This window comes from Pipistrellus kuhlii, unplaced genomic scaffold, assembly GCF_014108245.1.
Source record: "Pipistrellus kuhlii isolate mPipKuh1 unplaced genomic scaffold, mPipKuh1.p scaffold_m20_p_48, whole genome shotgun sequence".
Classification (NCBI taxonomy): Eukaryota; Metazoa; Chordata; class Mammalia; order Chiroptera; family Vespertilionidae; genus Pipistrellus; species Pipistrellus kuhlii.
In genome coordinates, this window is record NW_023425549.1 from 617,496 (window position 1) to 686,038 (window position 68,543).

General features: G+C 53.7%; 3 protein-coding genes across 9 annotated transcripts; 2 read left to right on the forward strand and 1 right to left on the reverse strand.

Annotated features, from left to right (window-relative positions):
- Positions 1-1,979: 1,979 nt before the first annotated feature.
- LOC118704837 (zinc finger protein 764) lies at positions 1,980-5,503 on the forward strand. Of its 2 annotated transcripts, none has more exons than XM_036412801.2 (3): positions 1,980-3,046; positions 3,270-3,383; positions 4,069-5,503. In XM_036412801.2, exons 1-3 carry the CDS (start codon positions 2,851-2,853, stop codon positions 4,983-4,985), a joined length of 1,227 nt encoding a protein of 408 aa, XP_036268694.1. In that variant the 5' UTR covers positions 1,980-2,850; the 3' UTR covers positions 4,986-5,503. The 2 variants fall into 2 exon arrangements, with proteins under 2 accessions (XP_036268694.1, XP_045428447.1); XM_045572491.1 differs by having other exon boundaries at positions 1,984-3,046; positions 4,072-5,503.
- Positions 5,504-12,871: 7,368 nt separating this feature from the next.
- Positions 12,872-16,091, forward strand: ZNF768 (zinc finger protein 768). The gene is made up of 2 exons (XM_036412797.2): positions 12,872-13,790; positions 14,082-16,091. The coding sequence occupies exons 1-2, from the start codon at positions 13,706-13,708 to the stop codon at positions 15,575-15,577; spliced, it is 1,581 nt and encodes a 526-aa protein (XP_036268690.1). The 5' UTR covers positions 12,872-13,705; the 3' UTR covers positions 15,578-16,091.
- Positions 16,092-21,890: 5,799 nt separating this feature from the next.
- Positions 21,891-53,345, reverse strand: ITGAL (integrin subunit alpha L). Of its 6 annotated transcripts, none has more exons than XM_045572444.1 (31): positions 53,151-53,345; positions 52,007-52,109; positions 51,212-51,306; positions 51,030-51,097; positions 48,542-48,659; positions 48,294-48,424; positions 47,023-47,168; positions 43,635-43,767; positions 43,323-43,473; positions 41,080-41,153; positions 40,858-40,990; positions 38,451-38,602; positions 38,059-38,196; positions 37,420-37,617; positions 37,140-37,270; positions 35,131-35,291; positions 34,879-35,030; positions 33,076-33,165; positions 31,878-31,931; positions 31,713-31,786; positions 31,291-31,432; positions 28,934-29,047; positions 28,724-28,803; positions 28,542-28,628; positions 27,129-27,204; positions 26,333-26,446; positions 26,070-26,126; positions 25,885-25,983; positions 25,422-25,517; positions 24,682-24,792; positions 21,891-23,183 (listed from the first exon to the last, which is right to left on the reverse strand). In XM_045572444.1, exons 1-31 carry the CDS (start codon positions 53,200-53,202, stop codon positions 23,010-23,012), a joined length of 3,504 nt encoding a protein of 1,167 aa, XP_045428400.1. In that variant the 5' UTR covers positions 53,203-53,345; the 3' UTR covers positions 21,891-23,009. The 6 variants fall into 6 exon arrangements, with proteins under 6 accessions (XP_045428400.1, XP_045428397.1, XP_045428396.1 ...); XM_045572441.1 differs by having other exon boundaries at positions 25,885-25,986; XM_045572440.1 differs by having other exon boundaries at positions 25,885-25,986; positions 31,878-31,934.
- Positions 53,346-68,543: the final 15,198 nt, after the last annotated feature.

Consider the following 68,543-nt stretch of genomic DNA (forward strand, 5'->3'; position numbering starts at 1 on the left):
ATATGCATGCGTGCAGGGAAGGTGTAACTGGTTATGTTAATGTAGCATCTGTGTCACTAGTGGCATGAGGCCTTTTCTGTTTGAGCATGTGTATAAGTTGCCACTGACCAACCAGGGGGGCGGGACCGCTTTGTGTGGCTACTCTGAAGAACTACCTTGATGGCTCCTGTAGGAGCAATGCTACTTGGTCTACAATAAAGTCTCTCCCATGTGCCCACGCCTTCTCATGTCTCCGTGTAATACCTTGCCCAGAGAAGCTTGATGTAGTCAAGCAGGATCAAGGAGCTGGTGCTCCCACAGACCCTTTGCAGCTAGCATGGCACCTGCCTTTGCCTCAGGTAGTACCTCTCCTCTACCTGTTGATTCACACAGGCAGGTGGCCCTACTCCTGTCCCACTATAGGAGGTACCTCTTCAGCAAGAGGCCTGCCAGCCTGGTGCCATCGGCCCAGGGGCCAAACCAAGGGTTCAAGCCCTGCCCTAGCTTGTTCCCAGGGAGACCCAGACAGTGAGTGGCTAGGACTACCCAGTGGCTAGGACTACCCAGAGCTGTTCCAGGCCTGTGTGTCATGGGCACCATGGCAAGGGGTGGACACTGACAGGTGACAAAATGCTGTTGCTCTTAATGGAAACATTCTGTTTTCGGATCCCGAGAGGCCGAGGGCTGAGGCTGAGTCCTGGGCAACTATGAGCCCTTCCCCTTTCCAGGCTTGTTGTCTCCTCCTTTCCCCTTTCTGCCATAATCAAGCCTTTCCCTTCAAGCTCTCCTGATGGTGGGGAGAAGCATCCACCAGATACACCGTGTCAGGCAGAAGCCTCAGGAAGGCCTTTGGAAATGTTGGCAGCGAAACAGTGCCAGGAGATAGACTTCAGTTCAGCAACCTCAGTACATGAGTTCTGGCTAAGAATTAAGAGCTAAGACTCAAACTTCAAAAGAAAGTTTAGCACAGCCAGTGTAGCTTAGTGGTCGAGCGTTGACCTATGAACCACAAGGTCCTGATTCCATCCTTGGTCAAGGGCACATGCCCGGGTTGTGGGCTCAATCCCCAGTGTGGGGCATGCAGGAGACAGCCAATCAATGATTCTCATCATTGATGTTTCTATCTCTACCTCTCCCTCTGCCTTCCTCTCTGAAATTAATTAAAAAAATTTTTTTTAAAAAAAGAGAATGTTTATTTAGAAAGTCAGAGGTAGAAGAAGTGAGCCATAGAAGAAATGGGCTCAGGAAACGAGCTACAGAACCAAAAGAAGGGCCCCTGGAGCTTGGGAGGGAGGGAGTGAGAGAGACTGAGACTTGCCTTGAGAGATGGGAGAGAGAGGAAAGGCTTGAGCAGGCCCTGGAAAAGAGAGAGCACACTGCCCTAACGGGTTTGGCTCAGTGGACAGAGCGTCAGCCTGAGGACTGAAAGGTCCCAGATTTGAATCCAGAAAGGTCCCAGATTCGATTACAGTCAAGGTTGTGGGCACATCCCCAGAAGGGGGGGGGGGGGGGGGGGGGAGGGTGCAGGAGGCAGCTGATCGATGTTTCTCTCCCATTGATGTTTCTAACTCTCTATCTCTCTGCAAAAAATCAATAAAATATATTTTTTTAAAAGAGAGAGAGCACATTCTAGGTCCCTGTCTTAAGAGCTTTTATCCTTTTATTTCGGGGTTCCAGGGGAGGATCCAATAGAACATTCATCAGCTTTCCTGATGTGTCCCTCAGAGTGGTAGTCTCTACTGATTGGTTGGCTCCAGGGTCATTAGTCAAGACAGCTGGTCCAGAAGCCAACAATGGCAGTCACTGATTTTGCTGCTCCGCTGGGCACAGCTGAGGCCTTGATGCCATGCCCAGGGTTAATGCTGAAGGGAGTGGTCCTGCAAGGGCTTGCAGTTTTGCCGGTTTCTCCTCCTCATGACCCTGTGCCCCGGGCCTCCGGTTCCTACTGATACCTGTCTGGTACCCACTACAGACGGAGGCAAGCAGAAAAAGCCAAACCTGCTGAAGACGGGGCGTGCATTTCCATGGATGTGGGAAATACTGTGATTGATTTGTCTGCCAAAGGAAAAGCATCAAGTCTTCTTAGGGCAGGTGTTTATGAAAGTGTTTGGGGGCACGAAGTAGGCGGGCAATCGCTGAAATGATGGGGAGAGTCGGTGCATTTGCTGAGAAAAAGACCCCAGGAGGGGCAGCTGGAGGAAGAAAGGGGTGCGTTCAACTTGAGCCACGTCTGCTGTACAGAGACAGGTGGCAGGCTGGCTGGGGAGCCCGTCTGAGCCAGAGGAACCAGTGGGGAGGCGCCGGCAGCACAGTGGGGAGGAAAGCTGCAGAAAGGGGCCTCTGACCTCTCTTCAGTCTCGTCCCTGCTCTCCCCGCTGCCCCCCATCTCCTGGTAACGGTCCCGGAGTGTCAGCCCAACAGGCGTCCAGCAGAGGCGGTCTCTCCTCACAGCTTCCCCTCAGCATTTGCGGACAGGTGCCGGCACCGTGAGGGCCAAAGCCGTTACCAGCGGCCCAGCCCGAAGCATGAGGCCGAGCTTCCGCAGCGGAGGGGCCGGGCCAGGGCTGGAACCCCTGCCCGCGGGGACGGGGCGGGTTGGCCCGGGCGCGGCGGGCGCCGCTCCGCCGGGAAGCCGCTGCGGCCATCTTGGTTGAGGGCCGGCGGCTAAGCCCCCTCCCCGCCTCCGAGACCCCGGCGAGGCGTCCTCTGGGCCAAACCACGTCGGAGCCAAGTTCCCGAGGCCGCGGGGCCGCCATTGCTTAGGAAGCCGCCTGTTCTCCGCACCTTCCCCGCCGCGGGGCCCGCAGGCCGCCGGGGCGGCGGCGGGGAGCGGGCCGCGGACGGAGCGGGGGCCCGGGGCCCGGCCTCCCCATGGCGCCGCCTCCGGCCTCGCTCCCCGCGCGGGACCCCGGGGCGGCGGCGCGCGCGGGGGGAAGCCCGCAGCCCGTGAGCTTCGCGGACGTGGCCGTGTACTTCTCCCCGGAGGAGTGGCGGAGCCTGCGGCCCGCGCAGAGGGCCCTGTACCGGGACGTGATGCGGGAGACCTACGGCCACCTGGGCGCGCTGGGTGAGGCCCGGACCCGCACGGGGAGGGGGTTCCCGCACGAGGAGGGGGGGCCCATACGAGGAGGGTGTCCGCGCACGAGGAGGGGGTCCCGCACGGGGAGGGGGGCCCATACGGGGAGGGGGTCCCGCACGGGGAGTGGGGTCCGCACACGGGGAGGGGGATCCCGGGCCGGGGCGGTTGGGCGGCGGCCTCCGGGCAGCGCGGTGTGCGTTCCTCTCCCCAGGGTTCCGCGGCACCAAGCCGGCGCTCATGGCCTGGGTGGAGGCGGAGGCTGAGCTGTGGGGGCCGGAGGCCCGAGATCCGGAGCTGGGAGCGGGTCTGACCGAGGGGGACGCGGGTGAGTACTGGGGACGCCGCCTCGCCCGCCCCCTGACCCGCTCCTCCGTCCCTCCCTGAAGCGCTTTCCCGGCGAAGGCGGAGGAAGGGCGGTGTGACCGGCTCTGCTGGGAGCTGTCAGGCTCTCCACTCCCGTGTGACGCGGAGCCCCTCACATCCCGTTGGCCTGAAGCTCTGTCTTGCCCCACCACATCCCCCCAATTTGCCTCCATCTAGCTCCTCCGCCCTGTGCTTTATTTAGTTTACTTTCATGTCTGTTATATTTTGGAGCAGCTTCCTTCCCTTGGCCTGTGCTGTTCGCTAGTGATTGGGCCTGCAGCTTGTTGCTCCGTGTACCCCGCGCCTCTGAGCCTGGCTCAGCCCAGCTCACGTCTGTGTGGTGCCGGCTGCCCGGAGCATCCCAGAGCATCTTATTCCCCAGGATCCAGTTAACACCCCTGCTGCCTGCCCCTAGCCATTTCCTGGCCCCAAGGTAGAATGTACTGTGCTGCCTCCTCCGCTTCTGATGCTTTGCTTTGTCCTCGGCAGCTGAGGAAAGGTGTGTCGTTTCCCTGCCTGTCCTGAGCTGAGTCCCCGAGGCAGCTGTGGGTCCCGGTGGCTGTGTGGCAGGCCTCTCATCACATGGGGTGTGGGATTCAAGGAGCAGGATAAATAAGCCAGCTCTGAGCTCTCCCCTTATCTCCCAGCAGATTCCAGAAACAAGGAAGAGAAAGGACTACCGGAAGGCACCGGGGCCCTGGAGAAGATCCTTCCTGTGGATGCTCAGTCTCTCGGGCTGAAGGCTCTCCAACCCCCTCCTGCGGGTCTCCCTTACAGTTTGGAGCAGCTCTCCAAGGTGCCTCAGCGGGGTCGCCCCCCACTCTTTGCCCACCCCCCTGTCCCACGGGCAGACCATCGTCACGGTTGCTACCTCTGTGGGAAGAGCTTTGCCTGGCACTCCACTCTGGTGGAGCACCTGTACACCCACACGGGCGAGAAGCCCTTCTCTTGCCCTGACTGTGGCAAAAGCTTTGGCCAGTCCTCCTCCCTGAGAAAGCACCTCGCCATCCACCGCGGGGAGCGGCCTCACCGCTGCCCGGACTGTGGCCGGGCCTTCACCCAGCGCTCTGCCCTCACCACCCACCTACGGGTGCACACGGGCGAGAAGCCCTATCGCTGTGCCGACTGCGGCCACTGCTTCAGCCAGAGCTCTGCCCTCTACCAGCACCAGCGGATCCACAGTGGCGAGACCCCCTTCCCTTGCCCGGACTGTGGCCGTGCTTTTGCCCACGCCTCAGACCTTCGGCGCCACATGCGCACCCACACGGGCGAGAAGCCCTACCCATGCCCGGACTGTGGGCGCTGCTTCAGGCAGAGCTCGGAAATGGCAGCCCACCGGCGAACCCACAGCGGGGAGCGCCCCTACCCCTGTCCTCAGTGCGGCAGGTGCTTTGGCCAGAAGTCGGCCATGGCCAAGCACCAGTGGGTCCATAGGCCTGGTGCCAGGAGACACAAGGGCCAGGGTGCTGGTGGGTTGCCTGTGCCCCCGGCCCCTGGCCCCGGGGACCTAGACCCACCTGTGAGCTTCCAGCACTACCCAGAGATATTCCAGGAGTGTGGGTGATGGCCTCAAAAGTGAGAAGACAAAGGGGGAAGATCTAAACATTTCCTGAGGCCCAAGCTGGAATGGGTACTGAACCTCTGGGGCTCCAGGAAGGTCATAGAATGCCTTGTAAGAGCTGGACCTGGAGAACAAGGGCCATCCATCATATTAGACCCTCTCCAGCTTGACAGGGGGCCACCTCAGTCTCTGCTGGCCTGGACTCTAGAAGCCCCTTTGCTGAGTTCGGACTGAGGTAAGACCCTCCCCACCCCACCGACCTAGACTGTGGGAAGAAAAGGCCGTTTCTCAGATGTGTTAAAAGGATGAGATGGAAGAGAACATTGTTTTACCTGTTTGCCTTTTTACTGCATCATGGTGGTAGGCACATCCACCCTAGACCCAACCAAGAGGTCTCATTCACTGCACTGAATCTGGCCTGCAACTCTTATTTTTTGGCCTAGTCAGAATTTTATTTTTTTATCTTTATTTTTTTAATAGCCAGTTTTTATTTTTTTTAATTTAATAAATATTTATTGTTCAGATTATTATAATTGTTCCTCTTTTTTCCCCCCATAGCTCCCCTCCACAAGGTTCCTACCCCACCTTCTGCTCTTAACGCCCCCCCCCCCCACTGTCCTCATTCATAGGTGTACACTTTTTGTTCAGTCTTCCCGCACCCCATACACCCCTTTTCCCCAAGAATTGTCAGTCCACTCCCTTTCTATACCCCTGATTCTATTATATTCACCAGTTAATATTGTTCATCAGATCCCCCCCCCCTTGGTTTTTAGATTCACTTGTTCATAATTTTTAAAAATATATTGATTTTTTTACAGAGAGGAAGGGAGAGGGATAGAGAGTTAGAAACATCAATAAGAGAAAAACATCCATCAGCTACCTCCTGCACAGCCCCCACTGGGGATGTGCCTGCAAACCAAGGTATGTGCCCTTGACCGGAATTGTACCTGGGACCCTTAAGTCCACCGGCTAGTGCTCTATCCACTGAGCCAAACCAGCTAGGGCTGTTGTTCATAATTTTTATCTTTACCTTTTTCTTCTTCCTCTTCTTAAAGAATACCTTTCAGCATTTCGTATAATTCTGGTTTGGTGGTGATGAACTCCTTTAGCTTTTTCTTATCTGTGAAGCTCTTTATCTGACCTTCAATTCTGAATGATAGCTTTGCTGGGTAGAGTAATCTTGATTGTAGTTTCTTGCTATTCATCACTTTGAATATTTCTTGCCATTCCTGTCTGGACAGCATAGTTTCTGTTGAGAAATCAGCTGACAATCGTATGGGTGCTCCCATGTAGGTAACTAACTGTTTTTCTCTTGCTGCTTTTAATATTCTTTCTTTGTCTTTTGCTCTTGGCATTTTAATTATGATGTGACTTGGTGTGGTCCCCTTTGGATTCCTTTTGTTTGGGCTTCTTTGGGCTTCCTGGACTTGTAAGTCTATTTCTTTCACAAGGTGGGAGAAGTTTTCTGTCACTGTTTCTTCAAATAGGTTTTCAATATCTTTCTCTCTCTCTTCTTCTGGGATCCACATAATTCTGATGTTGGTATGCTTGAAGTTGTCCCAGAGGCTTCTTACACTATCTTCAACTTTCTGGATTCTTTTTTCTTTTTGCTTTTCCAGTGGAGTGTTTTTTGCTTCTTTGTATTCCAAATCTTTGACTTGATTCTTGCAATCATCTAGTCTGCTTTTAGGTCCCTGTATAATATTATTTATTTCAGTCAATGTATGCTTAATTTCTAATTGATCCTTTTTCATATCCTCGAGGGTCTCGTTAAATTTATCGGCCTTTTCTAGGAAATTCTTGAAAAACCTTAAAACTGTGGTTTTGAACTCTATAGCCAGTCTTTTACTTTCCTCCATTTCCTTCATTTGTGGCCTACCTCTTTGTCTCTGCATTTTAGCTGCTTCCCTGAGTTGATGGAGTAGCTTTGTGTGCTAGGTGTCCTAGCAGGGCCCAGTGGCTCAGCCTCCCCAGTTACCTAAGGTGGACACTCTTGGTGCACCCCTTTGTGGGCTGTGTGTGCAATCTTGTAGTTAAACCTTGATTGTTGTTGGTATTATGGTGGGGAGTTGACCTCTAGGCCAATTGGCTGAGGATCAGCAGTGTCTCCGCTGGGAGAGCTTCTGTGCTCAGCTTGGATGGAGCGGAGTCTCAGTGTGGAGCTGACAGCCTTGGTTTCCTGTCAGCCCCTCCCTAAGAGGTCCCTATGTCTCAGTGTCCCACAGCAGTGGCTGCACGCACCTCTGAGAGAAGGCTGCTCTCGAGTTTCGCCCGCTTTCAGACAGTCCAGTTTCTTCCCGAATGAGTCTGGTACCCAAAGTCTCACTTGGAGCTGGATTTCAGTGCAGTCGGGAGGTTTTGTTTCCCTCCCAAACGAGAAAGCTAGCCATGCATTTGCTGCCCACCCTCTCTGCGCACAGTGAGTAAGCCAACTGTGTATTCAGCTGCCCGCCCTTTCCTCGCACACAGGTCTCTGCACCTCCACAGCTCCTCTGAGTCTCAGTGTTCTTTTCTCTTTCCTTCTAGTTGTAGAATTTCCACTCAGCCAGCTTTCCGGTTGTTCTGGACAATGTCCGCTCTGTCTTCCAGTTGCAGTTTTGAAATTGTTGTACGAGGCAGCAGAATAAGTGTTTACTTATGCTGCCATTTTGGTTTCCTGGCCTAGTCAGAATTTTAAAATATTACAAATTATTGGTTAAGATTCACACAGAATCCAGGTTTCTGATTTCTCTTGAGAAATCCAAAGATTTGGCAACTCTACCTAAGCTTCCACAAAACCACAGCTGGCAGGAGCTGGGACAGCCATTCCCTTTTTTTTTTTTTTTTTTTTTTTTTTTTTTTAAATATATTTTATTGATTTTTATACAGAGAGGAAGGGAGAGAGATAGTTAGAAACATCGATGAGAGAGAGTCGTCGATCAGCTGCCTCTTGCACACCCCCTACTGGGGATATGCCCGCAACCAAGGTACATGCCCTTGACCGGAATCGAACCGGGGACCCTTCAGTCCCCAAGCCGACGCTCTATCCATTGAGCCAAACCGGTCCCGGCGCCATTCCCTTTTGATGGAGCCGGAGCCTGTGCTCCACTTCAGCATGCTCACCACCCTCTTCAGCTCCCGACCAGCATCAGCTGGCACTCATGGCTTGCCCATGTCCTTTCCAGGCAGGCTCGCTCCATCTGGTGTTTTCCACCCCTTTACATGACCTGTTGGGCCTTTGGAAATTGGAGTTTGCAAACCATGGTCTATAGGGGCAGTTGCCAATTCTTTTGTGGTCAGAGCCCAGCCCTGTCCAGGCAATGGAAGCAGCCAGCCATGGGCAGACCCTGTCCTGCCTCTGGTCAGGACAACCCTTCACTTGAGGAGGAATAGAGGTTATGTCCTCTGCTGGCCCATGTGTACTTGCCTTTACTCAATCCCATGTCTGCTTACCTTAGGAAGGAAGATCTGTCAATCTGGAGAAACTTCTAAAGAAAGAGAACATTTGGGGAAAAGACACTGTTCAGGTGAAGTAATGAACTGACTTGATTCCAAGTCTGAGCCCACCTGAACCTTTCTGGGAGGATTAGCTAGTGTGCCACCTTGTCCTAATGGGACATGGTGTGAGAAGGCACCTTAGTGGTAGCAGCTACCTTTGTACCAGCTTTTTTTTTTTTTTTTTTTATTTTTTTTAATTTTTTACAGAGAGGAAGGGAGAGGAGGAGAGAATTAGAAACGTCGATGAGAGAGAAACATCGACCAGCTGCCTCTTGCACACCCCCTACCGGGGATGTGCCCGCAACCAGTGTACATGCCCTTGACTGGAATCGAACCTGGGACCTTTCAGCCCGCAGACCAACGCTCTACCAGTGAGCCAAACCGGTTTCGGCTGTACCAGCTTTTAATTCCCTAGAGAAGGCAGTGTACATCTCCTAACTCAGGCTGCCTGGGGAAAACCCAGCCTGAAACCCATTCTCACTCAGCTTGCCAATTAAGGTGTCATAATTACTACTTTCTTTGAGTGCTTTGAAGTTTGCAAGCTTGCTTAAGGCCCAAATGCCAGACCAAGCTCTTCTGCTTCCTGCCTTCAAGACCCAACTTATCACCATTAAAAGATAATTTTTGAGTGTCATGAAATACTTAAGCCGTGGCCTCATTCCATTCCATTCTTTTTAAAAATATATATATTTTATTGATTTTCCACAGAGAGGAAGGGAGAGAGATAGAGAGCTAGAAACGTCGATGAGAAAGAAACATCGACCAGCTGCCTCTTGCACACCCCCCACCGGGGATGTGCCCACAACCAACATACATGCCCCTGACCGGAATTGAACCTGGGACCTTTCAGTCCGAAGACCAACGCTCCACAACTGAGCCAAACCGGTTTCAGCCTTATTCCATTCTTAACTTCTCATTGTTTGGCAGGATACTTCCATCAAGGGTAGGACTCTTTTCTGCTACTGCAGGTGTCTGAGGCTCAAAACTCAAAACAATTGAAGCCGAAAGAGTTTCTAGGGCTTCACTGGAGAAATGCTTGTCTGTACCAGATATGAGCCCATCCAGTCCCCATTGTGAGAGGTGAGGCCATGACCACATGTCTAAAATAAGGGTATTGATTTGAGTTCCAAAGACCCTAAACTTTTTAGGAATGTTTACATGCATCTTTTTAGAAACAGGATGTGCAGAGCTGTGACCCAAAGAAGCTAAAGCCTGCATTAGGCCAATATTTTTCAAAGTAAGGCCTTCCTGCCGAAGACTCTCATAGTTTCTTTAAAACATAGCTAGCACCCTAGTTGGTTTGGCTGAGTGGACCATGGATTGAAGGGTCCCAGGTTCAATTCTGGTCAGGAGCATGTACCTCCACCCCCGGCCCTGGTTTGGGCGCGTGGGAGGCAACCAATCGATGTGTGTCTCTCACATTGAGGTTTCTCTCTGCCTCTCCCCTGCTTTCCACTCTAAAAATCAATGGAGAAGGAAATGCGTGTTCAAGTTTTCTGTGTGCTTAGGTGCCCGGGCTACTGAGGGTCTAAGTCCGGGCAGCCGAAGAGTGGTTAGCAAAATGAACAAAGATGTGCAGATGAGAGCAGTGATTAAAACAAAAGCTGATAGGAACTGAAGGAGAACATCAGAGTTGCTGAGAGCTAAATTAATTGAATGTGGTGGAAGGATCAACTGAAGGCACACTGTGAAGAAAAAGGACCAGAACACAGTACTGTGGATGACTTGGTGGCTGAAATCACACCAACAGGTAGAGCCCTGGTACCTGACAGTAAAGAAGGAGCTACAAAGAATAAGAACATTCCTTACTCAGCATGTCAGCCTTTAGATTGTGTTGTTTGTGGTCTTATTTCTGAAAGTAAAACTTGCCATACATTAGGAATCGCTTTCCCAAAATAAAATCCTTTTTTGTATGATGGTAAAAAAAAAAAAAAAAAAATCAATGGAGAAATAGACTCTGGTGAAGATTAACAACAAAATGTAGCTAGCTTCCTCAGGCCCTGTGCCCAGCTATGGAATCTGAGTCTCCAGGGATGGAATTTTTGTTTTTGAATGAGGTCCAGACCCACTTAAATTAGCATTAGTGTCAGTATTCCAAAGAGCTTAAAATCTCCATTTACAGTTTTTATTTAGCCTTAGAAGTATTTGGTAAAGTACTTTATCCATAGGGAAATGAAAATAGAAGTATCTAATTTAGGACTGATTGGAGCTTAGAGTACCGCACATCTACTAGATTTTTTAACTTAATAAAATTTACCATAATACGACTTAATTTATATTTTTTCTAAAAATGCTTTTTATATTTTCAATTTGGCTTTTAAAAAAAGTTCTTTATTGTTTAAAGTATTACTCCAGGGATGGACTTCTATGCCTGCTAAACTTGGAGAACCAGTCTCTGAACGAAATGTTATTTTCTAGCTGCTCTTAGCTTTTGTAAGAGGAGGGTTGGTCTCGGGGCCCGTGTCAAATCTTAGGTCAGGGGATGACCTAGCTAGACACAAGACCATTTCCTTTGTTCTTGCCAAAGGGGTCTGTGCTGTGGCCGGTCTCTTCCTGTGTAATTCTTCTGAATTTATTGATTTTAAAGAGAGGGAAGGAGCACACTAGGGGATGATGATGTGGAGAAAGTGGCTGCTCACCTTGGGACACACACAGTGGGAGAACAAAGCCAGGGGACTCCTACTCTGGATTAGCACCCTAGTTGGGACAAGTCGGAACCGTCATCAAAGGCTTTCTTGTGCTCGGAGCCTTTCGCTGCTTTGGGTAGCAGATGGGGCTGGGGGTGAGGGGTGGGGGTAGAAGAGGGGGCGGGTCTGGCTGTCACTTGAAAGCCTATTGCACAGATAGGTCTGGTGCTAGAGGAGGCTGCCCGGAAGCCAGCCGGCCACTCTTCTAGGCACTAGTGAGACTGAGCTTCCACGTGGAAGTGATGGTGCCTGGGCGGCTTGAAGCCCTGGACTGACTTCTGCTGCATGTGGGCTTTAGCCCACGCTATGAAGAGTACAGGCAGTGGATCTTGTCAGGCCTGAGGCTGGAATCTTTGCTCCTCACTTAGCAGAGCGGCTGCTCTCCTGTGTAAGTTTTCTGGTGGGTAAGCAGATCAGAAAGTCTCATGAAGGAGACTTGTCTCTCATGGTGTGAGTGCCCTTCCCAATCAGTGTACTTGTAGGTGTTCATCCTAACAGGTTTTTGGGCAGACAGACACTGGGATGGAAAGAGGCATGGAGCTGGAGGCTGTTTCTCTGGAGCGCAGAAAAGTATGCCGCTGGATTTGTAGGAAGGTACCAGTGGTTCTGTTTGTAGGCCTCTAGTGAGATAATTCTCTCCAGCCTTTTACCACTTGGAATTCTCCAAATTCTGTTCTCACCTCTTTTTAGGATAATGGAAGATGCCATCTTCCTCCTCAGTTTCTTCCCTTCATTTATTTGGGAAAGGCAGGAAAACACACCATGGCTCCTGCACCACTCACAGAGAGAGAACGTGGCTTTTCAGCTACCAGGAAGGCTACCAAACTGGTTTTCAGCAGCAAGGAACAAGAATTGGATCCTGTTAAGTTGTTTTCTACCGTCATTTTTCTCCTCCTTGATTCAAAGCTGCACCTAGGGCAGGGTTTCTCAGGTTTGCTTTCTTTACGAGCCTCCCTCCAAGAAGGGACTGGAAAGTTCATAGCCAACTTAACGGCCAGATGGTTCTCTCTGTCCACTTCCACTGCGAACTTTATCACTTTCCACCCTCACCGGAAACAAATCCCCACACGATCCTTGCCTCCGTGTGAGAAAACCACGGAGTTTTCTCACCCAAGAACCCAGGAACCAGGGAGTAAGGCTCCCAAGGACGGAGTTAAACTCGGGCTTCGGGGAAGGAGGGGAGGGGCAGGGTGATTGAAAAGAAAGCAGCCCTCTCGCGGAGGGCGGATCTCCCAACTGGCTCCTTCGGGGAAATGCTGGCGGAGTGTGTGGAGACCCGGGGAGGAAGGGTGTCTGTCCTCACTTCTCCAGCCTCCCATTCTTCAGAAAGATAAAACATCAAGGGAAAACGGGGGCGAGTAAAGTTCTGAAAGCAGAGGCCCAGCTCCAGGGGAGACGCCAGGCAGGGCCCGCCCACTCTTCCCGCAGGCACTTCGGTCAGACGTGGGAGGTGGGCCGGCCTGCGCACCTTCCAGCCAATCAGAAAGGAGCCTCGCGTTCCCTGGGACCAATAGCGCCGAGCAGACGGTGTAGTGGGAGGAGGCTGGGCGGGGAGAGCGCGAGCTTTGCTGGCCAATCGCTGAGCGCTCTAAGCGGTAGGGGCGGTGCCTCTGGGAACCCGAGGCGGAGCTGTTTCCTTGGCAACGATCCTAGCCCAGCGGGACCGGGTGGGGAGGGTGGAAATGAGGAGCAGTGCGGGTAGGCCCGCCGGCAGTGGAATTCTAGCGGGAGTGTGGGGGTGTCCCGGAGTTCCCATGAGTTCAAGGAGAGGCGGGGGCCCGTCCAGGTTTCCGAGGCGCGGCCGGAGCTGACCCCGAGGCCCAAGAGCGAGGGGAGCTAGACGCCGCCCCCGCTGGCGCCGGGCAGCGTCGCTCCTTCCCCTGACCTTGGTCTCGCTTGTCACCTCGCCCTTGGCCGCAGTCACTGACGGGTGCAGAGCCCAGTGGAGGACAGACCCCCGGGCGGACGGAGACCTGGGACACAGGCACACAAACTGCCCCAGGCCCTCCCGCCGGCTCCAGGGCGCTTCGTCCTCGCCCACCTCAGCTGCGGGGCCATCCAGCCCAGGGTTAATGCCAACGAGTTTCCGCCTCCAGCCGCTCCTAGAGAGGCCGCGGCGCGAGCCACCGGGGGAACTGGCCGCGGACGGACACTTCCTGTGCGGGGGGAGGGGTCGCTGCCGCAGCCCGGCCTGGGGCTGGGGGCCAGACGGCGGGGTCTCGCGCGGGCAGCCGGGCCTGGGGGCAGCAGGGCTAGTCGTGAAGTGCCCCCCGCCTCCGAGGACACCGCGCGTGGGGGCCTGTGAGGGCCCAAAGCCAGCGGAGACCTTGTGGGTGGAGGCGGGGCTCCGGGGAGGGCAGGGGAGGGGCCCGGCCGGCCGGCCAGAGAGGCCCAGGGTCAAGACGTCCGGCCTTGGGGGCTGGGGCTGGGCCGCCGGATCCCCTGGGCGTCGCTGAGGGGGCGGGCGGCGAGGGCCTGGGTCTCGGGGCACTCAGGCCGGGTCGTAGGATCGCTCCGCCATCGCCGCCGCCGCCGCCGCCGCGCTGGGAGCCAGCGGGGATGGAACGGGAGGCGTCGCCGTGGGGCCTCGAACCCCGGGATGTGCAAAGTCCTGACGAAGTGGGGCCCGAAGGGTTCCTCAAAGGTGAGGGAGGAAGCGCCCCTCCAAGGAGCGTGCCTGGGAGGGGGGAGGAGGCTGTAGTCCGTGGGTGGGAAGGGAAGGGGGATTTGGACCCCTGGGACTTGGAGGAGGTGGGGGCGGGGACTGGGTGTCCTGGGTGTGCCGTGGGGAAGGTGGGAATTTCAGCACCTGCACAGGGGCCAGCGACCATGTTTGAGGAGCAGGGAGACGTTTGTGCAGCTAATTAATGGTGGGACCCAGCGACCTTCCAGGCGCCACACAATCTGGGTTTTCTGTAATTCTCTGATCCTGCAGGCAACATGCGTGAGAATGAGGAAGAGGAAATTTCTCAGCAAGAAAGCACTGGGGACTATGAGGTCGAAGAGATACCTTTTGGGCTTGAACCCCAGAGCCCTGGGTTTGAGTCACAAAGCCCAGAGTTTGAACCCCAGAGCCCCAGGTTTGAGCCTGAAAGTCCCGGTTTTGAGTCCCCAAGCCCTGGCTTTGTGCCCCCAAGCCCCGAATTTGCACCCAGAACCCCTGATTCAGATTCTGAGAGCCCTGAGTTTGAACCACAAAGCCCTACTGGGTATGAGCCCCAAAGCCCTGGGTGTGAACCTCGGAGCCCTGGGTATGAGTCCCGGAGCCCCGAGTTCAAAACCCAAAGCTCGGAATTTGAAGCTCAAACTTCCAAATTCCAGGAAGGTGCAGAGATGCTTCTCAATCCCGAGGAGAAGGATCCCTTGAGCGTCCCCCTGGGAGACCATCCCTTGGACTCCTTCACACAGGGGTTTGGGGAGCAGCCCGCAGCAGGCCTTCCCCTGGGGCCACCTTTTGAGATGCCCACAGGGGCCCTGCTGACTACACCCCAGTTTGAGATGCTCCAGAATCCTCTGGGCCTGACAGGAAGCCTGCGGGGTTCGGGCCGGCGGGGTGGCCGGGCCAGGGGTGGACAGGGCCCTCGGCCCAACATCTGTGGCATCTGTGGGAAGAGCTTCGGCCGGGGCTCCACCCTGATCCAGCACCAGCGAATCCACACGGGTGAAAAGCCCTATAAATGTGAGGTCTGCAGCAAGGCCTTCTCTCAGAGCTCCGACCTCATCAAACACCAGCGCACCCACACGGGGGAGCGGCCCTACAAGTGTCCCCGCTGTGGCAAGGCCTTCGCCGACAGCTCTTACCTGCTTCGCCACCAGCGCACTCACTCTGGTCAGAAGCCCTACAAGTGCCCTCACTGCGGCAAGGCCTTCGGAGACAGCTCCTACCTCCTGCGGCACCAGCGCACGCACAGCCACGAGCGGCCCTACAGCTGCCCCGAGTGTGGCAAGTGCTACAGCCAGAACTCCTCCCTGCGCAGTCACCAGAGGGTGCACACCGGGCAAAGGCCCTTCAGCTGCGGCATCTGCGGCAAGAGCTTCTCCCAGCGCTCGGCACTTATCCCCCACGCCCGCAGCCACGCCCGAGAGAAGCCTTTCAAGTGCCCCGAGTGCGGCAAGCGCTTCGGCCAGAGCTCCGTGCTGGCCATCCACGCCCGCACCCACCTGCCCGGCCGCACCTACAGCTGCCCCGATTGCGGGAAGACCTTCAACCGCTCCTCCACGCTGATTCAGCACCAGCGCTCTCACACCGGCGAGCGGCCCTACCGGTGTGCGGTGTGCGGCAAGGGCTTCTGCCGCTCCTCCACGCTGCTGCAGCACCACCGCGTCCACAGCGGGGAGCGGCCCTACAAGTGCGATGACTGTGGAAAGGCCTTCTCACAGAGCTCCGACCTCATCCGCCACCAGCGGACCCACGCCGCTGGCCGTCGCTGACCGGGGGCCCTGTGGGGTGGGGATGTGGTGGGCAGAAGAGGAGGGGACGGAGTTAGAGAAACCTTTAGAATAGTGGGGAAGCTGGAGGAGTTGAGGATTCTAGGAGGAGAGGGGGCTAGGGAGGAGGAAGTTATATGCCCTGGAGATTTATGGGAAATGGGTAATGAGGGGTTGGAGGTAGGCCAAACAGGCAGCAGGAGGCTCTGGAAGAATCCAGAAAGAGGTCAACAGAGAGCTGGCCTCAGCAGCAGCATGCCCCTTCGTGTCCGCCTGCTTGGCAGAGTGCTAGACGGGGGAGGGAGAGGGGGGGAGGGTTACTTAGTTAGAGCGGGGTAGCTTAGTTCCTTAGCTACTGAGACCCTTGTTGAGTCAGGAAGGGATGAGGGGAGGTGGGGTGGGGAGTGAAGCCCAGAGTGGGGCCTGGGCCTCTGAGTGCAAACCCCAGTCTCCCTTGTCTTCCTCAGGCTTTGGAGCCCCTGGATTTGAGTTAAATAAAAACCTCTATGTGGTTAAAGAGCTTTGTCCTCAGTGTGTGCATGGGCAGTGGGAGGCACTGAGTCATAACTGAAGAGCCAGTGGAGCCACAGGGCCGCGTCTGGGAAGTGCTGTTGCAGTAAGTCAGGGTTTCACTGGCTTGGAGGCTCAGGAGAAGTGACTTGTCCGTATCTGCCCCAGCCATCGTCCACACTTTGAATGCTGCACAGACACACAGGGGCCTGTTGTGGGTTTGAGAAAGCCTTTCCAAACTGTGGCTCTCCCTCTTCCCAAACAGGGAGCGTCTGCCCTTGGGCCAGAAAACAGACCCTGATTCTCATATCTGGGCAAGGAGCCCGTGGACCATTCCTCCCCAGCTGTGTCGCTCCCCCAGCCCCACACCCCACCAGCTGCAGCCTCTAGCCAGCGCTCTGCAGATCCTGCCTCTGACCAGGACTTCCAAGTTTCAGCCCCATCCACAGGGGTCTCTGTATTGGACCCAGTACGAGGGTTGGATGTCAGACCCACCCACCAGACTGGCCTGATTTGCCACAGCTCGTCCTCCTTTTTAGGACCCCTGAACATTTCCGTGGCATCACCCCGTTACCACCCCATCTTTATCCTACTTTCCCTCTGAGCCTCAGCCCTCCTAACACTGGCTCCTTAGGAAAGGATGGGAAGTTGATGCCATCAGTGATTGGGGATGGGGGATGGGGGATGGGGGATGGGAAAGGGGGGAGGTGAGGGAGGATTCTGGGGCGTGGCCTGTGATACCTTAGCCGAGGGGACAGGCCATGCCTTGGGGAGGCACCTGGCTGCTAGGCACATCTTGAGATGAACTGCTAAGGGCCTGACAGTGCCCTGTGGAGGTTTGTTTATTTCACAGATGAGGAAAACGGAGCTCACAGAACTAAGTGGCCTGTTCAGAGTTACTCTGTGACTTAAGAGGCAGATAAGACATTCGACGAGGTCCACCTGGCTCCACTTGGCTCCACCTGGCCCCCGCTTGGCAGGCAGGCAGGCAGGGAGTCATTGCTCTATGGCAGGCATCTTCAAACTACGGCCCGCGGGCCACATGCGGCCCGCAGAGGAGTCTGATCCGGCCCGCCTGGTTTTTTGGGCAGTGAGCGCAGCCGAGGTGTTACAGTAGGAATTAGTAGTTCATATAGTCCGGCCCTCCAGCTCTCTGAGGGACCGTGATCTGGCCCCCACTTTAAAAAGTTTGAGGACCCCTGCTGGGGTCTCCAGGGCCTCAGGATCCCGACATCATCCCCACCCCCGTGCTGTCCTCAGGGCCTTATAGCTTGTCAGGAGTGAGCCACTTCTCCAAGCACATCTCAATCTGGCCTCTTCATCGGCAAGCCCTGGAAGGGGCCTGGGAGATCGTGTGATGCCGTAGTAGAGTTTGGTTGTGTTTAGTGGTTTTCAAAGTTTTCATTATTTTTGGAAATAGAACCCTTAAAGTAAAATCTGTCTTTTAAAGATCTTTATAAACGTTATGTACATTTTTATACAGACACCCTACCATACAAAATTTCAAATATTAAAATACTCTGACTCCTATATGTAGTATAGTTCACTTATGTAAGTATATACATAGAACTGCATTTCACTACCTGAAATACTATATTTGGAGACATTACTTGTTTTTTTTCTATTACACAATTTAATTTTCATATTTTGGAGTTGATTTCTTTTTTCAGCTTCCAAATATGTTCATACTCTTTTAAGCTGGTCACGGTGCTTGCGGTGCTTAATTGATAAAGTAGCTGGTACACAAAAAACATCCTATCTAATAAAAGAGTAATATGCAAATTAACCATCACTCCACGACAAAATGGCGGTGCCCATAGCCACAAGATGGCGGTGCTCAGTCCTCTTAGCCCTGCAGGAGTCCCCAAGTCCACCCAGTGGCAGCAGTTCAGGGTGTCTAGCAGGGAGGCACCTGCCACCCACTCAGCGATCCCCGCCCAGTGGCCGCAGCCTGGGGTGTCCAGCTGAGAGGCACCAGCGCCCTGCACAATCCCCAGGCAGCAGCAGCAGCCTGTGCTGGGGTGTCAGGCCAGCAGAGCCATGCACCCCCACTGCACAATCTTCAGTCCAGTGGCAGCCTGGGCTGGGGTCTCAGGCCAGCAGGGCCTCATACCTCTGCCATGCCATCTTCAGGACAGTGGTGGCAGCCTGGATTAGGGCCACGCACCCCCACCTAGAGATCCCCACCTTGAGATGGTTGCCTGGGCTGGGGTCTCAGCCTGGACAGGGCGTGATCCCCTTCCAGCAGTGGCAGCCTGGGATCTAAACCATTGAGTCACATCAGCCAGGCAGATATAGAGGAATCTTAAATGTTTCTTAAAAAAAAATATATATATATATATATATATTTGATTTTTTTACAGAGAGGAAGGAAAAGGGATAGAGAGCTAGAAACATCCATGAGAGAGAAATATCAATCAGCTGCCTCTTATACACTCCTATCTAATAAAGAGGGAATATGCAAGGGAGGGCATTTTGGGGTGACCAGGGTGTCAGGGGAGGGCAGTTGGGGATGATCAGGCTGACAGGGGAGCAGTTAGGCATCAATCAGGCTGGCAGGGGAGTGGTTAGGAAGTGATCAGGCTGGCAGGCAGAAGTTGTTAGGGGCAATCAGGAAGGCAGGCAGGTGAGTAGTTGGGAGCCAACAGTCCTAGATTGTGAAAGGGATGTCTGACTGCCTGTCCCACAGATCAGGCCTAAACAGGTAGTCATACATCCCCTAAGGGGTCCCAGATTGGAGAGGGTGCAGGTTGGGCTGAGGGACACCCCTGCACTCCCCCCCACCCTATGCACAAATTTCGTGCACCGGGCATCTAGTACTATATAATAAAGAGATAATATGCAAATGAACTCTCACACCCTAACAAGATGGCTGCCTACAACCTGGTCAGCAGGGGAGTTAGTGAGGGACAACCAAACAACTGAACAGCAGGCTGTGTGGGGTGACCAGGCCATCAGGGGGGGGCAATAAGGGGTGACCAGGTCAGCAGGGGGGGCACAGTTAAGAGTAACCAGGCTGGCAGGAGGGAGCAGTTGGGGGGCAATCAGGCAGGCAGGCAGGTAAGCAATTAGGATCCAGCAGCCAGGATCGTGAGAGGGATGTCTGACTGCTGACAGTCGGATATCCCCAAAGGGATCCCGGATTGGAGAGGGTGCAGGCTGGGATGAGGGAACCCCCCCACCCCACTGTGCATGAATTTTGTGCACCAGGCCTCTAGTTAGTATATAAAAGCTGATCAAATGAGGGTGGGGCTCAGCTGCTCAGCCCCCACCCCTTTCTCTTGTGACAATTCCCGAGGTACCTCCAGATCCCAGGTCAGGCAGACCAGACCCAGGAAGAGCATGCGTCTTCCGAAGATCACGGTGGGAGAGCCAGAACTCCAGCAGCAGCTGTCTTGACTTGTGGTCCAGGATGCTGCTTGTACCACACCATCCTGCACACTAAACCACTACTCTGCCCAGTTATCAGGCTGCTGGGCTGGGAACAGGGACCCACAGTTTCCAAGTGCTATTTAAGGCTCCTCACAGCTCTGAGATGGAGCAAAAGTAGATGCACAGTTTTGAGTATGTGAAACACAGAGTTTATTCTTGTATTGTTATTTATTATTTTCCATACAAATAACTGCAAATCTACTTCTGCCCACCCCTGTACAGTTATTTCTATTTTACAGATGAAGAAATGAGTCCCAGAGAGAATAATTGCCCCACACCACACAGCAGAGCTGGATTCAGACCCAGGGCTGACTGGGTTTTGCCTCCTTTCGTATCAACACTAAGATGCCACTTTGGCCGAAACCGGTTTGGCTCAGTGGATAGAGCGTCAGGGCCTGCGGACTGAAAGGTCCCGGGTTCGATTCCGGTCAAGGGCATGTACCTTGGTTGCGGGCGCATCCCCAGTCGGGGGTGTGCAGGAGGCAGCTGATCGATGTTTCTAACTCTATCCCTCTCTGTAAAAAATCAATAAAATATATTAAAAAAAAAAAAAAAAAAAAGATGCCACTTTGTCACCATCTCCCTCCCGTGAGTGGAGTGTTTCCTGGAGGTGCATGCTTCGTCATGGCAGATTCATCACTCGCATGTGCTGTGTGGCATGTAGGCTTGCGTGTTACAACTCACATTTATCTCCATTTAATTTCTAACGGGATGCAACTAGATGTAACCCAAGTAAAAAAAAAAAAAAAGCTCTTTGGGGATCCTCAATAATCCCTAAGAGTATAAAGAGGTCCTGAAACCAAAACATCTGAGGGCCACACTGAACGCTTCCTTTGTGCCAGCCCTGGTGAGGGTCAGCGTCGGCAACATACCTGAGTGAGGCCTGCGACCTGCCTTCCAGAACCTCCTACTCTCGGGACAGGAGCCCACACAGTCAGTGTGATGTGCTCCAATGAGGTATGAACAACGTGCTGTTGGCTGCGTACTTCTGCCCAGGAATTGTGGGATTGAGAACAGCTGTGAAGCCGGAGGGTTTTCCTGGCTGGAAAAGGGCGGAACCGCATTGCGAAGGCACAGCGGCGGCGGGAAAGGACACAGCTCTGCGAGGACAGGTGCTGGCAAGGAAGGTGGGAGACCTGGGGGTGAGATGGCAGGTCTGGTCCTGAACTAAGCCTTCAGATAGTTTTAAAACAATTAATTTTAAAAATATTTTCTCTTTAGAGAGGAAGGGAGAGAGAGAAGCATGGATGTGGTTGGCCGCTTCCTGCACTCCCCCTTACTGGAAACTTCCAAACATGTTCCAGAGCTCGAAACCCTGGGCATGTGCCCTGACTGGGAATTGAACCACCAACCTTTTGTTGCACTGGATGCCACCCCACCAACTGAGCCACATCGGCCAGGGCAAGCCTCCCAGATCTTCTGTGCTTTTTTGCTTCCAACCTGGATGCGAATATGGACTTTCCCCCCACGTCACAGAATGTCACCTCTTTAGAGAGCCTTTCCTTTCCTGGCCGCCTACCTGAGAGGACCCTCTCCCTCACCCTCTCACTTGGTATCCCCACTCATTTCTTCTCAGCCCTATCACTACCTGGAAGCATATTTCCACTTTTTTCTCAATGGAGTGAAGCTTCCTGAGGCATGTTCACCCCATGTGCTCAGAGCACAGAACAGAGTGTGACACAAAGCATTCAAAGAAATATCATGTGAGTGAGCACAGCCTGACAGGCTTCCCTTGCAGACACTCGGTCCTCTTAGTAGTTCTGTGATAGTCACGAGTTAAAAGGGACCACGAGAGGGCAGCAGTGACTGGCCCCTCTTTCCGTCTAAAGGAGGGGCCTCAGGGTTTTCAAAAAGGGGAGTCTGGTCTGCTCTCACCTCTTAGTAAGTTGTCAGTGCTTCCCGGGCCTTCCTCACTTCCTGTGTCTCTCTCCGCTTCTCTTTTGAACTAGCCCACAATAACAGGCAAGGCCAGTCTTAGGGTACTCACAGAAAGAGAGATGAGAGAGAGATGGAGAGAGAGAGAGAGAGAGAGAGAGAGAGAGAGAGAGAGAGAGAGAGAGAGAGAGAGAGAGAGAGAGAGAGAGAGAGAGAGGGGGGGAGAGAGAGAGAGAGAGAGAGAGAGAGAGAGGGAGGGAGAGAGAGAGAGAAAGAGGGAGAGAGGGGGGGGAGAGGGAGACGGTGGGGGGGGAGAGAGGGAGGGGGAGTTGTAGAGAGCTAGGATCTGCGAGATGAGTGAGCGTGAGGGTGTCTACGGTCGCGCTCTTCCGCTTCTCTCGCTTGTTTGGGTTCCACTTAGAGAAAGGGTTGAGAAGAAAATGTTCACTTAATGAGATGGGGCTGGAACGTGGCTCCAGCACAGAAACATCACCTTATCGGACAGACTTTCCCATTTATTGGCTTTCCCAGGTCCCCACCCTGAGCTTAGGTCTCACAGGGGAGCCAGTGGGGTGTGACCGAGTCCTGCGGGGCTGTGGAGTAGGCGCTGTGGAAGGCTGAGCCTTAAGAGGGATGCCATGGCCCCATCCAAACTTCCTCCATCTCCCACAGGCTCCCTGCTTAACGGAGTGACATGTGTCAAGCACCTACTCCGTGCCAGCCCTGTGATATCACCAGGATTCCAGGTCCGGTGCCTAGCCTGGAGCTCCTGCTGGATCTGAGACGAGGATAGGAAATAAATCCTTTACAATGAACACCTGACGGACAATTAATTGCAGGCCAGCGTCAGCATGCATGGTGTGGGAACCCAGACAAGCCAGGGCGGGCTGCCCTGGGGCAGAGAACAGAGTAAGACACAAAGCATTCAAAGAGAGATCTGAAGATGGATGGGAGTCAGCCGGGAAGAGGGAGGAATGAGGGGGCAGAGCAGGCTGGGTGAAGGCAGTGAGGCAGGACAAAGCTGTGTAACCGGAGCTTAGCAGGGAGGGGGGAGGGCTCTGCTGGAGGCGGGAGGCAGGGGGCCCTTTGGCGGGTGCACCCTGAGGCTGTTTTGCAGGTTTGGGAGGCACAGGAAGGAATCCGGTCTCTAGCTAAAGCACAGGGTTTGCAGCAGGAGCGGTGACCCGGGGCAGATCTGCTCTCGGGCGCGGAATGGAGGCCGGGCTCCGGGCAGCAGAGAGCGGGCAAGGCTCTGGCAGCCCGAGGCCTCTGCAGGCCGCGGGCAGGTGGGCTGAGGGCTGGCAGTGTCACCATTTCTCCAAATTTAGATCAGCCGCTCTTCCAGGGAGGAAGCCAAGCAGGACCAGCCGGTAACCACAGGCCTCACCTTGGCAGCTTCCTGGCCAGTCCCTTGGGGGCAGGCAGGAGTGAGCTTCATGTTCAAGACTGAAACAGGGGGCTGAGCAGGGGCAGACTGGCTAGAGCAGCGGTCGCCAACTGGTGGTCTGCGAGGTCCGAAAGGTTGGCGACTGCTGGACTAGAGGACACAGTGACATGCAGGCAGAGCAGAGTGGCACCAGCACCCCAGTCCGGCGCCGGCCCTCTGCGCCAGCCTGGCTCAGTCTGTGCCGCCTCCGTCCAGGGCCGTCTCCTTGGGGAGGAGATCCACGCAGCTCGGGTCCGGGGCCTCTTCCTCAGACGCCAGCTGCCCCGGGCCTTCTCCGGGGACCCCGTTGGCGGCATCGGCGGTGGCCTCCATCTTCTCCTTCAGGTTCCGCTTGAAGAAGCCGACCTGTAGGAAGAGCGGGACTGAGTGAGCAGTCGTCCATGAGGCACAGCTGGTCCAAGCAAAGCATGAAAGCACCCTTTATGTTAATTGTCCGTGTGAGCCATGACACGCGGTGTCTGCTCCAGGGACGGGCGAGAGTGTCCGCCACACCTGGGTCTTGGCAAAATGCTAAAAAGCTGTACGTTTCCTGGTTCATTAAAAAAAAAAAAAATTACATATAGATTGATTTCAAAGAGAAAGGGAGAAGGAGAGAAAGAAAGAAAGACATCAATGATGAGAATCATTGACTGTCTCCCTCCTACATGTCCCTAATTGTATTGGAGATTGAGCCCACAACCCAGGTATGTGCCCTTGATCAGAACCAAACCCGGGACGCTTCAGTCAGCAGGCTAACGCTCTATCCACTGAGCCAAACCAGCCAGGGCCACTGGTTCATTCTTTTGACTCAGGAAAACGCCAGGAACCAATACTTTAGGTGGGTGGCTTGGGGTGCATATTACAATATCTAGTAATATTAATAAGAGCCGATGCTTATACAGTGCTTAGTATGGGTCATGTGGTCTCTGATGAAAGCTCCAAACATATACATTATTTGGCTCAGCGATTGGAGCAGTGTGCGAAGGTGTGGGTAACAAGAACCTTGAAACAGGTGTAAGTTACAAACAATCTAAATGTTCTCCAGCAGAGAATGTGTTAAATATGGTGGGACACCCGGAGGGCAGAAAACCACTGGTTACAAAGCGAGAAGCTCAGGCGGGAGGGCGTTGAGGTATAACATCGGGGATAATATGAGTTTCCAGGCGGTAACACAGTCTAATCCATTCGCGTTTCCTACACACACACACACACACACACACACACACACATACACACGCTGACTTCTCCATCTCACGCTCACACATACACACACGTTGACAACAAAACCACAACCTACGGGATAGAAACAGAAAGGCTGTTTTAATGACAGCCCTCTGGGGGTTCAGTAGAAAGAAACTTTAATTTTAGGTCCTTTCCTGGAACGTGTGCATGTTTCCAGGCCACACTGCCCTCCAGCCCCGTCCCCTCGCTAACTTCCACTCCCCCTTCAATCCCAGTCCGGGCCCGCTCCCCGGAGGCCCATGCGAGGCTGCCGAGCCACAGGCTCCGAGCACGCAGCCCCGCGGGGGAGCCCCCGTCACGTGTCCCTGTGTCTCCCCCAGGAGACTGTGAGCCCCGCAGAGGCAGGGCCTTGCTTGTAGCACGCGCCTCTGCACCCAGTGCCTGGATCTGGATTTGTGGGGGAGCGCTTCTTCCTCCCCCTGGCCCCCACCCTGCCTGGGCAGGCTCGGGGAGTGAGGCGGGGAGTCTCTGGGCCTCAGTGGCCTTATCTGTAGAAGGAGGAAGTAGGCTGAGACCCTTCGAGGCGCTGATGCTCCTGGCCTCGCCATTCTCCTCCCTGGCTCTGCCATTTCCTACCCCCGCCCGTCTGCTCAGCCAGGCCCGTCCTTCCAGAAGCTCCCACCTTGTAGAGCGCCAGGAAAATCAGCAGCAGCAGCAGCAGCCCGCCGGCGCCGCTCAGCACGTAGAGATAGAGCATGTCCTTCTCGTACACGACGTCCACCTTCAGGACGACCTGGGAGGGCAGAGGGGGGAGTCAGAGAAGAAGCCCCACCCCCAGATGTCTTGTGAGTTCGGCCTCCGTCTCCAGGTCTCCGAATCTCCAGTCTGGACTGGTCGCACCAGGCTCTGGCCCAGGCCCTTTCCCCACACACCCCGCTGCGGCCACCAGCGTGAGCTGGCGAACACGCACACAGTCCGAGGCGGCTGCCCTCAGAGCCAGGAGGAAACGCCAGCTTCGCAACTCAGCCTGCACAGCCTCCCCAAAGTGCTCTGCTCACCTCTTTAGCCGCAACTTCCCTTCTGTGCTGAGCCTTCTGCTCTTAACCTGCCCGCCCCTCTCAATCCGGCCCTGCCCTTGCTGCCTCCCGCCTTGGCCTTTGGTCCTGCTCTGCCTTTGCTGAGCTGCCTCCAAATCCATCTTTACTGACGCATCTCGGCCAGGTAGCCTCGCCGTCTGCTTGCTCACCAGCGGCGGTGAGAGCCCTCGGCTTCTGCGGAGCCTTTGCCCAGGCTGGTGCTCTGGCTGTGGGAGTTCCCCTGTGCCAGCCCACACCTCCCCTGGGCTGCCACTGCCAGCTCTGCCCCTGCCCCTCGGGCCTCTCCGCTGACCTCTGCTCCGGGGCCTCTGGGAGGTGAGCATACCTGGGCCAGGGAGGCGTTGCTGCTGTAGAGGTGGAAGTGCCTGCTGCTGTTGAAGGAGACGGAGAGGGAGCTGCAGAGGCTGATCATGGAGGAGGCCTGTGGGAGGGGGAGGCGTCAGAGCCGAGCACAGGCCCAAGTGCCGCTGACTCCTGCCCCACCTCCACCTAGGGCGGAGGCGGAGGAGAATGGGTCCGAGCGGTGCATGGCAGCCGGCCGGTCGTGGGTTCTGCAGCCCAGTGTGCCACCTCCACTGCTGGAAGGAGCTTCCCCATAAAGAACCATGAAAACAGCCTGCAAACGTGGAGCATGTCATGGTTCTCTTTCATCTGCAACTGCATAAACATCGGGACTTTTCAAGATAAAAACAGGAAATGCAGAAAGACATCGGTGAGAACCCCCATCCCATACCCCTATCTCCCCCCCCCCCCCCCCCCAAGCCCTCCTGTCTCGCCAGCAGCGCTACCTTGATCTCCCCCACCAGCTCCACAGTCCCGGTCACTCGGACGAGGATCTCCCTCTGGAAGGCCACTGGGCAGCGGAACTGGGCTCCAGGCAGGCAAGGCTGCTGGGAACAAGGAGAGCAGGGGATTGAGGGCCCATCTTCCACCTGCATGCTGCCCCCCTCCCCCCTTACTCACATGTCCCTACCTCAGCCACGCTGGGTGGCCTTTCCAGGCTCTCACTGTGACAGGAGACAGGAGGCTCCTAGGGATGAGGATCTGTTAGTCCAGAGCTGGGAGGACTGGCCTTCTCTCCGCCCCACAGGCAGGCCCTGACATTCCGGTTCTCTCCGCCTGGCCCTTGGCAGACTCAGACACCACCGAGGGGGCAGGACTCATCCCTCCTCACTCCCTCCCCAATCTGTACCCAGCCCCTCAGCCCTGGGCGTGCTCCCCTCCGGCAGCACTCACCATCTGCACGGCCCACGTGTGTTTGATGGGCCCTTCGCTTGGAGGCCCTGGCACCCTGATCAAGGCCTCCAGGCCGGGCACGTGGGGGTCATGGACAAACGGCTGGATCTTCACCTGGTACAGAGGACAAGTGGCTGCCGAGCCCTGAAGCCAGCCACCCTCGTGCCCTCCAAGCCCAGTGCTCACTGGCTGAGGCCACTCCTCAGGCTGAGGGCACCACCCGCCCTGTCCTCAGTGACATGTGCGGGTCCCATGTGCTTCTCTGCCTTCTCCCCGTGGCACACCTCCCACGTCCTGCGAGTCACTGCTCAGATACCATCCTGGAAGTCTGCCTCACGAACAGGGCTGCTCCCCACACCTGTGCTCCCATGCCTGTGCTCCCACAGTGCTCCACACCCCCGGCGGGATGGCCACGGGTCTGCTCGGTGCCCGTATGTCCGAGGGGCTGTGGGCTCTGAGAGCAGGAGCTGTGGTTTATTTCACCCGCGTGCCCTACTGCTTGGCACAGAGACCAGCACAGAACAGGCCTCAAGAAAAGTCATTTTCTGAATGAGCAAAAGCATGAATGACATTTAACAAGGCTAGATGCAAGAATTATTTAGCCAACGAGGCTTGGGAAAGGCTCGTTTGGGCAACTGCATTGACCTAATTTAAGAAACGTTTCCTGAGTATTTTGTACAAAAGAGCCAGCCGCCTGTGCTGTCCCGGAAGACTGCCGTGTGGGCTGTGAGAGCGCAGAAAGGGCCGGGGGCTGCGCAGACGTGACCGTCAGGGCCCTCCGCGCTGCGGCTCGTACCTTGTAGACGTGTTTGACCTGGTGGGTCTTGGTCCCCTTGGGGGTGAAGATTATGTAGCGTGTGGAGCTTTCCTGGCTGTGGAGAGAAGAGCAGAGGTAGAAGGTGGAGAGGACAGCAACCCAGAGGCGACCAGGGCTGGCCACGGAAGCCTCTGAGTGGCCAGCACTGGTGGGGACCTCGCTGGCACCTCAGAATCCTTACAAGACCCCGCTATTTCCCTTCGGAGACCAAGGCCGGTGGGAGGGGGCAGCCTCTTGCCCAGAGTCCTGCAGGGAAGAACCAGGACCGGACCCAGGGAGCCTGTGGAGCCATGTTCTCCCAGCACACACCACTCCCAGGTCTCCCGTGCTGGCCACTGCTCATCGCCTGCACAAGTGCGCCAGCCCTGGCTGCCTGCCACCCATCTTTCCCTTCCTCACAGCACCCTGGATCCTGCCACTCACCACACAGAACCCATCAGAGGCTTCTAGCCCCCACAAGGTCAGGTCCAAAGCCAGATCCCGGTCTGGCTGCCTGCTGGCCCCGCACAGACCAGCCGTCCCCCGAGTCCCCGCTCCTGCCCCCAGATCTGCGGGCTGCTGGCTGCTCCAGGCCTTCTCCAGGCTGCTGTCCCTGAGGAGTGCCCCTCCTCCCTGGCCTGGTCCTCACGCTCCAGACCCTGGTTCAAACCCCGGTTCCCTGCACCTTCCACCTCTCCTCCACCCACACCATCCTTCCCGGCTCTAATGTCATAGCACGTCTGACAGTGTCACTGTGTCCGGCATTGGTTTCAGAAGCACCGGGGTCGCTGGCTCAGGCCTGGCCCTGCTCTCAGCTCACTGAGCTCCTCTACCTTTCTGCTTCATCTCCTTTTCTGCAAACGCGAAAATCCAACCTGTGACCCCTGGCCTTCCTTCCACAGTATCCTGAAGCCCACTGCTCCCGTGGACGCAGAGTTCGGTCTGTGATCCGAGTGTCAGCGCTGAGCGGGCAGAGCCACCTGAGCGCTTCTCGCCCACCTCTGCCGCAGCGCTGGCAGGAAGGCCGGGCGCCCGGCACCGTGGAGAACGAGCTCGGCTGGGTCTTGGACTCAGACTCAAGCTCAGAGTCCGGCGCCAGTGCTTCCCCGCCGTGGACTCTGAGCCTCCGTTTGCTCTTTGGTGAAATGGGGGCGCAGCTGCTCCCCAGGCGCCGAAAGCCCTGGGAGAGCCATGGGCGGAGCAGTGCCGCCCCAGGTCTGCGGAGGTCACATCCGTGTGCCTTTTCATCCCCAGAAAACGGTGATCTGACTCCGAGCTCTTAAAGGGCCTTCGCTCTTTTGTGCGTTGAAAACTGATGACCCCGGGGTGAGGGGGGACGACCCTGGACCAGGGCGGGGCTTTGAGGGACAGCGGGGAGGCAAGGTCTGGGCCCTGGGTGGGAGGGAGACTCACTCCTCCGTGAGGATGTTGATGGGGAACAGGACTGGGACGCTGGTGGTGGCTGAGTTGTCCTCCAGGAGGCCCGGCTGCTCGTTGTCACTGCGGGGCAGGGAAAGGCCGGTTAAGAGCGGGCTCGGCCTGAGCTGCAGGGCACGGAGTCCGGGCGGGGAGGTGGGCTGCCTGGGCCTGCTCACCAGCTCACATTGGCGTGCAGCGTGACGGCGTCCCCCCAGGAGCTGTTCAGCAGCGTGTGAAACATCACCTGGATAACAACCTGGCGGGGAGGGGGGGTGAGGGAGGGCCTGAGCCCCGAGGCACCACACAGCCCCCAACCCAACCCCATAACGGCATCACTGAGCTGCCGCCCACGGGTGCTCACTGCGCCGCCCGGCCTGAGCACTCACCGAGCTGCCGGCCTTAAAGATGGGAGAGCTCACGTTGCAGGAGAGGCCTCTGGTGGGAAGCCGGGGCTCCTCCTCCGGCAGCTCCTGGCAGCTCAGAGGCAGCTGGCTGTGGGGCTGGCGGTGAGGAGAGAGAGGACAGGTGTTTTAGTGGCCAAGGCAAAGGGTTCCCAGAGGCCGCCTACCCTCAGCTCTGCCCCTTTCGGGCACATTCTCTGGGGTGGGGCCAAAGCACAGGGGCACAGCGAGGGTTTGTGCCTGCTATTGACAATAGGGAGAACCGGGAGTGACCAAGCCCTCAGAGAGGCAGGAATGGTGCAGCCAATTGTGATGCCATCACAGGAGAGGATATTGGGAGGGTGTCACGCTGCTCTTACAGCGACACATCCTGCCACCATTTTTAAAGCGCCTGATGGAGGCAACGCAGCACCATTCCTCGTCATCACACCCTGCGAGGGCCGCAGGGGAAGGGAACTCGATAAGGTAACAGAGGCCGGGAGGTGAGTGACTTGCTCAAGGTCTCAAGCGGAGGAAGCCGGCAGGGATCCGGCAGGGACAGGAGCACAGGCCTGTCTGACTCGGCATCTCAAGTTCTTTGTCACTCCGTTAGATGCCCCTTGGGGAAGTACGGGGTGCTGCTGTGTAAGAACAGGCCAGTGTCCATGGACAGGTGAGGGGGACAGTGTGCTCTGTCCCTGCCACGGGAAAGCACCTGGCCTTAAGATGAGTGAACGTTACACGTGCTGTCACATGAACCTCAACAAGTCATTGTGAGTGAAGTCATACAGGCACAAAAGGACAAGTGTATGATCCCTCTCGTAAGCAATATCCAGAATAGGCAAATTCAGAGATAGAAAGCAGAGTCACAGGGGCAGAGAGGGGAACAGGAAGTTATTGCCTAAGGGTACAGAACTTCTGAAATGATGAAAGAGTTCTGCAAATAGATCTCGGTGATGGTTGCACAATATCATGAATGTACCCAAGACCACTGAACTGTATAGTTAAAATGGTAAGGTTTATAGTACACATATTTTACCACACTAAAAACATTAAAAAAAAAAATATGGGGGGAAATGCCATTGTAGTAAAAAACAAATATAGAATAAATAAATTGATAAATTATCCTAACTGTTTTGGCTCAGTGGATAGAGTACTGGCTTGCAGACTGAAGAGTCCTGGGTTCGATTCCAATCAAGGGCATATGCCTGGGTTGAGGGTTTAATTTCCAGTAGGGGGTAAGCAGAAGGCAGCTGCTCAATGATTCTTTCTTATTATTCATGTTTCTATCTCTCCCTCTGCCTTCCTCTCTGAAATCAATAAAAATATATAATCCTATATAATAAAAGCCTAATATTCTAAGTTCTAACTGTTAGTTCTACCATTCCACCAGTCTCTATGATGTGCTCTGACCACCATGGGGCAGATGCTCCAACCAGTAGGTTAGCTTGCTGTTGGGGTCTGGCCAATTGGGACTGTGCGAGATGGACTGGATATGCCCTGGAGCCCTCCCACAGTCCTTTCCTGCCCGACTGTGCACCAACGGAGTCCTTCGGCCTGGCCTGCACCTTCTCAAAATCAGGGACTTCTTGGGGGATGTTGGAGTCCAGTTTTGACCTGGTCCCCGCAGGCCAGGCTGAGGGACCCCAGGAATCTGTGCACTGGGCCTCTTGTATATATACGGTATATATATATGGTGTGTATACACACACACACACACACACACACCATATATATACACCATATATATATATATATATATATATATATATATATGTGTGTGTGTGTGTGTGTGTGTGTGTATACACACTCACACTCACACACACACACACACACACACACACACATATATATATATATATATATATATATATATGATGCAATTTGTATGTATAAACAGAAGGACAAATACCAAAATAGTCAAAGTGGTAATTGCTGAGCTATAGAAGTCTGGGTGATTACCATCTTTAAGCGTTTCTATAATTCCCGAGTTTCTGTGGGGATCACGTATTACTTTTGTAATCATAATTTTAAAAATGCAAGTTGTATTTAAGACAACCCAGGCCTCAAAACCCATTGGTCACCTGGAGGAGGGTGGGAGGTCTCACTGACCCTGTGCGCATGTTCTTGCTCAGCGGGTCCCAGAGCCTCTGCCTCGGGACCCTCTCACACCCTGAGGGTGTCCTCACCCCCATTTGGTGGTTGTGGAATCTGAGACTCAGAGAGGGGAACCTTGTATCTCAGGCCATACAACTGAGGGTGTGACCCCAATTATGGCCGGAAGACCTGTGCTTGGGGCTGCCCGCGCCCGGCTGCTGAGTGCCCAGAGGGGCAGAGGCTGCAGGGACTGGGCCTCCTCTCACCTTGAGCACCTCCACTTTCCTGAAGGACAGTCCCCAGGGGAAAGCCAGGCGGAGCTGGACCCAGTAGGAGTCTTCGCCCGAGTTACTCAGAGTCAGCTCCACGGCGAGGCTGGCCGAGGGGGTCAGCCGCAGGGCCTTGGATCTGGGGGAAGACCGGGGAAAGTCAGGGGGTTAAGGTGAAGGAAGCGGGATCGGAGGCGGGGCTTGTGGCATTGCAGAGTCCAGAAAAAATAAACCCCAGAAACAGCTCCTGCCTGAAGGCCTGACACTTTGCAACCGCGTTCAACCCTGACGGGAGAGCCACAGAGACTGGCATTCTCAGGGAAGGAAACAGGCCCAGTTAACACCTCCAGTGAGGCGGATTGGCCGTCCGGGGGGGGCGGGGGGGAATGGGGGGGGGACAGGAGGGGAGCCTTATGGACCTCTCGGGGGAGAAGGACAGCCGCAGGTTGGCCTCGCATTTCTTGTCCTCGCCACAGTTCTTCTCGAAAGGGATCTGGAAGGCAAGAAGAAAGGACCGGGAGGCTCAGGCCCCAGATCCAGGAGGGCCTGGCGCCGGCTATCCGTCAGCCACTCTCCCCTCTCACCTCCTTGGTCTCTAAGTGGGGCGCTGGTCTCAGGATGGGCCGGATGTCCTTGCCCTGGAACATGGGGAGCGGGGGGGCAGGAGCGGTTAGCTGAGGCATCAGAGCTTGTGGAGGGGCAGGGAGTGCTTGGCTCAGCTGGGCCAGCTGTGGTCGCCCCTCTCAGGGCAGGGCCACCCCCCGGAATCAGCCCGAGGCCATCTGAGCAGTCCTCCTCTGGTGTAGCTCCTTGGGGGGCTGCGGACCAGGGTGTCCATCCCCTCTCTGGACAGGAGGCCAGGCCTGACCACACAACCGCACAGCTCCTCCCGGCCATCTCCTGGCAGGAATGTCCTCTGAGCTCATTGGCTAATGAGTGCTTCTGTGCTCCCTCTGGGACCCCCAACGCCTCCTGCAACCGCTCTCAAGATCAAGGTCAGTCTTTGCAATATTTCCAGAGCTCCAGCTCTGGGCCAGGCCCCATGCCGAGCATTGGGCACTGGGCATGCACCAAGAACCCAATGGGCACACTCTGCCCTCCCAGACTGGTGGGAGAAACGACCTGGCATCCTCAGGGTTACGGTGGGCAGGGGAATCTTTAGATCATGTGGGAGGAGATCCCACCCCCACGTGGGGGTGGGGGTTGGCCTTCCTGAAGGAATGGCCTCTCCAATGAAGTCTAAAGGATGAGCAGGAGGGGCCCAGGGAAGGACATGGCGCATGAGGATTTCAGGCTCAATCCTCAGTGCGGGGCATGCAGGAGGCAGCCGATCAATGATTCTCTCTGATGTTTCTATCTCTCTCTCTCCCCCTCCCTTCCTCTCTGAAATCAATAAAAAAATAGTTTTAAATAAATAAATAAATAAAGTAGAGCCTCCATTTTAAAAATCTGGTTATATGACCATATGTGTTTCTCAGCCTGTTGTAATCAGGTGTGGCCATGTGACTATGTTCTGACCAATGGGATGTGTGCCCTGAAGAGTCCATCCATCATTTCTTGCCCTGGAGAGGCCCCAGAGCCTCCACCCAGATTCCTCTTCTTCTCAATCTTGCTTTTCCAAATTTCCCTTAAATACAAACTCCCATAAATTCCTCTCCTGCTTAAGAAAGCCATATTTGGTTCCTATTGCTTTAAACCAAGACGCCTCTATAATAGTGTTGCTAAATTGAATTTCTACTCTCCTCTATTTGCTAGCAATTCCCCCAGCTAATGTCTCCTTACCGTCATCTGGTCTCTCGGAGTCCCTTCTTCCTCCCAGAGAGAGAAGTTCAGGGAGACATTGATGGGAGAGATGAGGTCCTGAATGCATACCTGAGGGAGATAAGGATACATCTTATGGCAAGAGTTTAACCTTTGATTCCACAACCAACTGCATCCCTTGTCTGAGTTTTATAACTGATGGAATGCTGGTAACTAGTTGTCTTCATACGAGTAGCGGGAATACATTTACCCCACATTGGGGCTGCTTCTCAGCCCGGGTGTCATCCCTCAGCCCCAGTTCCACGCAGACATCGCTAAGCCACCACAGCACTTTTTTCCATGGAGTCCTGACAGAAGCACCGAATCTTTGTCCAACTGCTCTAGGCAACCTTTATCAAAGTTTGCACCAAAAAAAGATATCCTAGAATTAGAGACCGGCCCCTCACAGTCAGGGAGCCTCAGGGGATGTCTGACTGGTATCGGGCCTAAGCCGTCAGTCGGACATCTCAGCGCTGCCACAGAGGCGGGCCACTGTACGCGTCAGCCATTAGCCCGGCTTGTGGCTGAGCCACTGACCACCAGGTTGGCCAGCCGGGGAGTAACGCGGGAGGGCTCCAGGATATGTCTGGCTCATCTTGCTCAGTCCAGATCAGCCAGACCCCAGCAGCAAGCTAACCTACAGATCTGAGTGTCTGCCCCCTGGTGGTCAGTGCACGTCATAGCAAGCAGTTGAGTGGCCTTAGCATATCATTAGCATATTACACTTTGATTGGTTGAATGGCCAACTGGACACTTAGCATGTTAGGCTTTTATTATATAGGATAGCCTAGTTCCTTGAGAACAGGGGTGAGTCTTAGTCTTTTTGTTGTTACCAGTGCCTGACTGACATTTGAAGATACTCACATCCTATTCACCTAGTTTCTACCACCCCTCCACATTCAAGAGGAGGAAGACCAGGTCTAAGAAGGTGACACAATTTTTCCAAGGACTAGAACTAGGAAGTGAACCCAAATATTTCCAACTCCCAAGTCTAAACTTTATTTTTTTCTAGCATATCACAGAGCCTCTTCCCTGGCAAATTTACGCGTAGAAATTTCCAAGTTTAGTAATCGGGGGGCGGGGGCTGTGAGGAGGCAGAGGGGCACTAGCTGAGCTGTGAATGAAATAGAGTTGAGTTGATAATTGTTGAAACTGGGTGAGAGGTACTTATGGGATCCATTCAACCATTTTTTTTGTACTTTTGTATGCCTGAACATTCCCATAATAAACAATATAAAGCCAACTGCAAGATTTTATACACCAATCTATACGAGTCTCTTATGAAATAGTCAAGAGACCAGAATAATTTAAAGTCAAACCCATTTTACACAGGACCTTGATGAGCAAACTGATTTGGGGTGTTTTAGCAATTGTTTAAGTCAATATTAAAAGACCTTTTTCTGAGAAGGAGATGGATAATAACCGCCCATGTGTACCGGCAAACAGTGACACTCTCCCCTGGGTATTCTGTGGTCCTGACAAGTAATTCTGAAAGCTGGGCAGCAGCATTAGTACATGGCATAGGAAAAGGGTAGGAAAGAATAGAAAGCACTTTATAATCATAGACCTGTGGAAAATGCCTATGTGTCTAGATTAGGGGCTGGAAGGAAACGGGCCACAGGTGTTATTTCTACTGTCGCACAGAAGAGGAAGTGGTGGTACAGAGAGACCAAAGTGACTCCTGACTCAGCGGTGGCCCAGAGCTAAGCCTCGCACCCAGAGCTGCCTCTCTCGCTCAGCTCATCCCCCCTTCACTTCCTGGCGCGGCCTCGCTGGCTCCCTTACCGGAAAGTGGAACCAGACGGCAATGCAGGACTCGACGCTGGTCACAGCTACGTTCCCATGGAGCTCACGCCTCCCTCCCGGGAACAGGCCCCGGCTCCACACCCGATGGTTGTCCAGCTGCAGAGTGTAGGTGAGGTTGGTGACCAGCGGTCCTGGGCGGGGAGAAGGCAGGAGTTGAGTGTCGGTGGGTCCTGGGGCCATAAGCCCGGACTAGGGGGGCAGAAGCCCTGGGAGCAGGAGGCCAGCACTGACCTTGGAACTGGGGTGTGAGGAGCTTGCCCTGGAAGCAGGCGGTGATGTTAACACCGTCCTTCCTCTTGCCGCTGCTGGAGTGGGAGCACTCGACTTCGTGCACGGGGATCTCGGTGGGGGAGAAGGACATCCGGGTGACCACGTCCACCACGGGCCGGGAGCTGTGGGCAGAAACAGCCGCTCTCGCCCCTGGCCTCCGCGGCAGCCCTGTCAGGACCCCAGCCCGTCTACGGCGCCCGGGGGCCCTCTCGAGGGCAGACCGCCACGCCAGCCTCTCCTTCCAATGGTGATGCTAACTCGTCCGGCGCCTGGCTCAGGCTGCACTCTGCTGGCCCATTTTCCACACAGAGGAATGAGCTTTTACTTTTAATTCTTATTTATTTATTTTAAATATATTTTATTGAATTTTTATAGAGAGGAAGAGAGAGGGAAAGAGAGTTAGAAACATCTATGAGAGGGAATCATCAGCTGCCTCTTGCACCCCCCGCCCCCACTGGGGATGTGCCCGCAACCAAGGTACATGCCCTTGACCGGAATCGAACCCAGGACCTTTCAGTCCACAGGCCGACGCTCTATCCACTGAGCCAAACCGGTTTCGGCAATTTTTATTTTTAAAACATATTTTTAAAAAAATATATTTTATTGATTTTGTACAGAGAGAGAGAGAGAGATTTAGAAACATCGATGAGAGAGTCATCAATCAGCTGCCTCTTGCACACCCCCCACCGGGGATATGCCCACAACCAAGGCACATGCCCTTGACCGGAATTGAACCCGGGACCCTTCAGTCCCCAAGCCGACGCTCTATCCATTGAGCCAAACCGGTCTCGGCTAAAACATATTTTATTGAGTTTTTACAGAGAGGAAGGGAGAGGGATAGTGAGTTAGAAACATCAGTGAGAGAGAAACACAGATCAGTTGTCTCCTGCACCCCCCCTACTCGGGATCTACCCACAACCCAGGTACATGCCCTTGACCAGAACTGAACCCGGGACCCTTCAGTCAGCAGGCTGATATTCTATCCATTGAGCCAAACCGGCCAGGGCAAGAGTGAGCTTTTAAAGAGAGAAATCAGCCCTGACCGGTTTATCTCAGTGGATAGAGCATTGGCCTGTGGACTGAAGGGTTCTGGGTTCGATCCCAGTCAAGAGCACATCCCAGGTTGTAGGCTCGATCCCCAGTAGGGGGCATTCAGGAGGCAGCCGATTAATGATTCTCGCACATCTTTGATGTTTCTATTTCTCTCTCTCTCTCTCCCTCTCTGAAATCAGTAAAAATATATGTATTTTTAAAATAAAGAGAGAAATCATATTGAGCTACTCCTATGCTTATAAGCCTTCACTGATGCTACTTTACTCCCCCAAAATCCAAACGTCTTACTAGCCACGCCACTCTGCCCTCCTCCGTCTCCTCCCCTGCACACACCCGTTGGCTGAGCATGTCCCAGCCACACTGGACATGTGCCGGCCTCACAGCCTGGGCACAGCCTGGCTTCCCACCCCAGACCCCTGCAGGCCTGGCTCCTCCTCATCCTTCAAGGCCCCGCTCAGACCTCATGTCTGGCCCCTCTGCCTATCACAGGCCTCCCTGCCAGCCTCTCCCTCAGCGCCCGTCCTTTCCCTTGGCACTTCCAATCGCCATCTCACTGCTGTTCAATCTCTACTCTCTGTACCCACGTCAGCATTTAAGACAGAGGAGGCGCTTAGTAAATTCGCTATCTGACGTCACACGACATCTCCCATAACTCTGAGAGATGGGCAAGGCGGGGGACTTGATCATCATTTCACAGGCGAGGGCATGGAGTCCCGAGAAGCTGCCTTCTCCGGGCCTTCCTGTCAGACAGGCCTGTTCAATCACAGCTGCTTTCCTGGGGGAGGCGTGCCGCCTGCTCGGAGAGAACCTGCTCCGGGTCGGAGACCGCTGAGCTCGCGCCCGGAAGCAGCTTGCGCAGGCCCGTCGGAGGGACGAGAGCTCCATGGACATTCGGCGGCACCGGGATCCTGTCTCACCTCAGCACGATCACCTGCCCCTCGGCGCCCACAGCCACGTCTGCCAGGCCGTCCCCTCCAAGGTCCTTCACGCCGTGGATGGAGCGTCCGAACCACTGAATTCCGGGGAGCACCTGGGCCCCTTCTATGCGCTGAGACGGAGAGAGACATTCTCGCTGAGCCAGGAGGAGGACGGGCCGCAGGGGGAGGACGGGGGCGGGTGGGGTCAGGGGGGTGGGGTGGGTCTGGGTTAGAGGCTGCGGGCCGTGGGGACGGGTTCCCTGGCAGGCGGGCTCCTCACCTGGCTTGGCCTGGGGCTCAGCCCGCCAGGCTGCCCGTTGAAGAGGTACACAGCCCCCCGCTCCTCCAGAGGGGCGCCCACTGCCACGTCCACCAGCCCGTCGCCGTTGATGTCCGCCAGCGCCGCGATGGCTGCTCCGAAGCGCCCCAGGGGGTAGCCGGGGTCCCCCTGCAGCTCCGAGGCCGCTTCGAACCCCGACTGGGAGGAGAGGGGGACAGGCCCGCCGGTCACTCAGCAAGCCCGGCAGGGAGGCTTCCACTGTGACGGACACTGAGGAGTGCCGGCCCTGGTCCCTGCAGAACGGCAGCGATGCCCTGACTAACCGGGTTCGAGTCCCGGCTCCCCCCTCGCCAGCTCTGGAAGGTCCGGGCCTTCCTGAGCCGCAGACTTCGCATTCGGAAGACACAGCTCATGGCACCACGCGAGGTGATTGTGGGGTCAAAGAAGGGCTCGCACAGAGACAGGGAGGCGCTGGGCCTGCCCCCCAGGCTGCCCCCCGTGAGCACCGGCTGCCTCCTGCCTGTCTGCTGTCCTGAGGGCTGACTCACACCCAATCCCACAGGGAAAGACTCAAAACAACAGCCCCGGCCGCCTGGAAACCTGCTTACCCCGCCCCTCAGCCCCAGGCCCGGCCCCCACCTGCTTCCTCTCGTAGATGAACACGCGGCCGCCCCTCTGCGCCCCGTAGAACAGGGGGGCTCCGACCAGCAGCAGCTCCGCCTCCCCGTCCCCGTCCGTGTCAATGCCGCACAGCTCGCCGCCGAAATAAGAGCCGACCTGCGGGAGAGGGGTGTGAGGAGCCTGTGAGCGGGAGACGCCGCCCCTGGGACAGCCGGTCCGATCCGCTCAGGCGGGCGAGCCGGGACAGTGGGGTCCCTCAGGTCCGAGGAGGTGACTGGTTGGCCTCAGGGGGCTTGCTGGGAGCGGTGTGACAGCTGGCACAGGCCGGCCACCAGCAGGTGGGCGATGCCCAGAGGCCCAGGGAGGTCCGGCCACAGCAGCCCCGGCCCCGCCCTGTGGGCCATGCTCACCTGGGCCCCGTCTAGTCTCTGGATCTGGCTCCACTGTCTTCTGTCCCCCGACTGTTGGAAGAGCAGCACCCGCCCCACGTGCTGGTATCGGGGGGCTCCAGCGGCCAGCAGGGCGGCGGGCCCTCGGGAGGGCAGCCAGGTCACTGTGTAGCCTAACGGGGAGAGCGGACGTGGAGTCAGCGGTGCAAGGCCTGCTGGGAGAGGGGAGCGGGGGCGGGGCCTGGAGACCGGTCAGAACAGAGATGTGCTGGACCGTCCAGGGGGCCGTGAGGACAGGAGCCGTGCTGGGCACATGCAGCCCCTCCCCCGGCCGCGCTGGGTGTCCCGGGCCGGGCGCCGGCCAAGCAGAGCAGCCACAGCGCAGACACGGCCCTTCCCGCGGCTGTTCCCCTGGGGTGAGGAGGCCACATTTTAATACATCAGACATTCAAGTGGGGTAGATGGGCAAGAGGGATGCAGAATTTGCACAGATATTGAGGACATTTCCTGCTTAAAGACAAGCTTCAGGCTCCCTCTGCCTATCACGCCTGGCCGGCCAGGTGCCGGCCTCCGCCAGCTCTGACAATGTCTGAGAAGATGTGCAGGAGGCACCGGGAGTCAGCAGCGCCAGCGCCGGCCAGTGGGACGCTCCCGTTCAGAGCGCAGCGCCCTGACCCAGTTTTCTCCTCTGCTCAGAGCAGCGGAGAGCCAGCGGAGAGCAGGTGTGTAGGCCCTAAGGGCACGCGAGAAGAGGGTGAAGAGGCTCAGCCACTCGTCTCTGCTGCCGAAGCACAAGGGGAGAGCTTGCCCTTTGAAGTCAGAGTGACACAGTTTTAATCCTGGTGTTATTACCTCAAGCCACCGAGCTTCAGTTTTCTCATCTTAAAAATAGGGGATTGCCCTGGCTGGGCGGCTCAGTGGTTGGAGCTTCGTTCCATGCTTCAACCAAAAAGGATGAGGGTTCCATCCCCAGTCAGAGGGCGCATATGGGAGGCAATCGACAGATGTTTCTCTCTCACATCAATGCTTCTCTCTCTCCCTTCTCTCTCTTTAAAAATCAATAAAAACATCCTCGGATTAAGATTTTTTTAAAAGTAGGGATAGTATCAACCGTTCAGGGTGGTTTTTGAGAAGTAAATAAGGCCATTGCTATAAAATGCTTAGCACTAGGCAGGTGACATCCGAACTAAGATCTGAAGGATAGCAGCCTAACAGGCACTCAAGATTATACTTATTCATAACGCACTCATACATGTGCACATGCAGTGGGGTGGAGATGTTATTTCTCCCTCCTTTCTGAGCAGCACTGCCGCCATTTTCCGGATGTTAAAGGACAGAAATCCCTGGGAGGCAGAGGGGCCGGCCTCCGGGTGTGCGACCCGGCGAGTATGTGAGTGAGTACGTGACCTCTCCAGGCTCTTCGGCCATAAGCCAGAGGCAATAAAACACCTCCTCACAGGGCTATCGGGAAGGTGAAATGAGACCAAACACGTCGTTACACAGCACACACTCAGAGCAGCGCCCGCTCAGTAGAGAACATCAGAGAAAGAAGAGACAAACCACGGAGGGCAGCCTCCCTTAAAGAGTAGATGCTGAGGAAGACTTTAATCAGATCTTCCTGTCTGCCCCTGGGGCAGGCTGACACCACCAACGTGATGGGAAGAGCTCTAAGGCGAGGCCCCTGCAGCCGGAGATGCCGCCGCCCGGGAGGGGCGGGCGGGCGGGCGGCAGGGGCACCCGGGCGGCGGAGTGACCCCTCGCTGCCTCGTGCCTGACCTCGGAGGAGCTCTGGGGACCGCACCAGCCGCAGCTCCTGGACGCTCGGCGGAGGAAGCGGGTGGGGCTGGTCCTCCCGCACCGCGTGGGGGAGCACTGTCCCTGGGCTCCATGTGCGGGCAGGACTGTGACACAGGGCCCACCGCCGAGGAGGGAGCTCGGGCTCCCGCTCCCAGCGCAGGAGCCGGCAGTCCTTGGGAGGAGGCCCGGCAGGGGGAACTGGAGGAGGGGGAGTGACAGGCGGAGGCCCTGGGGCCGTGTGGGATGGCACAGGCGGGTGGCAGGGCTCTCTCTGGGCCGGGGGCGGCCCCGGCGTGCGTGGGTCCAGGGGAGACCAGCGGTGGAGGAAGTTGGGGGCAGAAGCAGCTGCCGCCTCTGGGCTGCGGCTGGCATAGAGGGCGTTGTCTACCCTTAGGGGTGAGCCGGCCGGGAGGGGCAGTCTCTCTGGGTGAGAAAACTTCGGGATCCAAGGCCTCACAAACACGGGAAATAGAAGCATGACTAACACCAGCGGGGGCCCTCGGGGGGAGCTAAGAACGCCATCGCCACCTTGAACTCAGCGTGTCCACCCCTGGCTTCACCGCTTCCCTCGCTTTCCTGAAGGTCAGTCTGAGCGGCGCTCTGGCCCCTGGACCAAAGGCCCGGCACTCACCCAGGTACCCCGCTCTCGCCTCCAGGATCGAGGGGTCGTTCCCGACAAAGGTGTCGCCCTGCAGGTCTGCCTCCAGGTCCAGGAAGCCCCCAGCCCAGTCATTGGCGCCGACCGCCCCCACCACACCGTGGTCCTGGCCCAGGAGGAGCGGAGCAGGGTCAGAACAGGGCGGCTGCTCCCACGACCTCCCTCCCGTGGCCCGAGGCTCCGGCCTCCACTCACCCCGCGGAGGGCAGCGCTGATCCCGCTGGAGGACAGCTCCAGGTTGAAGGACGTCAGGTCCAGTTTGTTTGTGCCTGAGGGGCGGTGACCAGGAGCAGTGAGCGCGGTGAGACTCAGGGCGGGACGGAGGGAGAAGGCAGCATCGCCAGGCGGAGAGAGCACGGACTTGGCAATGAGACACAGTGGGAAGGGGCTTCCACGCCGTGAGCCCAGATGGGTGTCCTGCTACTGCCCTCAGCCTGTCTAAGACTCAGCATTCGGCTTCTGTGCTTACTGGGACTTCCCCACCTCAACGGATGACACCCACCTCCTTGGGAATCATGCCAAAAACACAGGAGTCAACCTTGACCCTGCCCTGTCCCGCTGTTCCATCGCCAATATGTCACTAACTCACATTGGGTCACCAGCAAACTACACCTGACCACTGGCCAGAGGAAGTGACATCTAAACTGAGACCTGCCCGGCCAGCGCGGCTCGGTAGTTGAGCGTTGACCTATGAACCAGGAGGTCATGGTTCAATTGGCGGTGAGGGCACATGTTGGGTTGCGGGCTTGATCCCCAGTGTGGGGCGTGCAGGAGGCAGCCAATCAATGAGTCTCTCATCATTGGTGTTTCTATCTCTCTCTCTCTTCCTTTCTCTCTGAAATAAATTTAAAAAATATTTTTTAAAAATAAGTAAACTAAGACCTGAAGGATGAGTAAGTGCAGGTCAGAAGAGAGGATAAGAGCTACAGATAATAAGAGCTACAATTGAATGCTGAGCAATCTGCTAAGCAGTTGTTAGGGGTTGAGTTGTTGTCCCTAAAAAAAGTATGTTTGAGCCCTAGCTGGTTTGATTCAGTGGATAGAACATCAGCCTGTGGGCTAAAGGGTCCCGGGTTTGACTCCAGTCAAGGGCACATGCCTGGGTTGCGGGCTCAATCCCCAGTTGGGGGTGTGCAGGAAGCAGCCGATCAATGATTCTCTCTCATCATTGACGTTTCTCTCTCTCTCTCTCTCTCTCTCTCTCTCTCTCTCTCTCTCTCTTTCTCTCTCTCTCTCTCTCCCTCCCTCCCTCCCTCCCTCCCTGCCTCCCTTTCCCTTCCTCTCTGAAATCAATATAAAAATATATATATTTTTAAAAAGAATGTTGAAGTCCTAATCTTAGTCCTTCAGAATGTGACCTTACTTGGAAATATGGTCTTTAAGAGGTAATCAAGTTAGGATGAGGTCATGAGGGTGGGCCCCAATCCAATATGGCTGACATCCCTGTAAAATGGGAAAGTCAGACACAGAGACAGACATGCCCAGAGGGACGGTAACATGGAGACACAGGGGAGAAGACAGCCGTGCCAGAAAGAGCCTGGCCCTCTGACCCCGTGGGCTCTCCCTCCTGGCCTCTGGCACTGTGAGAAGCACATGTCTGCCGCTGCGCCCCCGGCTGCATGGCACTTGGTCAGAGCAGACCCAGGCAACTAGCACAGCAGTCAAGCCTGTGAGACCGTGTCATCATCCCCACTTAGCAGAGAACAAGGAGCCTCGGAGAGGGAGAGTGACCTGGCTGAGGTCACACAGCACAGGCAGAGCGGATTCCCTGGTTCTACTAGAAACACCACATTGCTGCTCAAACTCTCACATTCCCCCTTCCTGGACGCTGAACCGAGGTCTTCCAGCAAGACTGTGGGGCTGGGCCGGATGTCACCAAAGTGCTGAACTGAACACCAGAGCTCTGTGCCCCCAAAGGGCCCTTCCCTGTGGGAACCATGCCCCTTCCAGCAGACTAGGCCCCCGGGGAAACCCTCCCACGGCCAGGCCTCCATCTGGTGATGCCAATCAAAGTCTTCTCTTTTCTGGACCAAGGAAGCGGGCCTATGGGCTACTTTCAATTGGCCACAGCCCGCTTATCCATCTTAAGCCATTTGAGGCCTAGGATAAGGGAAATGAAGAAGCTGGGGGCAGGGGAAGGCGTTATGGTCATCCCACAGGGCTCAGCTAACTCCTGCGAGACAGAGTTCAGCCCTGGGCCTCAGCCTGGGCCAAGCTAAACTCGAAGAGGAAGAGGGAGTTTCAGAGGGAATAGAAGCCGCTCCTCAGCCACTCTCTGCTAAATTCCCGCCCAAGGCCTTTCTTCAGGAAGCTCCTGGCACTGCGTCCGCCACTGAGCAAGTGCTCCTCACTGCTCTCCGGCGCGCCTCTCCCCTCTCATCCCAGGTGAGCTTCTGTACAGAATTTCCTGAACCATCTGTCCAGGGTCCGCCACTCACCCTCAATGTCATAGATCTTCTTCTGCAGATCAGTGAACAGATCTTGAAGCTTCTCAAATGTGTCCAGAATCTTTACAAACTCTTTCACGGGTTTTGAAGCAAATTTGTTTAGTGTCTCCTGACTTTTCTTGTTCTGAAATAGCTTTCCAATCTGTGAGGGAGAGAAGTACTGACCTCCTCAGAATCGCAGGCCGATTTTCTACTATTTTCCCAAGACCATGGCTCCAGGGAGAAGGGAAGTGGGGGTCAGAAATAGGAGAGGGAAGATGAGATGGAGGAAGAAGGCAGAGGCTTGGCACCTGGGGCCCATACCCCGATGATGTAGCGGGTGATGTCATCGGCCACGCTGATGTCGCCGATGTCAGTGGCTTCCCCGTCAGTGATGATGATGAGCACTTTGCTGGCATCTGGCCGCGCCCCAAGTTCCGTCCGAAAGACCTCGGTCCTGTGTTCAAGAAGGGGGGATGTGAGAGACTCCCCCCAAATCATATGAATCTCATTAACTCACTGCCCCGCTGATTATGCAAAAGTTCTTCTCAGATATCTCCCCCCTCAGGATTTCCAGCCTGCCAAGTTCTCTCCCGAGCCTCCTGCCCCGTCCTTGCTGCCACCCCTCTCCTCAGCCAGCATCTTCAGCTGGACCCGGGCATCAGCGGGAAGGGGGAGACTTGGTGAGGGGAGACTCTGGGCATCCAACCCTCCATTTCAACCCCATGGCAACTATCTTCCAATCAGATATGTTGGTGATTTAGGTGAGATTTCAGTGGGGCCGGGGGTTCCATGGCGGAAGAAGACAGGAAAGTCACGAGTCCGGAGCAAGCCCAGAGCATGCTCTGGCACTGTGAGACAGCACATGTCTGACATCCCCAGAATCATGCAGCACCGACCTGCCGCCCAGCACTCGGCAGCCTGTACATCGGGCCGCAACCAGTCTCCGGGGAAGTGAAGTAACTGATTTCTGTGTCATTTCCCCCCAAATACACAGACAGAAGCTCCTCAAGGAAAGGGCCGTGTCAATGTGCTGCTGACGTGCGTGTGAGATAACGGGACGGGAGGCCTGCATCTGGCCAGGCCGGCTCCAGGCCTGCCTTCTGCAGCCGCCTCGTGAGGCAAGACGGGCTGCCCACAGACTCTGCTGGGACAACAGCTGTATCTGAACCATCTGACCTTCTCCCCCCGCCCCTCAGCCAACCGGCGACGGACAATTAGTCCAAGAGCAGCCCGGCCACAGGCCCTGACGATGACATGACCTGCTTTAGGGGCAGAGCTGGAAGCCACATGGAGAGGCCGCAGTGAAGGACAGACCAGGGAGGAGGCTGACAGTTACTTGGAAGCTGCCGAAGGCGGAGGAGCGCTGGCGGGCAGGCCCCAAACACCGCTGTCAGGACCTCTACTCTACGTTGGATGTAACCTCTGTCCACACAGACATGGCCCAGCACAGGTCCTGCTCAGGCATCGGTGTCCCATTTACCCAATAGATTTTCCAATGGCCTCCTGCACTGGCTTCCCTGCTTCCATCTCTGCCCCTTGCACAGTCTGATATCAACCCTGCAGCCAGAGGAAGCCTTTTCCAAACGATCTCCTCTGCTCCAAACCTCCCGGGACACCTGTTACTCAGAAAAGCCAAGTCCCCACGAGGCCTCGGCTCCTCCAGACACTGTGGTCCCTCTGTCCTCCCCGCCCCACTGCTCTCCCCTCACCCACTTCTCCGGTGCTCTGGCTTTTCTCCAGCGCCCCACGCACCTCATTGCTGGCCCTGCTGTCCCCTCCGCCCGGGGTCCCCAGGTCCCCACAGGGCTCGCTTCCTCAACTCCAACAAGTCTTGGCTCCAACGTAACCTCCCCTGATCTTCCTATTGAGTATTGCTTTGTGTGTTTTTGTTGTTGTTGTTGTTGTTGTTTTTACTATTTTTTATTGATTTTTTTGCAGAGAGGAAGGGAGAGGGATAGAAAGCTAGAAATACCGATAAGAGAGAAACATTGACCAGCTGCCTCCTGCACACCTCCTACTGGGGATGTGCCCACAATCAAGGTACATGCCCTTGACCAGAATCGAACCTGGGACCCTTCAGTCCGCAGGCCAACGCTCTATCCACTGAGCCAAACCGGTTTCGGCGAGTATTGCTTTGTTTTTAACCAAACATGTCTTCCATTGTATGAACTCATTTATGTCGTCATCCTGCTTCTCACATTTCTCTCCTCTGCTCAGAAGTTAAGGTCCAAGAGGGCAGAGGTTTTTCTTCGTTCCATTCCCTGTAGGAGTCCTAGCCCCCAGAACACAGCAAATCACCGCCTGCAGCCAAAGCCAGCCCTCAGCTTGTTTCCATACAGTCCAAGAGGCAAAAATGGGTTTGCATATCTTTGTTTTCATAGGATTACAAAACAAACAAAGAATAATATGTAACAGATGCTATATGTGGCCAGAAAAACCTAAAATATTTACTATTTGGTCCTTTACAGAAAACAAAACAAAACACACACACACACACACACACACAAAACCCACATAGAAAACTTGCCAACTCTTAATCGGGAACACTGCCTGGCACACAGCCAGAATGCCAAGAAGTGTTTATGAAATCCACTGCCATGACTGCTCCTTTTTGCTCCCACAGTCGACACCTGTTAGGGTATCTTCCCATCCTGTGGTGACCCCTTTCTCTAAGAATTACTCCCAGAATCTGAGTTTGTGTCATATGACTCTGCACCATAAAGTAGACCACGGCCATGGCTGGCCCTAACGCAGACTCAGCCAGTCCCGGGCTCGCCTGGAGGCTGGCATTCAGGCTGAGGGACGGAAGCTGCCATGCCTTCAGGGGCTGTCGCCTGACTGTGCGCCCACAAAGCTGCCTCCGAGAGAAAAGAACGGAGTGGATAAAGACAGGTCCAGCACGCCCCAGGAGAAAGGAGCCAAAAACACGCATGCAGAGCCCTGGGAGGTATCACACGCATGTTTAACGTGTGCAAATTCAACTCTACGTCCCTGGCAACAAAGACACGCAGAGGCGAGAAGTGTGCTAGCATAGGAGGCCCCTCCAGCGACTTCACTCAGCTTGAGTGCGTACCCAGGGGAACGCGGGAGAGGAGACACAATTCTCGCATTCCTCAAGTTGCTGTTCCATGGCCAGTCTAATGCATGTTTAAAACGTACCATGTGGCCCTTCGACATGATCCAGCTACTTCATTTAGGTCTCAATTTAAACACAGCAATCTGATCCAACTGGGGGAAAATTTTTTCTGTAGTAAATTTAGGAAATCGAGATATACTAGTTTCCAGTATGGGACTTGAACATATTGAATTTTATGAACAGTTGGAGGATGATGGTGAGTATTTGACATTTTTGTTCATGGCTGACTTCAAAGCTGATTCCCATCGGAGAGGGGACTCTGCTGTAGCTGTCCGGCTTCACAATCGCTTTCTGAAGGCCTGGCTCCGGTCCCTCGAGAGGCCTGGCCATCCCCCTGTCTCAGAGGCTCATGAGTACCCCTCAGCCTCCCTGAGGATTGAGTCAGTATAAATCAATTTCTGCTACTTACAACCCAGAGCCACCACTGAAACTGCTCCACTTGATTCTTACAATAACCTGCCCTTGCTGAACCCATCTGTTGAGTTCTACAACCAACTTAAAGAAGCTAGTGTGCACAGAGTGACTGATGGCGGGCGGGGGCGGGGGGGCTCTCTCCTGCAAAAGGGAACTCACGCAACATAGTTTATGGCGCCAAAGGTGTTGGTCAGCTGTTTCATATGAACTACTTTGCCCAGGAGGACGTCAGGGTTCTTCAGATTCACATAATCCGAGAAATTGAATTCTGTTTTGTAGTTTGAGGAAAACTGAACAGCAGCAAACTATAGAAGAAGAAAGAAATGAAATGTTATATAAGCCTTCTCACTTGTCTGCTCTAATCTTCTTTTTCTTTTATGCTTTCATTGATCTCAGAGAGAGGAAGGGACAGGAAAAGAGAAATAGAAACATCAATGATGAGAGGGAATCAATTGGCCACCTCCTGCACATCCCCTACTGGGAATGGAGCCTGCAGCCCAGGCATGTGCCCTGACCGGGAATCGAACCATGACCTCCTTGTTCATGGTTTGACATTCAAAGACTGAGCCGCGCCGGCCGGGCAGGCTCTAATCTCTACTTCTTATCCAGGACTTGGACCACCCAACTCCACTGCCCTGACTCAACTCATTCTTTTGTAAATAAACAAACACAAAATAAAATAAAATCAATCTCTGACTCTTTATGTAGTGCTGTCTGTGGCGCTCCTGTTCTCTGGGCCTGCCTACCTCACCAACAGAACTGGTTCCCGCTAGCTCTGCTTCTGAGTGGCTCTGCTAAACAGGGCACAGTTGCCTAAGCCAAATACAGCCACTTGGCTGAGGCGAGGCCAATGTGTTCTCTGAGCATTTGGAATTTGCAGTGGGAGGGGCTGGTTGAGAGAAAGAACCAGTCTCCTGAGACTTTAACTTGTGAACTTAAGAACTTTGATCCAAAGAAGCTGAGGGAGCCATTACACACACACACACACACACACACACACACACACACACACAAGGGAGGCAAAAAGTAAAAAAGAAACAGAAATGAGAACTAGGGGAAATTCTAGAAGCTTTCTATTCCTTGTTCTTATCCCTTCCAGAAGTCCCATTATTCCTAGCCATGCCCTTGCAGGCGTCTTCAAACTACGGCCCGCGGGCCACATGCGGCCCGCAGAGGAGTCTGATCCGGCCCGCCAGGTTTTTTGGGCAGTGAGCGCAGCCGAGGTGTTACAGTAGGAATTAGTAGTTCATATAGTCCGGCCCTCCAGCTCTCTGAGGGACCGTGATCTGGCCCCCACTTTAAAAAGTTTGAGGACCCCTGCTAGGGCCTGGAAACTCCTAACACTCCCTAGACATGCTAAGATTTCCTTGTATGCCTTACACTGGCGTGGGGAGGCCCCTCTAAGCAGGAACCCTCACTCACACACTTACCTGGTAGGACGAGTTGCTGAGTTTCTTCATCACGTCCTTCATGAAGGCCAGGATCTTCTGAAATTCGTCTGCTGCCAGGCTCGCTGAGCCGTCAAACAGGAACACCAGGTCCACGTTGCCCTTGAGACATTCTGCAGAAGCCAGAAACGAAGAGACTCGGTCAGCCATTTCCGACGTGGGCCGGCCCAGGCTGCTCCCGAGCACGGCCAGCCCCTCGCAGGCTGTCTCCCTCGGCCCCCGTTCCTCACCTTGGTAGCCCGGGCGCCCGCGCAGCACCGGGACCTGCAGGTCCTGGCCGAAGAGGTAACACTGGCCGCTTAGATAGATGTTCTGGTCGCAGGTCCGGGACAGCCCGGGGTCACAGGCCTGAAGGAGGCACAGGTAAGAGGTTCAGCCTCCTCTTGCGGTGTCTTTTGATAACACCAGCCAAAACTAAGGTGACCAGACGTCCTGATTTTTAACAATTTGTCCCTTGTCCCGTGGTGTTTTAAAGAAGTCCTGATTTTTGGGGACTTCTTTAAAACGCCGCAGGACAAATTGTTAAAAATTGGGACTGTGCCGAAACCAGTTTGGCTCAGTGGATAGAGCGTCGGCCTGCAGACTGAAAGGTCTCGGGTTCGATTCTGGTCAGGGGCATGTGCATTGGTTGCGGGTACATTCCCAAGAGGCAGCTGATGGATGATTCTCTCTCATCGATGTTTCTAACTTTCTACCCCTCTCTCTTCCTCTCTGTAAAAAATCAATAAAATATATATTTTTAAAAAATACTTTAGCCTCTGGGAGCGGCCAGGCCCGGAGCAGCCGGGTCTGGTGCGGCCAGGCCAGGCGCAGCGGCTGACAGGCTGGGAGCAGCCAGGCCCGGAGTGGCCGGGCCCGGAGCAACCGGGCCCAGAGCAGCCGGGTCGGGTGTGGCCAGGTCTGTAGCAGCAACAGCCAAGTCCAGAGCAACTAGGTGGGGAGTGGCAGTGACCAGACCCGGAGCAGCAACTGCCAGGCTGGGAGCGGCCAGGCCCGGAGCAGCCGGGTCTGGTACGGCCAGGCCCGGAGCAGCGGCTGCCAGGCTGGGAGCGGCCAGGCCCGGAGCAGCCGGGTCTGGTGCGGCCAGGCCAGGAGCAGCGGCTGACAGGCTGGGAGCAGCCAGGCCCGGAGTGGCCGGGCCCGGAGCAACCGGGCCCAGAGCAGCTGGGTCAGGTGTGGCCAGGCCTGTAGCAACAACAGTCAGGTCCAGAGCAACTAGGTGGGGAGTGGCAGTGACCAGACCCGGAGCAGCAACTGCCAGGCTGGGAGCGGCCAGGCCTGGAACAGCCGGGTCTGGTGTGGCCAGGCCCAGAGCAGTGGCTGCCAGACTGGGAGCGGCCAGGCTTGGAGCAGCGGCTGCCAGGCTGGGAGCGGCCAGGCCCGGAGCAGCTGGGTCCGGTGCGGCCAGGCCCGGAGAAGCGGCTGTCAGGCTGGGAGCAGCCAGGCCCGGAGCGGCCGGGCCCGGAGCAATTGGGCCCAGAGCAGCCGAGTCGGGTGTGGCCAGGCCTGTAGCAGCAACAGCCAAGTCCAGAGCAACTGGGTCAGGAGCGGCAGTGACCAGACACGGAGCAGCTGGTTGTGGAACAAACCAGAGCAACAGAGGCCAGGCCCGGAGCAGCCTGGCCCAAAACAGCTCGCTCCTCACCTGCCCCTGCCCCACGGCTGCCTCTCAGACATGGCTGGAAACTTTTGCGGGAACTTGAGGGTCTGCTGAATCAAGTGATGAAGGCTTAGATCTGGATGTGTTGAGTTAGTATAGCGCTGGGGTATTGATCTGTGAGTGCCTTGGGTGGGGCCTGGATGAGGCTGGTTGACCTATTTGGAAATGTCTTTTGTGTGAAGTGTATCATTGGGCATGTGGAGGTATTATTGATATGAGAAAATGCTAAGTAACAGATTTGCTATCTGAAAAGGGATTTACTATCGGGGAAAGGGAGGGAGGAAGAGACTGAACATAAACTGTGCACCAATGGATGAGGATGAGGGGGCAGAGGGTGGGGTGGGAACCTGGTGGAGGGGGGAAGAAACGAGGAACCTGTGTAATAATATGAACAATAAAGATTGATTTAAAAAAAAAAAAAATACTTTAGCCTCATCCTAACCAATGCAATCTAAGAAATCATGAATTTGAAATGTTTGTTGTAAATGTTTCTACTAGTCCGTTAAATAAATAAATATGTAACTATTCAAATATTAAGTTTGTGTACCACCAAAAATCATCTTGTATATCAATTGTTATAGATACTTAATATTTGGGAAAAACTTAGGTTAAGTAAGGTCTTGAAAATAGCTGGCTCATAGTTTATTCTCAATAAACACTGACTCCAAATCGCTCTGATGCCTTTGATCTTCTATAGGATCTTTTTTTTTTTTTTAAATCCTCACCCTAAAGGATAGAGTGACTTTATTGATTTCTGAGAGAGAGAGAGAGAGAGAGAGAGAGAGAGAGAGAGAGAGAGAGAAATGTTGTTGTGAGAAACATTGACTGCCCCTCGTACATGCTCTGAGTGGGGATTGAAACTACAATGTGGAAATGCGTGCTGACTGGAAATCAAACCCAAGACTCTGGTGCACAGGACGACACTCCAACCAACTGACCCACACCAGCCAGGGCCTTCTATATGACCTTTAATCCGTTTTATTTTCTTTCTTCTTTTCAATCAGTTTCCTAGCATTGAGCTTCACAGGCTCTGATATCACACGACACAAAACTCTTACCAAAAGGTTTCCATTCGTGGGGTCTGTCGCCAGGGTCATCCCCAAGTACTGAGAGGTGTCGTTGGAACCTGTGGGCACCATAAGATCGGTCTGGAGGGATTTAGGCGATCCAGGAGTGGAGGGGGCCTGCCTCCACTTCCCCGAGGCACCTCCTCCCCACTCCTCGCCCGCCCGTCACTCACCGCTCACGCCCAGCGGCAGGCAGTGCCCGGTGTCCGGCTGGCACCGGTAGAGGCCTCCCGGGCTGCTCCCCTCGCCCGGAGCGCCCACGACCACCCTGATGAGAAAGCTCGCTGTGAGACGGGGTTCCCAGGCCTTACCACCCACTCCTACCTGATAAGGGGTACCCTGTCCCCCGCCAGGTACCCCAAAGCAATGCAGCCTTCTCCTCAGGCCCCACCTACTTCCTCCTCACGGAATCTCAGAGAAGCCACCCACCATGCCAGAGTTTTAATAGAAAGTAAGAGCTGTCTCCATCTACAGTCTAGAATAGGGGTGTCGAACTCAATCAGAGAAGAGGACAAAATCTAAAATCCAGGCTAAATCGCGGGCCGAATGGTTTACAGAACAGTCATAAACTGTCATTGTGATGGAAACGCAGCGGAGTGCAGTGATGACAGCGCGGTGCGGGCCACATTGCAAGGCCTGGTGAGACGGATTTGGCCCTCGGGCCTTGTGTTTGACACATGTGGTCTAGAAAGACTGAGGACCTGAGTGGGCCAGCACGTCATAGGCCTGGCCTCCTGTGCTGGGCTGGGCGGGGCATGTGTCCGGGGAGACCCGGGACAGGCAGCCCTGCCTAGGTGGGACTGGGACGGCGCCTCCCGGTGTCCCTGCTGTGGCCCTTTCGCCGTGCGGGGCCCATCCTACATCCCGGGCCCTGCTCCTGCTCCCGAGAAACCCCACACGGGCTCCTGGGCCCCGGCTGACAGGGTGCCTGGTCCCGGCTCCGCGGGCAGGGCCGGGCATCCGCTCACCCGCTTCCGACCTGCAGGACGCGGTACCCAAAGTGCCGGCCGGCGTCAGGGAAGGACAAGTTCTGCACCTGCCGCACGTCCAGGTTGTAGCCAGAGGCCAGGGCTGAGGGGACAAAGGGGGCCGTCAGCCACTTCCGGCCGGGGACCCCCTCTCACCCTACCCGCGCCCACGTGCCCCGGGGATGGGCAGACCCCCAGGGCCGGCTGCCGCGGACCAGGCCGAGCGGGGGCTGGAGGCCTCGGCAGGGAGACGGGTGCGGCTCCCTGCTGCCCGGAGTGCGGGCAGCCCCAGGCCTGGGAAGGACACAACTTCCCGTTGGCCTCTCAGCAAAGAAGGAAGGATGAGAAGGCAGAGGCCGTGGGAGAGGAGCCGCCGGAAGGGGCCCCTGAGGCGCTGGGGATGCCCCATGTCGGGTGCAGCTCCCACACACTCGTTTCTCCCGGCGCCAGAGAGCTCGGTGGTTTTCCTCAGGCTTCCTCCCACACTCCGCTCAGGGTTTCAAGATCCCCACGAAGCTGCTTCCTCCCTGCTCCCTCCTCCTCCTGCTCCTCCTCCCTCCATCCCTTCTTCCCTCCTTCTTTTCCCTCCTCCCTCCTCCCTCCTCCCTCTTCCCTCTTCCCTCCTCCCCTCGCCTCTTCCCTCCTCTTTTGCTCCCACACTCCCCCCCAGCCAGGGACCAGCCTCCTCCTCAGCCTCAGATCTCAGAGTCCCAGCCTCAGGGCCCGGGCTGCCAGTCCCAGGCTCACCTTCCAGGCCCAGGCTGACCTCACAGCATCCCAGGTGCCAGAGCCAGGCCCCTGGCCCCGCATTGTTCAGAGGAAGAGCCTGAGGCCCAGGAAGGGGCATGACCTCTGAGAGGGCGCAGAGAGGAGGGCCCGGTGGACCAGACCCAGCACAGCTCTGTGCACATTACCACCTGCCGGAGGAGGGCCCACGCCTCATCTCTCACTGTGGCCGCCTTGTCCGCCTTCCCGCCTCGTCTCCACACCTGGCCTGTGCTTTGGACTCTTTCTTCGGCCCCCCCTCTCCTCTCCATTCTTGCCCCACATCACCTGCTCCCGAGCTCTGGTTCTGTAAAGCCCTGCGGTTCTCTGGCCGCAGCCACAGGTCCCTCCCGCCCCTCCTCCCCGCCCGCTCGCTTACCCAGGAGAAAGGGCCCCGACAGCAGCAGCCTCGCCGCGCTGCAGGCGTTCATGTTTGAAGCCGGCGGGTCTCGGAGGACCCTGGGGACGGCTGGCGGCCTGGACGGGCGAGAGAAGGAAATGATAAAGCCCTGGTGTCTAAGTGGAACTTTCTCACAGAGGCACCAGCTGATATCACTGGGTGGTGGTGAAGGAGGGGGTGAAGGGTTGTGAAACCGCCAAGTGTCAGAGAGGAAGTGTAAGCAGGTTAGAGATTTCCTGTGCTGCTTGTGCTTTCACATCATCGCAGACAGCACCGAGGGCGACGCATCTTCATGGTCCACCACACAGGCATCAGAGAGGCTGCAAAGCTCAGCAGAGGGCGGGCCAACAAGGCCCATAAACCGGTGCAGCCACACCAGGGGGCCTTCTCTCGCCATTGAAAGATGCCCATCAAACCCTGTGAAGTAAAAAAGAGCAAGTTACAGAGCAGTATATGTAGAAACTCATTTTTATTCTAAAAAATAAATAAATAAATAAAAAACAATGCCCACAGAATGAGAGAAAATATCTGCACATTATATATCTGATATGGGACTTCAATCAAGAATATATAAAGAACTTTTGCAAGTCAACAATGAAAAGACAAGCCATTATTTTAAGTGAGCAAAGGGTTGGAACAGACATTTGTCCAAAGATGATATACACGTGGCCACCAAGCACGTGGAAAGATGCTCAACATCGTTAGTCTCTAGAAAAATTGAAATAAAAACCAAAAGAAGATGCTGCTTCACACCACTCGTTAGGATGGCTAGAATAAGAAAGAAAAAAGTGCGGGTGAGAAGGTGGAGAAATGGGGACCCTGTACTTCGCCAGTGGGGGTGTAAAATGGCGGAAAACAGCTCGGCAGTTTCTCAAAAGAGGGAAATGGCAAACAGAGAGTTGCCATATGACCTAGTGATTCCCAAAAGAATTGAAAACATACATGAATTTTCTTAGCAGCATTATTCATTTTAGGTCCGTCACATGGATGAGTGGATAAACAGAATGTGGTTTGTAGCCTTACAATGGGATATTATTTGGCCGTAAAAAGGAATGAAGTGCTGGTGCATGCTATAACATGGATGGACTTTGTAAACATTATAATAAGTTAAAGAACTCAGGCACTAAAGGTCACTTGCCGCCTGGTTCTATTTAAGTGAAATGCCCACCATTGGCAAATCTAGAGAGACAGGAAGTAAATTAGTGCTGAGAGGATTCGGGGAGTGGTTGTGGTGGATAGAGGGTTTTTTGGGGGGTGATGAAATGTTCTGGAATTAGATGGTGGTGATTGTTGCACAACTTTATGAATGTATTAAAAACCACTGGATTATACATTTTAAAATGGCAATTTTATGATTCGTAAATTATACCTCAAAAAATGAAGAATAAAAGTTGAAATTATGTGTGTAAGTGTGTGAGCGTAAAGCAAATCCAAAAGGACACACAACTAAACTGTGCCATGCAGCACCAGCACAGCCAAGGGTTCGGTGAGCCTGGGGGGGTGGGGGGGAGGCGGCGAAGGATGAAGAAAAGACAGACAAAGAGAATAAGCTGGGCCTAGCTGGATCTCCTGTGCCTAGATGAGGCCACAGAGAAAGAGCCAGATGGCAAGCTGAGCCTTTACTTTACAGTCAGAGGTAAACAAGGTATTAGTCACCATAGTTACCATGTTTTTGTGCGTTTCACTTGTTTTGGCAGCACTGGCCGCACCTCCCTAGCCCATTAGCTACCCAGGAAGGACCTAGGGGGCGGCTATAAGGTCAAGCTTAATTCTGCGAAGAGGGCTGTGCCCTCTAAGCTGGGACTTGTCTGTGGCTCTGCCACAGGTCAATCCGAGACTCAGCTTTAGAGCGCTCCCTACCCAAACCCCCAACAGAATACGGTTTTTACTTTCTGTATTGCCTGAAAAACATCTTTTACAACGAGGATGTATAATGGGAAGTTCTGAAAGAGTGAAGATATTAAAACCATAACAGAGTAGAAGCACTGTGTTTGTTTATGGGAAAGTGGGAAGGACACTGAGACTTCCCCGTGTGGGGCAGGGCCTGCTTCCCTGCAAGGCCCCTGCCCGTGCCCCTCCTGGGGCAGGCGTGTGCACCCAGCTTATTCACCAGCTCCTGCCCGGCAGCCACCAGGTGGCAAGCTGGCTCCTGGGAATTAGGTGATGTCAGATGGTCTTTTTCAAACTCATTTAAAATCAGATAATTCAGACTGGCTTCTTTGATGTTCTGTATGGCAGTTCCAATTTACATCGAACCAAATTCTTTTGTTTTGTTCTGAAATTACAAAACTATGCATTTTAAAACTCAAAAGGGTAAAGACTCTTTTAACATCTACCTTCTGCTTCTAAATCTCAAACGTAACCATAGTTAACAGTTTGGAGCCCTACAATCTTCATGACAAGATATTGTTAGTTCTAGTTAAACAAGCAGATCTCACCTGTTTGGAAAAACTGTCATTATCTCAGCAGAGAACATCGACCGAGAATTAACCATCCAAACAGCTCTCTCCGGTGAGAAGGTTTCCTGTAGGCCGTCTTCAACATTTGGATGTGCCCTGGCCCCTGAGGCTTCTCAGTCAGGGCACGTGCCTGGACTGTGGGCTCGGTTCCCCAGTAGGAGGCGTGCAGGAGGCAGCCGGTGGATGTTTCTCCTCCCTCTCTCTTCTTCTCTCAAAATCAATAAAAATACTTATTTTAAAAACAATTTTGGGTGTTTGAATCAGGGTTTAAGTTTATAGAAACTTTAAGCGTGTCAGTAGCAACCCCTGGGATAAAAGGCAATCAGGAAATAATCTGTCTCCACTGCTTGGATTACAAGTCCCTGTGTGTGTTTCAGCAGGCAAGTGTACTCGTTTACATATTTATCATGTTATGTTTAAGAAAAAAAAATTTATTTCCCCCCCTTCTGGTTGAGTACGACAAAGCTGAGAAAGCTTCAAAGTACAAGCAAGCCCCAAGGATTCTGGGAAGTAGCCAGAAGCTCAATGCCCAGAGAGCAGGTAATTTCCCTGAAGAGGTGGACCTCCGAGGTCTCAGGCTGGGGCCACGTGGGGATGCTCTGAGGCAGGATGTGCCCCCCACCACACCACACACACACACACACACACACACACACACGACTGGCTGACTCATATCTCGACTGTCAGTTCTCTGAGAGTCCAAGCGCCCTGAACTGCCTCTCGGTTCTATTCTTTTTGTTTGAATCTCCACGAGTTCTCAGCAGAACCTTTACTGCGACTCCAGTTCTTCCTTTCCTCAGTTGGCTCCCCTAGGACGGTTCCATCCCCCACGAACCACCAAGTTAACTTTGAGAAGGTTGAGCACGTCTCTCTTAGGCTTTAAAACCTCTCACAATGCCCCTTCACACACACAAAATCCAGTCCACGCTGGCATGGCTTTCATGATCTCTCATGCCCCGGGCTCTAACTTAGCAATTCTCTCTCCAGGGTTCAGATAGACCAAGTCCTGGAGAGGAGGGCATGACGCTCCCAGTGTTGGCAGCCCCTTTGAGGAAAGCAATTTCAGCAGCATGATGTCATCTTGGCTACATCAGATGAACAGTCGAAACTGACCCTGCTGGTGAGGTGATGGCGGACGGGACCCTAAAGCAATGCCCAGGGCAAAGGCAGCCATGGATAGATGGAACCCAACAGACACCAGCTCTCTTCAGATGGCTTGGTTACTTATGAACTGGAGGTCCAGTGCACAAAATTCGTGCACTGGTAGGGTCCCTAGTGACTGCTGGGGGGGACCTCTCTCCCTCCCTCCTCCCCCTCACCCCAGCTAACCCCGCCCCCTGATCAAACTCCCAGAGGAAAGCCTGGTGGAGGGGACAATTTGCATACTATACTTTTACTATATAGGATTGTTTTATACAGGATCATGAAAATGACTCAAACATATAATCTCACAGGCCAATCACAAATGAGATCCTAGATTGGGAAGTCCTGGGGTACACAGAATCTGTGCCTCTAAGACAGAGCCAGTGGTCTGGATGCCTCAAGTCCTCTGTGTCCTTTGTCAAGTAAAATTATTTTAATAATGTCTTCTTTCTCTATGTATGGACGAGGAAACAATGAGAGAGCATTTTCTCTTGCTCCACTTGAGAGTAAACAGGCCCTAGCAGGTCTGGTTCAGTGGATAAAGCGTCAGCCTGCGGACTCAAGGGTCCCAGTTCCATTCCGGTCAAGGGAACGTACCTCGGTGGCAGGGTCCTTCCTGGACCAGGCTTGGTCGGGGCTCGGAACTCGTGCAGGAGGCAACCAGTCAATGTATTTCTCTCACATCACTGTTTCTCTGTGTCCCTTTCTCTTCCACTCTTCCTAAAAATCGGTGGACTTGGAAAAAGATCCTTGGGTGAGGATTAATAACAACAATAAAATAGAATACGGGTAAACAGAACTTTGTGTCCAGCCATTTCTCATCTTTTTAAAAATATATTTTTTATTGATTTTTTACAGAGAGGAAGGAAGGAAGAACAGAGAGTCAGAAACATCAATGAGAGAGAGAAACACCGATCAGCTGCTTCCTGCACACCTCCTACTGGGGATGTCCCCACAACCAAGGTACCACTAAGGTATATGCCCTTGCCCGGAATCGAACATGGGACCTTTCAGTCCTCAGGCCAATGCTCTATCCACTGAGCCAAACTGGTTAGGGCCATTTCTCATCTTCATCACTGCTCATTCCCTGGTCCAAGACGGCATCATTTTGTGCTTCCTGGATTTTGCATTGCTCCTCTAACTGGTCCACCTGCTTCCAACCTTCTCTTTTCAGATTCACAAAGATTTGCTGGTGCAAATGCTGCTGATTGCCATCAGCTGTGGTCTCCTGACCCACGGTCCCCGCCCACCACTTCCTCCCAGCACAGTGACAGGAGGTCAGGACGGCTCTGGCAGAAATGTCTGAATTACCACAGTGCTCTCTCCCGTTCTTCCCACCTGCTAGGAGGTTCCAAGGAGGACTTCCCCAGAGAAGGAGGCTGGGCTCAGAGGAAAGGAGGTCACTGAAGCCCAGAGGAACCCACAGTGGGTGAGGCTTGGCGGTCACCCTATTCCAAGGCCCTTCTGATCTCACTAGAAGCCCAGTGCACGAAATTCGTTTACTGGAGGGGAGAGAGGGAGGGTGTACCTTAGCCCAGCCTGCACCCTCTCCAGGCTAGTTCCCCTCGGGAGATGTCCGACTGCTGTTTTAGGCCTGTGGGATCGGGCCTAAACTGGCATTGGGACAATTCCTCTCACAATCTGGGACTGCTGGCTTCTAACCACTTGCCCACCTGCCAGCCCAATCACGCCCTAACCACTCCCCTGCCAGCCCAATCAATGCCTAACTGCTCCCCTGCTGGCCAGATTGTCCCAACTGCCCTCCCCTGCTGGCCTGATCGCCCACAACTATCCTCCCCTGCCAGCCATCTTGTGGGAGCCACCTTTGACTACATGGGGGCAGCCATCTTGTGTGATGGCATGAGGGTCAATTTGCATATTATCTCTTTATTATATAGGATGGCCAAGTGGCCAGAGCATTCTAAAGTTCTGGAAACTCTGCCTGGATTTTCTGAGGGTGGGCTGAGCTGAATGCACCACAGGTAGGGATTTGCTCAGTATGTCACGCCTTGGGTATTGACATGTAGTCCAGTCCATGGGGCCAGTTGTCATGGGGTGACCTCACTCCAGGGGCTCCATTCCAGCCTATAGGCACATGGTTGGTTTTTGTGGCCAAAAGAACACACAGTTCAGGGCCGGGGACCTGGGAAGCAGTTCCTGGCAGTACTGTGTTGTTATGTTGTACAAATGAGTTTCGTCACCTCCCTGGACCTTCCTTCCTTCCTCTGTACACAGCTCAGACTCCTCTAGGACTCACCAACCTGAGAGGTCAAGGGGCCGTATTAATCTTAAGAGCCCCATTTGTTGCCTTATCACTCCCACTGCTGCTGCAAGGTCTCCAGCTTCCCGCAGATCCCTGTGCTATTTCAGGGAGTCTCCAGCGGTATTTGCTTGTGCTCCACTCCCTGGTGCATGGATTGCTCCAGCTCACACCTTGGCTCTTGTTATATAGCCGAGACCTTAGCTATAGCAGTTCTTGACTGTTGGTCTCAAACCCTCGAAAATGCCAAAGCTGCGGGAGGCGGGTGGAGATGAGAATCTCTCTGGGTTGAGTTGCATCATGGGACAGGTGTCCCCCCAGGCGCTACTTCCTGGGCTCCAGTGTGGACAGGCTAGTGGGCAGCTCCTTCAGCCGTTCTCATCTCTCTCCATTCGACCCTGATTCTGTTCAGGGGGCTGGGTCAGGCATACACTTGAAAAATAGCCACCATGTACATGAAGGATCATTACTTCTCTAGGGCAACCAAGACTTTGTTTCCGGGTCAAGTTCGTTCTATTATGGGTCTCTCCCCGCCCTCAGGAGATTCCTCTAGTCCCTCTTGAAAGTCTTCTGTGGGGTCACCTTAGTTCTCCAGACATGCCCGGTCATTCTCGAACTTCTGAAGTGGCCTACACCCGAATGTGGCCTGCTACATACGTGATGGGGATGTCAGTATACCCAGTGTGTGTATTGTTTTTGCCTTTTTAAAAAAATATATTTTATTGATTTTTTTTTTTTTTTTACAGAGAGGAAGGGAGAGGGATAGAATTAGAAACACTGATGAGAGAGAAACATTGATCAGCTGCCTCCTGCACACTCCCTATTGGTCAGAATCTTCCCGCAACCAAGGTACATGCCCTTGACCAGAATTGAACCTGTGACCCTTGAGTCCATAGGCCGACGCTCTATTCACTGAGCCAAATTGGTTAGGGCTTTCTCTTTTTTGTTGTTGTTGTTAATCCTCATCCAACGATATTTTTAGATAGAGTGGAAGGGACTGGGAGAGACACAGAGAGAGAAACATCAGGGTGAGAGAAACACATGGATTGCTTGCCACCTGCATGCGCCCCCACTGAGGCCAGGGATTGAACCTGCAACCGAGGTTCGTGTCCTTGACAGGAATTGAACTTGGGACCCTTCATCTTCGGGCCACACTCTATCCTCAGAGTCAAACCAGCTAGAGCTACTCAGTGTATTTTATTTGCTACATCAAGGAACATGAACTGCCTTCCGTCATTTTACCTCAGTGGGTAAAAGAAAAGCATTTCCCGTCTTCTCAATAGGTAGCTTAAGTTCCTCTAGGAAACAAATCGAACTTGGAGCCTGCGTTATTGTCGGATGCGTTTGCACTGCATGCGGAGGTGAAGTGTTTGCAGGAAGCAGCAGCTGCTGCTAATATCTAAATGATAACAAGGCCTCCTCCCTGGTCTCACCATCAACCAGACTATTCTCACTCCTGCCACAGCTTTTGCAGCAGAAAATGCTAAGGCTCCTTCAGCAACTGCGGGTGACTCCCTTCAAACACTTAGATGGCCCAACCAGCGGTGTGGCTCAGTGGGTGAGTGTCACGGTTCAATTCCCAGTCAGGGCACATGGCCGGGTTGCAGACTTAGTCCCCAGTGGGGGGCATGTAGGTGGTAGTTGATCAATGATTCTCTCATCATTGATGTTTCTCTCTCTCTCTCTCCTTCTCCCTTCCTCTCTGAAATCAATAAAAATATATTTTTAAAAAACAAGACAAAAAACACATGGATGATTAATATAGAGGGTCTTTGCCAAATCTCATATTGTGGCAAGCAATAGGAACTCATTTGAGTTGACAAAAACGATATGTTTGTTTATAGGATATCAGGAAGCCCTTAGCCTAGCAGGAGACCCACAGATTGAGAACCGCTGCTGTAGAGCCTAAGACCATGGGAAAACACAGATATTTACATTAGGATTCATTAACAGTAGCAAAATTGTGGTTATGAAGTAGCAACAAAAATAATTGTATGGTTGGGGGTCACCACAGCATGAGGAGCTGTATTAAAGGGTTGCAGCATTAGGAAGGCTGAGAAGCACTGCCTCAGAGGAACCCCAGTACAATCGGGCCTTCCAGGTGGTGGGAAAGAGCCCCACATCTCCCCCTCCCCCCCAGCCTTCTCTCTGCTGCTCTGGTGCCCCTTCTCCACCTCAGCAAAGGTGAAGGTGATTGCCCCTCAGTGGCAAACTAGAGGCCACAGACGCTGAGACCTCTGAGTTGTACACTCAGGGGGAGACTGGAATTGGGCCAGCCGGAGAGGAGTCAGCTTCCACCCTACAGTAGTCAGCTTCGGCCAAGGGAACAGCGTCACATCCTAATGCAAACCAGCATCTGGCCACCTCAGCCTCAGCCCCTGGGAGAGGGTGGCAATTCTCTAGCAGAAGCTGTAGGCGGAGGCAGAAACTCCAAAAGTTCTCTGTTACCTGGGGTGAAGCTCAGTCTTACTCCATAACTTGGCCCCAACTTTCTTCAGCCTCAATTCCTACTTTTTCTCCTCTCCCTCACATTGGCCTGTCCCTTTGCCTGAAGCATACATTCCCCCGTCGCCGCTTGTCAGCATCTTCCGGGTCCCGTGAGGCATCATGCCAACCTTTCCAGGCCGTTCTGTAGGGTGCCTTTGACTAGACGTGTAGTGACAAATTTCAGATTTAAAAGCGACTCCTGAATACCATCACCTAATTCAACCTCCACCATCTCACTCAAGTCCCTGATACATTCCCTTGTACTAAATCTTCAATCAGACGCGGCTGGTCCACCTCCGGAGACTTCTCTAGGAGCCCCTGTGAGGTCCCAGTGCCTCTGCCGGTAGGAAGCACTTGTATTACACGCTCATTTGCCTTCTTGTGACTTGGTTCTTCCTTCCCTGCTGAAAGGCCCGGACAAGTCTGTTCTCTTCCCCATCTGGAAGGCCCCTCAAAATTTGGCCCTGCCCTGGCCAGCTTGGCTCAGTGGCTAGAGCGTCAGCCTGTGGACTGAAGGGTCCCTGGTTGGATTCCGGCCAAGGGCACATCCTGGGTTGCGGGCTTGATCCCCAGTGGGGGGAGGGGATGCAGAAGGCAGCCAATCCATGATTCTCTCTCGGATGTTTCTATCTCTCTCCTTCTCCCTTCCTCTCTGAAATCAATAAAGAAATATATATTAAAAAAAAAAATTGGCCCTAGCTGGTTTGGCTCTGTGGATAGAGCATCGGCCTGCGGACAGAAGGGTCCCGGGTTTGATTCCGGCCAAGGGCACAGGCCTGGGTTGCAGCTTGATCCCCAGTGTGGGGCGTGCAGAAGGCAGCCGATCAATGATTCTCATCATAATGTTTCTATCTCTCTCTTCCTCTCCCTTCCTCTCTGATATCAATTTTAAAGATATTTTAAAAAATTGGACAGGGCTCATGTCACCCCTTACTCTCCTTTCTTTCAGCTGCACATTCTCAGTCATACCTACTATTCCCCAAAGACACAGACTCAAATCCTCTGCCAGCGCAGGAGAAACACCTGCTTCCACTGCCCTCCGAAAACCTGGTGCCTCAAAATAAATGCAACAAAGACAAAGGTGTTCCAAGAAATCTTTTCATATCGCCGAAACCGGTTTGGCTCAGTGGTAGAGCGTCGGTCTGCGGACTGAAAGGTCTCAGGTTCGATTACGGTCAAGGGCATGCACATTGGTTGCGGGCACATCCCCGGTAGGGGGTGTGCAAGAGGCAGCTGGTTGATGTTTTTCTCTCATTGACGTTTCTAGCTCTCTAGCTCTTTCCCTTCCTCCTCTCTGTAAAATATCAATAAAATATATTTTTTTAAAAAGGAAGAAAGAAAGAAATCTTTTCATATAAAAGGGAAGAAAATCAATTAACTATCCAGCAATAATAGGAAGTTAGCTATATTGATTTAAAAATCCATTTTGGGAGATCCAAGATGGCTGCGCCCAGGTGAACACCTAGCCGCAGCTGCACACAACAATTTCAATAAAATACAACTAAAATATAAAACGGACATTGCCCAGAACTTCAGGAAGGTTGACTGACTGGAAATTCTACAGTGAGAAACAAGGAGAAAACCAGAAGGAGGTGCGGAGGAGCTGGAAAAGCCAAGGTACGGAGACACGCGGAGAGGACGGAGCCGGAGAGGAGGAAGGCCGATTGCCTGGCGGGCGTTCCCTAGCGGAAAGGAGATAAAACTCCGACTGTGCTGGGCCCCCGAATGCTCTGATCCCCAGTTTTAAGCCAGATCCCGGGGACTCAGGCTCAGCCATAGGGAGCCGGGCTGTAAGGCCGAACCCCGGGGAAGTGGCGAAAGGAGGTCCCGGCGGTGCGCACACTGCGCGCAGAGAAGGGACATTCGGCTGTGCCGCGGGATTGCCCTGACGGGAAGGAGACTGGGGCTCCAGACTGCTCTGAACGCCACCTCCAACTCCACTTCCAACTGAACTGAACCCCAATACCGGGCTCATTGTGGGAGAGCATAGACTGTTTGGCAGCAGGCGAAAATCGAGGACACCTTTCTCTCAGAGGCGCTGGCAGCGAGCACTGACAGACCCGCATAGGGCGGGGCTGACGGAAGCCAAAGCTGCAGGCTCCACCCTGAAACCCCGTCCCATCTGTAACTGCGAAATTCGACAACAAAATAGATCACAAACAAAAGAAATGGAGGACAAAAAGCGTCTGGATATAGAGTTCAAATCTACGCTTATAAGGTTTTTCAAGAATTTCCTAGAAAAGATGGATAAGGCCTATGAGGATATGAAAAGAGATCAACTAGAATTAATAAGGAGTCATCGAGAAATGATAAGGGATCAACAAGAAATAAAGAATACATTGTCTGAAATAAAAAATATTTTACAGAGTCCTAAAAACAGAAGGGAAGATCACAAGAATCAAGTCAAAGATTTGGAACATAAAGAGCCAGAAGACACTCCTCCACATAAGCTAGAAGGCAAGAGAATCCAGAAAATTGAAGATAATGTAAGAAACCTCTGGGACAACTTCAAGCGAACCAACATCAGAATTATTGGTGTCCCAGAAGATGAGAGAGAGCAAGATATCGAAAACATACTGAAAGAAATAGTGACAGAAAACTTCCCCCACCTGGTGAAAGAATTAGACTTACAAGTCCAGGAAGCGCACAGAACTCCAAACAAAAGGAATCCAAAGAGGACCACACCGAGACACATCATTATTAAAATTCCAAGAGCAAAAGACAAAGAGAGAATATTAAAAGAAGCAAGAGCAAAGAAGGTAGTAATCTATAAAGGAGCACCTATACGATTGTCAGCTGACTTCTCAACAGAAACCATGCAGGCCAGAAGGGAATGGCAAGAAATATTCAAGGTGATGAATAGCAAGAACCTACAGCCAAAAATAATCTACCCAGCAAAGCTATCACTCAGAATCGAAGGCCAGATAAAGAGCTTCACTAATAAAAAAAAAAGCTAAAGGAGTTCATCACTGCCAAACCAGAATTATATGAATTGCTGAAGGGGGTTCTTTTAGAAGAGAAAGTAAACAAAGATAAAAATTATGAACAACAAATACGTAATTATCAACAAGTGAATCTAAAAACCAAGGAAATTAAAAAAAAAAATCTGATGAACAATATTAACTATTGAATATAATAGAATCAGAGGTATGGAAGGGGAGTGAACTGACGATTCTTGGGGAAAAGGGGAGAGGGGGGCGTGGGAAGAGACTGAACATAAACTGTGCACCTATGGATGAGGACAATGGGGAGAGGGGAAAGGGCAGAGGGTGGGGTGGGAACCTGGTGGAGGAGAGCAATGGTGGGGGGGGGGGAAGGAACATTTGTAATAATATGAACAATAAAAACTTATAAATAAATAAATAAATAAATAAATAAAAATCCATTTTGTAAAATACTATTCACTCTTTAACAAAATATAGCATATTGACATGTACTAATATAGAAAGATTGTCATGATAATGCAAGTTTTAAAAAAGCAAATTGGGCTCTGGCTGGGTGGCTCATTAGTTAGAGAGTCCTCCTGATATGCCAAGGTGTCGGGTTGGAGTGCAGGTCAGGGCACATATGTGAATCAACCAATGAATGCATACATAAGTGGAACAACAAATCTCTCTCTCTCTCTTAAATCAATCAATAAACTTTTATAAAACACAAATTACAAAACTGTGTGTATTACATCTTGTTTGTCTGCTAAGCAGGCAGTCTTTCTGTCCCACATCTCTGCCTCTTAAATATTTTGTTATTGAAGTGAACACATTAAAACAGATGGAGGAGCCGAAACTGGTTTGGCTCAGTGGATAGAGCTTCAGCTTGTGGACTGAAAGGTCCCAGGTTGGATTCTGGTCAAGGGTATGTACCTTGGTTGTAGGCATATCCCCAATAGGGGCTGTGCAAGAGACAGCTGTTCGATAATTCTCTCTCATCAATGTTTCTAACTATCCCTCTCTCTTCCTCGCATAAAAAAAGTCAATAAAATATATTTTAAAGTAAAATAAAATAAAACAGATGGAGGAGAATTTTACTAAGTTCTGCATAGGTATTTCTAGACTGCAGAGATGTCTTGAGTTATCTCCTGGAGTATAGAGGGGGGCTTTCATACTATGATATGTATCTGTAGTGTTTGAATTTATTTCCAAAGCCCAGCCCATGGGCTCAGGGCACATGCCCAAATGTCAGCTTGATCCCTAGTAAGGGGTGTGCAGGAGGCAACTGATCAGTGTTTCTGTCTTTCTATCCCTCTCACTTCCTCTCTAAAAATCAATAAAAACACATTTAAAGCCTTAGCCGGTTTTGCTCAGTGGATAGAGCATCGGCCTGGGGACTGAAAGGTCCCAAGTTCAGTTCTGGTCAAGGGCACATGCCCAGATTGCAAGCTCGATCCTAAGTAGGGGGTATGCAGGAGGAAGCCAATCAAATAATCTCATCATTGATGTTTCTAGCTCTCTCTCCCTCTCCCTTCCTCTCTGAAATCAATAAAAACATATATTTATTTATTTATTTATTTATTTATTAAATATTAAAAAATCAATGAAATATATATTTTTTAATATATATTTCATTGATTTTTTTGATTTTTTTTTTACAGAGAGGAAGGGAGAGAGATAAAGAGCTAGAAATGTCGATGAGAGAGAAACATTGACCAGCTGCCTCTTGCACACCCCCTATCGGGGATGTGCCCACAACCAATGTACATGCCCTTGACTGGAATCGAACCTGAGACCTTTCAGTCCGTAGACCAACACTCTACCACTGAGCCAAACTGGCTTTGTCTAAAAACATATATTTTTAAAAACATATTTAAAATAGTACAGAAAACAGTAAGAATAAAGGATTTGCAAAGCTTTGTGAGCTCTATCAGGGTGTTGATCTCTTCCCTCAGTCACATTCTTTCCATTTGTTCATTCCACAAATGCTCCCTGAGGCCTTTTCTGCACCAGCTTCCACCCTGGGCCTCGGCTGTGGAGGCAGCTGTGGGAGCTCACAGGTGTCAGAGAAAACCTGGCGACTCCTGCCAGAAAGGAGTAAATCCCGTGGTCATTGGATCACAGCCTCGAAGATAAGACTGTTTGTTGGGATAAAGGACTTTCTGGTCATTGAGAGCACCCTGTGCAAAGGCCTGGGGCTGGGCGATCCGCACTGCTTTCTGTTCCCCTCCACCCTGCTCCGCCCTAGCTGCATCCTCCTCCTCCCAGCTATTCTCTTCCTAGCAGCCAGATGGTCTTTTTAAAAATATATATATTTTTACTGATTTCAGAGAGGAAGGGAGAGGGAGATAGAAGCATCAATGATGAGAATCACTGACCAGCTGCCTCCTGCACGCCCTCTCCTGGAGATCACGCCTGTAATGCAGGCATGTGCCCTGACTGGGAATCAAACCTTGACCTCCTGGTTCATGGGTCCACAATTAACCACTGAGCCACACTGCCTAGGCCAAAATGATCTTTCAAAAACAAATACAACCGTGTCACCCCCCTGCATAAAACCAATCCTGTGGCTTCTCTTTTAGGATAAAAAGTCCAAAAATCCTTCATATGACCCATTAGATCTTGCACCCAACCCATCAGGAAATTAGTTGGCTCTACCTTAAAAAAACACACACACAAAAAAACGCCGAAACCGGTTTGGCTCAGTGGTAGAGCGTCGGTCTGAGGACTGAAGGGTCTGGGGTTCGATTCCGGTCAAGGGCATGTATAGATACATCGGTTGCGGGCACATCCCCGGTAGGAGGTGTGCAAGAGGCAGCTGGTCGATGTTTCTCTCTCATCGACGTTTCTAGCTCTCTATCTCTCTCCCTTCCTCTCTGTAAAAAATCAATAAAATATATTTGAAAAAAAAAACAAAAACAGAATCTTATCACCTTACTATCCCCAATGTAACACCTCACACAAGCTCCCACGTTCCCCCCTCTGGGTTTTTGCAGGAGCTCCCTTGCTGTCTGTCTGCATCTACTCCCCACCCATCTGCCCTCACTCAGCAACCATGCCACTCCTCTGGTCTGAACTTCCGGATGGCTCCTCTCTCACCCAGAGCCAGATCCAGGGGCCTCACAGTGCCCTCTGTGCACATCTGGCCTCTCATTTCCTCCCTCACATCACCTCCTCCGCTCCCTCCCTCACCACATGTCAAAGCCATATCGCCTTTCAGTTCTTCTAACACACAAGGCATGCTTCAACTCACGTCCTTGTCATGGTATTTCTCTGCTGGCATACTGTTCCCCCAGATTCTCACATCACTTCTCCCTCACCACCTTAAACCATCCTCTCATCCCCTGTCTGCAGCTCCGAATCCTCCTCCCTCCGACTTCTGTCATTACTCTGAGTCTCTTTCTCTCCTTCTCTCTCTTGTTCATATGACAAGAGGTGATTCACCAAGGCTTCTCACATTTACCCCAGACACAAAGCTGATGCTTCCTGCCACTTGGGATGTGGCCATGGTGTTGTGTCTCAAGTATTCAGAGGCAGAGCCTGTTGCTGAAGGCCATGGGACAGCCTAGGAGAGGGGAGGTCTGGGGGCTCGGGCTGTCCCTGTCTTGTGTCAGGCCCAGGTCAGGAACCAGGCGTGGGGCACCGACCTGGATGTTGGGCCAGAGTGGTGGAGTCTCAGACTAACTGGACAGGTTTGGGGTTAGAGGGCAGATGAAAAGCTATAGCAAGGTCCCATTACATCAGTCCTTCCGAGACTAAGAGGCCCTACATCCTGTGCCACCTTCCCGCCTGTGCCACGTCATTCCTCTCTCCTCCGCTGGCTCACCAGCACCTGGCCTCCGTGCTGCCCTTAGAACACCCTGGGCATATCCTGCCTCAGGGTGTTTGCCCTGTCCTCTACATCAAGACTCTTTCCGCATTGCTTCTCTCCTAGTCCTTCACTGCAAAGTCACCTTTTCAGTCAGGCCTTATCTGGCCACAATCACACAACACACACTCTCACCCTCCTTTCTGCAGACTTTATTTTTTCTCCTTAGTATCTACCCCTGACGAACACATGGCTCTCTGTGGCAATTGCTATCTCCGCTAGGATGTC

Bases quoted from the DNA above. Each gene is read 5' to 3' on its own strand.
- ZNF768 (XM_036412797.2), top strand. From the start codon at position 13,706: ATGGAACGGGAGGCGTCGCCGTGGGGCCTCGAACCCCGGGATGTGCAA. The intron at 13,791-14,081 runs GTGAGGGAGGAA...CTGATCCTGCAG, and splicing joins GCCCGAAGGGTTCCTCAAAG to GCAACATGCGTGAGAATGAG.
- ITGAL (XM_045572440.1), bottom strand. From the start codon at position 53,202: ATGAACGCCTGCAGCGCGGCGAGGCTGCTGCTGTCGGGGCCCTTTCTC. The intron at 48,425-48,541 runs GTGAGGAACGGG...TGGCTTCTGCAG, and splicing joins CGGGCGCCCGGGCTACCAAG to AATGTCTCAAGGGCAACGTG. The intron at 31,935-33,075 runs GTAAGGAGACAT...CTCCCCATGTTC, and splicing joins CTCCGAGAGACCAGATGACG to CAGGGCAAGGACATCCGGCC.
- LOC118704837 (XM_036412801.2), top strand. From the start codon at position 2,851: ATGGCGCCGCCTCCGGCCTCGCTCCCCGCGCGGGACCCCGGGGCGGCG. The intron at 3,047-3,269 runs GTGAGGCCCGGA...TCCTCTCCCCAG, and splicing joins CGGCCACCTGGGCGCGCTGG to GGTTCCGCGGCACCAAGCCG. The intron at 3,384-4,068 runs GTGAGTACTGGG...CTTATCTCCCAG, and splicing joins TCTGACCGAGGGGGACGCGG to CAGATTCCAGAAACAAGGAA.